This window comes from Barbatula barbatula (assembly GCF_947034865.1).
Source record: "Barbatula barbatula genome assembly, chromosome: 11".
Lineage (NCBI taxonomy): Eukaryota > Metazoa > Chordata > Actinopteri > Cypriniformes > Nemacheilidae > Barbatula > Barbatula barbatula.
The window spans coordinates 2,825,125-2,888,091 of NC_136774.1; the positions used below are offsets into that span (position 1 = coordinate 2,825,125).

Below are 62,967 nucleotides of genomic sequence, written 5' to 3' on the forward strand. Positions count from 1 at the left end.
AAAACAAACATTTTCATTCTAGGTAATTCCACAGATTTACCTAGAGCCGATGGGCTAAAAACAGTTTCAAAACCTCCCACAAATACACAAAAGATCCACATTCACACACTGTGAATTCACAAATGTGCGTCTGAGATCCAGATCCGCTCACTGTAATTTATAAATGCATGCGAGAGATCCACACGCACGGACAACAATCCACAAATGCTGGCAGGAAAACCATGCATGCCCTACAATTCACAAATGCATGCCAGAGATCCACACATACACAGCAATCCACAAATGCATGCTAGAAATAGTGATGTAAAGAAATAGTTGTTTTTTGGTAGTTTTAATAACTAGTGAATTCTATAAAGATATTGTAAAAAAATGAGAGTTCATGATACTTTCTGGTTCATGTGTAAAACTGGAAATAAAAGGTCGAATACATTGCATTGAACAGTTAGTGTAATGCATGCACTCTGGTATATTTTGATCAATTTTTGACAAATAAACTTGATAATCCTGATATTTCACGCACAATGTTATCGGGTTAATGCTATATCTTTATTTTAGTATTTTATTTGTTCTATTTTTTACAATATATTTATTTCAGTTACACTTGGCTAATTTTTTTTAATTCTTGATATTATGATCATTGTACCTTTAATCCACTTAACAATTTTTCGCTTTAGTGATTGTGATGATTTGCTATTCGCTATTGCGGCAGGATGTCACAAAAAGTCAAGTTTCAAGAGGTGTCTTTGGTTCCTGGACAATAATGTGGATTGTGAAATATTCACTTACTTTTTTAGAAGACGAAGCTTTGAGGCATATGCCCATACAGACATTGACATAAAAAACATATGTACACTGATGCATATTTCATAGAGAATAGAATACCTTTTAAGCACGAGAAAATGTTATGAATGAACACAACCTGAGTAGGCTACAGGGAGCGAGTGTAGGAGCATGTTGCCCCCCTCAGGGTTAAATGTGTACTGCAAGGATGACATCAAAGTGATGAAGTTCTCTGAGATAACGTCAAAGGATCGGTGTGACGGGGGCGGAGAACGCCTATATAAAAAGTTCATGCGACTTCACGCTTCACAACACTAACCTCGGCCTGAACAGGTCAGTCACTGTGAAAGTTTGGAGGACAGCTGCATTTGAACTCGACTTGAATATATATCTTGATATATCTAGCCTATAGTGTTCATCATCAGCAAATTTTCCACAGGAGGCTGCAAATCAGTAAACCATCCACTGCAGGTGAGACAAAGATAAACTTATGCAGTCTTTTTTATGTTTCTACCCTCTAGAAGAACTTAAATATATAGGCTAATGTACTAAATGATAGCTATGGTAACGTGTCATGGGACATTGTGGATGGTTCATTTATGTTTTTTATGTGCTGTCTCATACTGAACTACTAAATTACTTTGCTGTTGAGTTATATTAATTAATTCGTGTTTATATTGGTGAGCAGGACAGAGGTTGCCATGAGGGCGTCGTGTATGATCATCTTGGCCTTCCTGTCGGTGTTTATGTATCCCGTGACTCAGTGTCAGAGTCTGCCGGGTAATAAAGACCCGTCACTTGGTGAGCTCTTCCAGCGCGCCGAGAGTCTGCTCATCAGCTCCATGCTCACGCAGATGCAGGACGAGAACAACGTCAACGGTGTCTGCTTACATTCACATAAATATGCAATTCCATTTGAACAAAATGACAGATTGGTCAGTAGCTATCTATCTAAGATTCACCAGCATGGAAACTGAACGACTAAATTAAGTTATAAATAGACTTAGTATAACAGGAACCACTATTACAATCCAATAAAGACATATTCTTAACACTTAAAATTGTTTTCAACGCTAGCCTGATGTCTAATGACAAGAAATAGCATTCCATTCTATAGAGAGTAAAAAGATGATGCCATATGTAGGCAGTAACAGTCACAGAAAAGGTCTTTTAAAACACATGACCGTAAATCCCTGACCTGCATACAAGAGTAAAGTTTTTAAGGAACTATTCTTCCGTTGGGTATGGCATTGAATTAGTCTGCCCCAAGCACATATGACATCTTCGCATTATTAAGCCTACTTTACAAGTGCTAAATCGTCGGCGTTCTCTGTCATTTTGTTATTTAAGACTATTACTTGCCATTAACGAAGTCATACGTCACAAGTTAATAATTCATAGATTCTGATTTCCCCCCACCAGGTGAAGAGGTCCTATCCCAGTCGGAGTGGATGGAGAAGAGGCAACACCCGGGCAAACGACAACATCCAGGTAAACGCGAGGATGCGGACTATGAAGACGACTCGTCTCTCGAGAAGAGACAACATCCCGGGAAACGCGAGGATGAGGAGAGGATTAGAAGACAGCATCCTGGAAAGCGCCTGTCTCTTGAGCAGATAATAGGGGAAAATCAGAGCGCAGAGAGCGGGCTCACTAAACGTCAGCATCCGGGGCGGCGGTACCTGATGCTGCTTCAGAAAAGACAGCATCCCGGTAGGCGCGAATTGTACGAGAGCGACCGGACAGCTGGAGACCTGTTGGATCTGGAAAAACGTCAACATCCTGGAAAAAGACAGTGGGAGGCGAATCCTCCATGTGAGGATTGGGATGTGGCTGGCTGTAATCAAGCCAGTCTCCTACTCGAGATTCTGGAAAACGCCACTAAAAGTCGCACGGAGGATAAGAAACAACATCCCGGGAAGCGATTTGAATTAGAGTACGATGCCACGGAACAGGAATAATTTTCGGGGAGTGTATAAATTGGTCAAATGAATAATTATTTATTGTTTTACAAAATATTCAATTTTTGGCCACTTGTCTGTCTCCATACCGCATATGTTTAATTTAGGCTACTGGTCGCTTTAAGTTTCTTAACATTTTGTTAAAGCAAGAGACTTTAACATTTCGCTCCCAAGCAAAGTCGCGTTTTACAATATTGTTGCAATTACATAGTGTCTCTAGATGCGTTACTGTTACAGATTTATAATTGTTTGCATATATGTGTGCAGGTTTTATTCCATACACATCTGTGGTGATCCGAAAGAAATTCCCTCTTTACTTGTGCGAACTAGAACCTATTCTAGCCTATTTACTGTCAGCCTTTCTACGTCTCAATGCCCTTTTAAATGAGACGAATTAATGCATGTGGTCAAATTTCAATTGAGATTACTCAATCACTTAATTGTTCAAAATAGATTTTAAATGAACGTTGCTTTAGCATAAAAAATTGACGGGAATCCGAAATATTTTTCTACAGTATTCTTGCATGAAGAATTTGCCAATCTGTACATTCTCATAATTTTTTTCTTTCGATATAGAGCCTATAAATTATGTTGTACAATAAAATGCTTTCGATGCGAGGTCTGCTTTTGCATTTGAGTATCAAAGAGGGGAAAGAAATATAAATACATAGGCTACAGGGTTAGTGTGCTGAAAAGTAAATGCGTCAATTCCTGCAAAAAGATTTCAGCTGCAGTCAGTTTAATGGAACCTTTGGCCAATTATTTATATGTCAAAGAGCCTCAACACTGGACGCTTTAAAATAGCTGGATTGGGCGTTATAGTTAAGACAGTAAATGTTGCACTTATTAAATATTTTAAAATGAAATTAGGCCTTCACAAAAATGTTCTGTTTAAGAATGTTTTTTAATTAAATATTCAGATAAAGTTTTCCCCTTTTTTAACACACAATCTGCTGCTAGGAAATATAGTCATAGTGTGATGAAGGCTACTAAAGGATATCATAAACTCACTGATCATAGTTCCAAAGGAAAAGGCAGTCCACGGGTGTCCATTGATCAGCCTTTACTCTGTGAAATCCAAACAGGTCACGTAGACATCTAATTTGCCTCTGTCTGCTCTCTCTCTCTGGCGTGGGTGGATGTGTTTCAATCGCTTTTCTTGCTTTCCTTCACAACCTAGATCAACTGATTAACCATAAACACAAATGGCATGACATACAATAAATACCAACACGAAAAACATACCATTTCTTAGCTCTTTTCAAAAAGCTAAGGGGCTTTGAATTAAGGGGCTTTGAATTATGTGTCTGCTAAATAAATGAATGTAAAACAATTATGATAATCTATTCATTAGATCTTTATATTAATTCTAATTGTAGTTATATAATAAGCTAAAAAAGATTCTAACCTGACATCCACTGTGGCAAAATGACAATGCATTACCAATTCTATCCATTTATTCTCTATACTGCTTGTAGAGTCGTGGATCTTAATCCATAGCCAAAGTCTAACACACTTAGGAGTCAGGAACACTGAATGTAACAAATATAGAGAACTGATATCTCCTAGACCAAAGTACCAAGTAGCTTAAGTGAACAAAATAAGGGGGGGGGTCAGAGAGAGAAAAACGTTCTGACCCCTGTTTAAACCTCCTAAGGTTTTGTAAGTTATCAGAGTGCTGCCACACTTTGCTGACAAATAATTAAAAAAAATTCCTGCTTGGCTTTTTTGTAAGGTAGACACAATCTAACAGTGTTGACTTAAGACTCTTTCTAAGCACGTGCTGCAGCAGTTACTGTAGATCAACTAGAACAAAAAACATTGAAATGTGTCGGTCATGATCTTGGTGTCTACAGATTCCTTGAGTCATACCGAATCTGTAGATGGTAATCCAGGCATGATTGGATGAACCACTTGGAAATAAGTGTTTCATTGTAATATATTTTTAACTACATGTACAGTATAAACACACTGTATATACAGTATATACACTGAGGGAAAATATTATTTGATCCCCTGCTGATTTTGTAAGTTTGCCTGCTTACAAAGAAATGAAGGGTCTATAATATTTATGGTATGTTTATTTTAACTGATAGAGAAAATGTATTTGATCCCCTGGAAAAGCATAACTTTGTACAGCTTTCCTGTAGCTCAGTGGTAAGAGCATTGTGTTAACAACGCAAGGTTGTAGGTTGGATCCCAGGGGATTGCAGATACTTATGTATAAATGTATAGCATTATGCAATGTAAGTCGCTTTGGATAAAAGCGTCTGCCAAATGCCTAAATGTAAATGTACTTGGCAAACCCTTATTGGCAAACACAGAGGTCAGACATTTCTGATAGTTGGTCACCAGGTTTGCACATGTGTCAGGATAGTCCACTCCTCTGTAAATCTTTAAGGTTTCTTCTAGACTTTTAGCCTCCTTCACAGATTTTCTATAGGACTAGGGTATAGAGACTGGATAGGACATTTAATGTGCTTCTCCTTAAACCACTCTTTGGTTGTCTTGGCAAAATGTTTTGGGTCTTTGTCATGTTAAAGACACGTCCACGACCCATCTTCAGTAATGGGGAGAAGGTTATGGTCCAAAATCTTATGGTACATGAAATTGTGGCCCGTCCCTCAGCCCCTCAATTCGGTGGAGTCATCCTGTACCTGTATCAGAAAAAAGCTCTAAAGCATAATGTTTCCAACATTGTGCTTCTATGTAAGGATGGTGTTCTTGGGGTCTTAGTCAGCATTTCTCTCCCTCCAAAAACAGGAGTAAATGTTGGTCTCATGGCACTTTCTCCAAAGCCTTTTCTAATCAATTTGATGTTCATTGTCAAACTTCAGACGAGCCATGACGGCTCTTCTTGGGGAGGAGGACCATGCGGGTGCTTCAGGATTTAAATCTATTGTGGCATAGCATGTAACCAATGGTTTGTTTGCTAACTGTGATCCCAACTGTCTTAAAACCATTAACAAGCTTCTTCCGTGTAGTTCTGGGCTGATCTTTAACCTTTCTCATGGTCATCTTTACCCATCCATCCATCCATCCATCCATCCATCCATCCATTTTCTTCCGCTTATCCGGGACCGGGTCGCGGGGGCAGCAGTCTAAGCAGAGATGCCCAGACATCCCTCACCCTAGACACTTCCTCTAGCTCTTCCGAGGGGACACCGAGGTGTTCCCAGGCCAGCCGGGAGACATAGTCCCACCAGCGTGTCCTAGGTCTTCCCCGGGGTCTCCTCCCGGTCGGACGGGGCTGGAATACCTTCCAGGGAAGGCGTCCGGTAGGCATCCGGAACCGATGCCCAAGCCACCTCAACTGACCCCTCTCGATGTGGAGGAGCAGCGGCTCTACTCCGAGCTCCTCCCGGAGGAATCCTCTTTACCCCATTGGGGAAATCTTGCAGGGAGCTCCAGATCTAGGGCAATTCATAGTTAATTCTTATTTTTCCAAATAATAATAAATAATGACACCAACAGTTGTTTCCTTCTCAACAAGCTTCTGTCTGTCTGTGACAGGACTAATCCGTGGTCAATATAGGCACATAACCAATCTGTGGAGACAGAATTCTTGCTGGTTGGAAATGCAAATCAATGTCAAGTCAAGTCAAGTCAGCTTTATTTATATAGCGCTTTTTACAATTTTCATTGTTACAAAGCAGCTGTACAAGAAAAAATGACTATAAGTAAAACATAAAAGGTTATGGAATTCAAAACACAGGTCAAATATCAGACACACAATAAATTCCTATATGCAGTGTTAATTAAATAAGACTACCAAATTCTAGCAGCCCCCCCGGCCAGGCAAAACAGTGCAAAACAGTATGCAAACGGTGGCGAGGAACCCAAAACTCCATTGGAGGAGAAAAAAAACCTCGGAGGGAAACCAGGCCTAACCAGGGGATTCCAGTTCCCCTCTGGCAAAAACTGCAGCCTCTGCACAAGCTCAACAGTGCTTGCACAACAAGGCGAAAATAAATAAAAAAATTAGATTTAAAATTATCATTAATAATCTAATAGTGGCTGAAGTTTTGTAGGGACGTCACTTCCTTCGTCCAGCATTTGTCAGGTCTAGGAATGGATTGCGCCCTGCCCGCTCCGCTCTTGTAACCTTGGAACAAAGAGACAAGACTGGCTGAGAGTAGAGTACTGTTCTGCACTCTTTGATGCAACAAATGCATCAGTTGTTATTGGAAGTGTCCCTGGTTCCGGTTGATCTAACTAGTGCAGCCTAGATCTTTGAAATACATATATTATGATAATCTAGTGTATGCAAGATTAAAAAGATGCGTCTTTAGTCTAGATTTAAACTGACAGAGTGTGTCCGCCTCCCGGACATTGCAGGGAAGACTGTTCCAAAGTTTAGGCGCTAGATAGGAAAAGGATCTGCCGCCTGCACTTGATTTTGAAATTCTAGGTATTACCAACTGACCTGACGCCTGAGAGCGTAGTGCACGTGATGGACTATAATACGTAAGAAGTTCTCTCAAGTAGTGAGGAGCTAAACCATGCAAGGCTTTATAGGTAATAAGCAAGATTTTAAAATTTATGCGATGCTTTATAGGTAACCAGTGCAAGGTTGACAGAACCGGGCTAATATGCTCATACTTTTTTGTACGTGTAAGAACTCGAGCTGCCGCATTTTGGACCAGTTGGAGTTTTTGTAATAGGCCTGCAGGGCAACCACCTAATAGTGCATTACAGTAATCTAGTCTTGATGTCATAAAGGCATGTATAAGCTTCTCCGCATCTGATGATGACAGCATATGACGTAATTTAGATATATTTTTAAGATGGAAAAACGCAATCTTACAGGTTTTGGCGACCTGGTTCTCAAATGACAGAGTACTATCGAATATAAAGCCAAGATTCTTAGCTGAAGATGAGGGTTTTATGGAACATCCATCAATAGTTAAGCAGTATTCTTGGTTGTTACGTAGGGCGGTTTTCGGTCCGATAAGTAACACTTCAGTTTTGTCCGAGTTCAGTAATAAAAAATTGCTACTCATCCACTTTTTTATATCGACAATGCATTCCACTATTCGATGGAATTGCTGTGTTTCGTGAGGCTTCGAGGAAATATAAAGTTGCGTATCATCAGCATAGCAGTGAAAGCTTATTCCGTGTCGCTTTATTATATCTCCTAGGGGTAACATGTATAATGCGAAGAGCATAGGCCCTAGTACTGAGCCCTGTGGTACACCGTACTGGACTTGCGATTTGCGTGATACCTCATTGTTTATTTTTACATATTGGAAACGGTCGCATAAATAAGATCTAAGCCATTTCAAAGCTATTTCCTTAATACCGACATCATTTTCAAGTCTATGTAGGAGCATGCTGTGGTCAATGGTGTCGAATGCAGCACTAAGATCTAGCAGCACCAATAAGGAGATACAACCTCGGTCGGACGCCATAAACAGATCATTTGTAACTCTAATCAGAGCAGTCTCTGTACTGTAATGTGCTCTAAATCCAGACTGGAAATCTTCATTAATCTCATTCCTTTATATATTTTTCCCCCTGATTTTTTGGTTGATATTCGGTTTCTATCAGTTACTAACATTGTATTCTTTTGTTATTTTAAACCACATGAAAACCAATTGGTTTGCTATTCCTTTTACAAATTCGGTCAAATTTTTTCCAAACTCTATTCGTATAATCTTTGGACCGAGGCGCACAGTACTGACTGAACAGATTTGTAATATTTGCAATCGTTTCTAAGAAAAAACTCTTTAAATTTTGTCATGAAACAGGGATAACATGGTTGAAGAACCCAAGTACAGGCAGCTCGGATGAATGGGTAAACAGATTTTAATTATAAATACAAAACCCACGATGGGGAAAACCACTAACCAAACTAAATACCAAAACAGAAAACAAATACTTCCCACAAGGGGGGCAAAAACAAACAAGGCACATACATGAACATGGCACACTAAGTACAGGGCAGGAAACATGTACAACAAACGAGCACAAGACAATGGACAAGAGGGCATTAAATAGAGAGACTAACAAAGGAGATAACGATGGGCAGGTGTGGGTAATGACACAGGAGGAAAGCAATACTAGAAACGAGAGGGGTGGGGCCAAATGACGAGACTGGAGAGAATGCACATTTAGTCCAGATTGACAATAGCATGCTTCTCTCCACATTAAACACGTGGGTCTGTCATGATTCTGCCACTAGCCTAGAAAATCAAGACAAGAGAAGGCAGAATCATGACCAAAATTAACCTGGCCTGTGACGGTGTTTCTTTCTCATAATACAATGATCAGGCTGTATAACATGCGATGCATTAATATACAAAATCTTCATTTTGAGTTAATTATTTCTTTATGCTATCTGTTTTTCATGTACATTGTCTCTGTGATGTTATAATTGTATTTGGGCCTAATCAGGTTTACATAAATAAAAATGCTCTTTTTTTAGGATCACTGTCAACATATGTGCGGTCAGAGTCAAGGAACTTGGGAGTCATTTTTGACCCAGTTCTTACCTTTAAAAATCAGAATAATTGTGTAGTTAAGAGTTGCTTTTATCACCTACTGATCTAGAGAAGTGATTCATGCTTTTATCTCCTCCCGTCTGGACTACTGTAATGCGCGGTATATATTGGAGTAAATTAATCCTTGATTTCTAAGTTGCAAGTGGTTCAGAATGCAGCTGTGAGGCTTCTCACTAGCACAAAGAAATGGGAGCATATAACCCCTGTGTTAGAAAAGCTGCATTGGCTCCCGATAAAATATCGTATTCAGTATAAGGTGTTGCTATTTGTTTTTAAAGCTGTTCATGGTATGGCCCCAGAATATATTTCGGAACTGATCCACATTCATTCTTGTAGACCTCAAAGGTATTTAAATTCCTTATTATTACTTTACTTTCAGAACTCGCTTAAAAACTAAAGGAGATTGTGCATTTTCTGTAGCTCGCCCAAGGTTGTGGGATATGCTTCCGCCTGATATTAGAACCGCTCCGTATATTGGTGTTTTTAAAGCTCGATTAAAAACGTATTTATTCTCTATGGCTTTTACTGCCTGACTTGATGTTTTGGTACAGGCGTTGATTTTTGTTTTGTTTTTTGTGTTTATTTATTTGGTTGTTTTCTAGTTCTTTTTTATTATATTATGTGTATTTACGGTCTACTGTGTAGTGGAAAGAGCTTCATAAGTAAAGTACAGTTGAGATTTGAGACTGTTATTTTTGCGTTGCACGGTGATTGAAAGATTGCTTGTAGCTCTGATAGCTCTTCTCATCAGCATGGGTGAATTATATCAACTGAGTGGCACACCCTAATAAAGTGTGAGCTTTGAGACTCTGAGGTTGTCGGTTTGAAGTGTAGTGTGTGTCCTAAGTATATATAAATTATTATAAGATATTGGTTTCTTAAAGGATTTCTTTATCGAGACTTTAATTGGTGTGTAATGTAGCTATTTAAGCAAAAATAACATCTTCAAAGTTACGACGCAGTGCTCAAAGTTCACTGCAAGGGAAATATTATCTTTACCAAAAGCTACAATGAGCTACTTCCTGGAGTAGTGACATCAGGAAACCCAAATTTACATGAATGCAACCCCTGGTAAAACACAAGAAAGGCCAAAAGCTACAATGAGCTACTTCCTGGAGTAGTGACATCAGGAAACCCAAAGCTGCTTTATTCTGACACAACTGACACTGTTATTAATGTTTATGTAACTGGCCTGTCGGGAAACCGCTGAAATTATACAGGTAGGCAATGTAAACAAATATGTGTTTAGTAATCCACAGTCGGTTGTGGTATATTTTTATATTATCTCAAAAGAAATATAGGACTAAGCCTTTCCTCCAGTCCAGCACCCTAAACCTAACTCGCATGATATGATGGTAGCCCAAAATATCAAAACTGCAGCAGTGATATGACAATTGTAATAACTGGTAACATAACGAAGAACTGCAATGCTGAAATTGTGGTTTCAGAAATTTAAAATAGTCGTAATTTTCTTTTCAATCAATGTAAAGACATTTTTGTTGCTGTTGGTTTATTTGATTCAACTTTTATTATAAAATAATAAAAAGTGTTTTTTACTAAAAAGTTTTCTTATTAGTTTTGGATTCCTTGTGAATGCATTTAAACAAATTCTGGTGAAAAAAAACGTTAAATAACAATGAAAATGTAATATTTAATAGGTTTTTTCATTATTGTCTCCACTTTCTGCTATCCTCATTCAAAGCTTGAAAATCCAGCCTACTTGAAGTGCAAGATCTTCCCACTCGCAGGTCTTCGGCTGCACAGCGATATCGGAAACCTTATGGAGGAACACCAATTGGTAACATGTTACATTTTTTTAACCACAGATGCCGTAATTGTCGATGCATGAATGTATGAGTATGCATAGCATTTGGAGGCTATTTAACAGTGAAAGATTGAAATCCTATACATTTTGAGGTGGAACACTATCCCTCATGAAATTAACTCCATGGACTTTGTCCTCCTGCGTGCCCCCATTTCCACAGTTGACCCAAAAATAACAATTAAATATATTTTGAAGAATGCTCATAACTAAACAGTTCTGGGACCTCATATGGGAAATTACTTTATATTTTTTGTATCAAGTATACAAAAGTGTACTCCTGTTTTTGAATATTTTGAAGAATGTATGCCAGCAAACAGTTCTGGGGCATATAATGTGTTATTTCTGTGTGATATCATTCAATTTTTTTATTAGATCATTATAGTTTAACCCCGGTGTTATGGGCGCCTTATTGTGGGGATGGTGTGGTTTAGTAAAAGTTTAACTGGTGTTTTACAAGTGCCTATCTGTCACTGCAGGGAGTATCATGGATCCCAAGATCGCTTATTTTCAAAAGTGTTGAACGGCACATTATAACGGCCTGTTTAGTCACTCGGAAGTGAGTATAATGTCAACACGTGAAAGCGCGGACGCAGAGCTGCGTATATGCAGTCAGCCGCAGACGGCTGCAGCAGGTGTTCCTGCAGACGGGAGGAGAGAGAGAAGAGCGAGACAGAACGGCAGATCTGTAGCACCAGCCGCAAGAGTCGATGTGTACATTAGCAGGTGGGTGCTGCCGATAGACTCAGCAACGTGCATGACATGTTTGTTTAAGTAGATTTATTGTTTGAAATTATCTCGGCACTGTAACATTTTTGCTGCCTTAAGTTTAACTTGGCTTTACAAGTCATGTTTTCAAATGTCTTTACTTGAACATGACTTGAAGCAATTTCTACTTATTTGGCAAATGTTTTAACAAATTTTAAACGGTAGGGTTGAAATGACTGGCAAAGACAAGTCGATTGTACTTAAAAACTTAAAGCCCCAGTGAAATAAAAATTATTATTAAAAATAAGATAGCCTTTAAGGACGTCAAACTAATTGATATGCCCCTACGAGTTTGCAAATGATATAGAAGATAACAGCCTGGCACATGCGCTCAAAAAAATCAAGAAATACCATGACATCACCAATCAAAATGCACTTTAGAATCTGTAGAGTCCCGCCCCCTTAACTATGAGAGCTTCTGAAGCGACGCATCATATTAGCCACTTGTTCGCACATTTATTATGTCCGATGTGGTGAATGATGCATTATGCACTAGGGGATGATCCAAACAGTGTAAACACTAACACGAACGCAAGTTGTTGCACAGGAGTGTCCTCTGGTCCAGAGACACGATAGTACAGAGCTGATCATATGCGTCGATCATACATGCAAATCTGCCGAGAAAACAAAACGGATTCAAGTCTACACAGAATATTGAATGTTAAGGTTCTATGGAACTACAGACATGAACTTGATGAATAAAGTAGAAGACAAACGCCAGTGTCACTCAACAACGTAAATTAAAAACTCTGATGTTCCTAATCCTTTTAATAGACTTTAAGTGAAAAGTGAAAGTGACCTATTTGTCAGTTATGGTGAACCATACCTGAAATGTGACCTCTGCATTTAACCCATCCAGAGAGAAGTGAACACACGCACAGCAAGTCGTGAACACAAGTACACCCGGAGCAGTGGGCAGCTATCACTGCAGCGCCCGGGGAGCAAGTAGGGGTAAGGTGCCTTGCTCAAGGGCACCTCAGTTGTTACCTGCCGGCCCTGAGGATCGAACTGGTCACGAGTCCGAATCTCTATCCATTAGGCCTTGACTGCCCTTTTACACCACTGTGGCTATTAAGCTGTTAATATAGCCTGCTTTGCCAGGCTGACTGTGCCGTAAACCTAAGGGGACGGGGCCACCCACGTCTCGTGTTCTCTGCATTTTTCAGTTGAAATTACGTCAACACAGCTAATATTGCTGCACATTCCAAGGCGTTCACTGGGACTTTAAGGCAGTAAAAAAGATTTGACAGTGTGTTAATGTAACAAATAGTTTGGATTGTGAATTGAATATGCTACAGTGAGTTTATTTGGTTTTGTAGTCCTGAGGGCAGGAGCCTCAGATCCAAGACTCGGCTCCAGAATAATCTGCTCTCAGAAAAAGACATCAACCTGCAGCTAAGTGACTTCAGCTTCACAGCGTCCAGTAACAACAGCAGAGTGACTCCAGCTGAACAACACGGCCAACAGAAAAAGAAAGGAATAAAGAAAAGAAAATCAAACGTTATGGACAATTCTCTTCTTGTTCCTGGGATAACAAGACTTGATGAAATGGATGGTCAAGAAGAGGTTGGCGAACAAAAATACCTGGAAACAAAGGATTTAGATCAAATTGGAGACAAATGTATAGTGACACTTGCTGTAAGACCACAGTCTACTTCAAAACGCCAAGAGCAGAGTCTGTTAGAGAATAAACTGGAAAAACAAACTTTAAGAGAAGAAGAAAATGAGACAAGCTCAAACCACGTGGAACATATGTCACCTTCTAGAAACACAGAAAGCAGTAAGTATTTTATAATCTATTTTGAACAAAAAGTCCTGTGCTTTTTTTTTATCTTATTACATAAATGCATGCATTACTTGTTGCTTTTGTTTTGTATTAAATTAATTAAATTAATTAAATTTAAATTGATACTTTGGCTCTCAAATATACTTCCATATATTATACTTCCGAAGCAAATAACTGCATATATTAAATGTTACTAAAGATGTTATTTCAAGTTTGTGCATGTGTAAATTATTTATTAGACAACTTAAAAAATTTAAATAGACAAAGTTTAAAGTGGCAGTCCGGAACCTTTACCTTTTTATCGCCATCTCAGCGTGGAACATAAGGCTATGTTCACATTTTACACTTTTTTTGAAGCTGTTTTACACAAAAAATACACTATAAAGAGTAAACTGTGTTTTCAAAAAAGTATTTTTCTGCAGCCCACAGCATCTTTTGAAGCTGACAAAAGTTCAACTTTTCTGAAAGAAATTGGTTGAGCAGAGTCGAGCTTTAAAAAATAAAATGGCCGACGAAACGGTGGTTGGCAGGGCCGTCTCAAGCATGGGGCGGGGTCCAGTGTGAGTTAGACGACACGAGGCCCTATAGCATATTAAGTGCTACTACAGCGAATCGTTGGTCAAATAGAATTTCAATCCGCAAAATCAATAGTAAGATACATTTAGCTGTTATTAAAGGGGGCATTGTTAATTAAAAGCGACCATCAGATCTTATTATTGTGCCTCTATTGTATTATTATTATTCATATTTTTTATATGTCACCTTGGCGCAGGGCCCCCTGGCACGATCGCACCAGTTGCCTTGCCCAAAAGACTGCTCTGCCTGTCGGAGCATAGTTTTGTATAAATTCAAGTTAATTTTCACTTTCGATAACTTTTGATTGCATTTCTAATGAGAAATTAGTATTGTAGTTTATAGTAGTTCTCTCAGAATTATATTTTAATTATAAACAGTTACGCTGCCTATGAAGCATGTCTAAATCACAAACGGTGCCTCCGAAGTCATTGCCTGACAACAAGTCAGCTGCCTAAGCTTTCAAAGCCACAGAGAAGATTGCTAGTGTTGTAGCTGATGTTATAGCATAACATGAGATGCCCTCAGCTTCTATTTGTAACCACAATGCTGCAAGCATTTTATTTGACTAAAAAGCGCCATTGTCAACTTTTCCTTGCCAAAATAATAAGTCCAATGTGAACAGTCTAAGATCAAAGTTATATGTGGAGTTATTTTCAGTTACTTGAGTTGTGCTTTGCCACTGCTGCTCTGTGCGAATAAATCTGAGCTCTTTGCTCACGGCATCAGAGCACATCTGTACATCAACGTGACAGTGATATATGACCGTGTCTATACCAGATGCGACGCGAAACATTTAAAAACATTACTAATATAGAATCATTGCTCGTCAGGTATTGCGTTGTGCATGGTGTAGACAAAAACTCTGAATAACATCCTACAAGTCATACATCTGAAAAGTGCAGTGTCTGTATGTGTGTCAATTCAAATCAGTTTCATTCTATAAAGCACGTTTTACAGTTCATGATGCATTGCATCAAAGCAGCTGTACACCAAGAAAACAACATTTAACACACACAGAATAAGATATCATCTTAAAAGTAATATGAGAAGACAGGAATAGAGAAGGTAAGGAGAAAAGCAAATGCATACAGATACACATATGTACACATTCCTGGGAAAATACTAACACATTAAAGGCAATATTCAAGTATAAAGCCTGATGGTCTGATGTCAGCAGATAGTAAATCATAATCATGCATTTCTTTTTACTAAACCTTACTAATCAATGTCATTTTAGGGTTAAAGTTATTGGCAGAGAAACGAACAACTAGCCCATACTTTACTGGAAGGAAATATGGTAAGTAACTTCAAAGATTTTTAATGAAGCCCACAAACTGTGGGAAGGTGGGAAGATAGCTGATGTCAAGAGGGGAGGGGTATAGACTGCACTCCGTATGCTTTTGAATGTTTTTCTCTTTTATTGTCAGACATTACAATGATTGGCTGTTTTTTACCACACTAGACTGATGCATTTAGCTTCAATTTAAAACACTATGTTATAGATACATGAATCTTCTTCTACATTTTAATTCTCGCAAGGATTTGTGCAATGTTTTGAATACGCTTAAGAGATATTTGTATGTATAGGACATGTTTCTGTGTGTTGTGCACACTGTGCCCCCTTAAAATAAATGGGTGCGTGACGCCCCTGCACGTGGGCATGCTCTTTCTCTCACGCTCGCATGTGGGATTTCTCGCTGGATGATGCGTGGGTGTGCTTTTCAGGGAGAATTGTCCAATACGGGGGACCCGTTACGAAACGGGAATCCATGTTCGAAATAAACTGTTTAACAGTGTAAAGAAGTTAAAATTCATGAAATAGCATGTTAGAGCTTTAAGTGCTCTTAGACCAACAGCTTGAACATATTTTAAAACTTTCTGTCAAAGAAATACTCTTTTTGCAGATGCTGCTCATGTAATGTGAGTTTGAACGATGTGTTTTTATTGAAGATAAAACATGTAAGATTTACATATTGTGTTTGTCTAACACCAGTTTATTGATGATGTCAATGTTTGTTTTAATTGTAAATACAAAATATCTCAAAAAGAAACCGTTTCCTCTTAATATTAAAATATTTACTGCGGGTAAAATAAGTATTGAACACGTCACCATTTTTCTCTCTAAATATATTTCTAAAGGTGCTGTTAACAGAAATTTTCACCAGATGTCAGTAACAACCCAAGCAATCCACACATGCAAAGAAAACAAATAAGATCAGAAATTAATTTGTGTGTAATACATTGATATACACAGATATCATGTCTTCTCATTTTTTCAGATATCGTTTGCCAAATGCATAAATGTATTTCTCTTTAGATTTGAGTCCCCCAAAGCGTAAGGCTTTCAGGAAATGGACCCCACCTCACTCGCCTTACCAGCTTGTTCAAGAGACACTGTTTCATGACCCCTGGAAGCTTCTAGTGGCCACAATATTTCTCAACAAAACCAGTGGTAACCAACAAATATCTTTTTTGTTCATACACGTTCTTTTCATCAATTTACTGTGCAAGTCCATAACCTCTATAAATGTATGCTACTGTTGCTTCCTGTGATATGTTCAGGGAAAATGGCAATTCCCACGCTGTGGCAGTTTTTTGAGCGGTACCCAAATGCAGAAGTGACTCGAGTGAGTGACTGGAGACCGCTTGCTGACCTGCTGCAGCCTTTGGGGCTCAGTAACCTCCGAGCTAAGGCACTCGTACGCTTTTCCGGTACAGTGTGTTTGGTAAAATGTACCAGACTAGCTTGAAATATTCACTCTTTTGCCACGTCATGTGTGTTTTTTGTGTTAAAAAATATTTAAACAACTTCAGTAAACAATGTTTACACTATTCAGACAAAATTTAATATAATCAATGCAGACCTTTGCAACGTTAGTATTCTTGCACTTGCAGTTTTATAAATTTTTCTGTATCTTTTGAATTTTATTTTCTAGATGAATATCTGAGTAAATCTTGGCGGTATCCTATTGAGTTACACGGTATTGGAAAATATGGCAATGACTCGTATCGTATCTTCTGTGTGGAGGAGTGGAGAGAGGTAGAGTCATTACAGCTAATACTTCATCACGAAAACTACAGCCCTGTCATATTTTTGCTCTTATATGATTGTGTGTTTTGTAGGTCACTCCAAATGACCATAAACTCAACGACTATCACACATGGCTGTGGGAAAACCAGGAGAGATTAGGAATCTGATTTCCGTGATACCAAAATGTACATGAATAAATCCATCATGACAAGCATATGCAAATCAGTGTTCTTAACTGGGGAACTGATCAGGGACCAGCTGAAGGGTCATACTTTGTGATAATGTTTTCATTGTGAAGTTATATTTGTTTTAAATAAATTCAAGTGAAATGTTTATACTAAAATTACGTAAATAAATGTCCTTTTAATCATCTGTACATCCTCTCCTTTTATATTTTATTTGCTTAATAGATTTATAATGTATTATTTTGATTAACAATTTATCAGTTCATGTTATTCAAAACCATTACAGACCAATTTATAGAGACCAGCTACATGGAACATAATTTTCTGATCTGATGCATTTGTTGCATCAAAGAGTGCAGAACAGTACTCTACTCTCAGCCAGTCTTGTCTCATTGTTCCAAGGTTACAAGAGCGGAGCGGGCAGGGCGCAATCCATTCCTAGACCTGACAAATGCTGGACGAAGGAAGTGACGTCCCTACAAAACTTCAGCCACTATTAGATTATAAATGATAATTTTAAATCTAATTTTTTTTTTTTATTTTCGCCTTGTTGTGCAAGCACTGTTGAGCTTGTGCAGAGGCAGCAGTTTTTGCCAGAGGGGAACTGGAATCCCCTGGTTAGGCCTGGTTTCCCTCCGAGGTTTTTTTTCTCCTCCAATGGAGTTTTGGGTTCCTCGCCACCGTTTGCATACTGTTTTGCACTGTTTTGCCTGGCCGGGGGGGCTGCTAGAATTTGGTAGTCTTATTTAATTAACACTGCATATAGGAATTTATTGTGTGTCTGATATTTGACCTGTGTTTTGAATTCCATAACCTTTTATGTTTTACTTATAGTCATTTTTTCTTGTACAGCTGCTTTGTAACAATGAAAATTGTAAAAAGCGCTATATAAATAAAGCTGACTTGACTTGACTTGATCAAAGCAGATATAATCAAGTAAAAAGTGCAATTCATATTCTTAGCTTCATTTGTGAATCGTCATTTCTGCAGATACAATATTCAGTGTGGTACACCAACTAAACCAAACCAATAAAACAGTCATTTAGGATGATTTCTCTTTAATAAAATCTTTGTCCATCCTAACAAGTGGTGATAAAACAACTCAGAATAGTTCACATTTAAGTCCAGATGAAATAAAAATTACAATTGGAATATTGCAGTGTTTATTACAGATAGCTTATCAGTGCGGGCCATTTTCTTATTAAAATGAATGGCCTTGACAGTCTGGAAGATCGGAAATGGAGAGTCAGGAGAGGGCGAAAGTGCTTTTTCAGATTTTTTATTATCAAATTCTGAAAATGCACTTCCTCCCTCTAGTGGCTATCTATTTTCGATGATGTAAGTTAGACGGCTTTGGCAAGGCATCCGTTAACTCCTCCTCTCCAACTGTCAGCTTTCTGCAAGTTTCATTTAAAAATGCAACAACTGTTTTGTACATTCAGTCAAGTTGTGATGTAAAACACAAGCCATGCCCACTATTTTTCTCGGTAGAAATTCTGTTCCACTCGAAAATGAGTCAGAATACGGAAGTAAAAAAGATCAGAACTTCTGGTTCTGGGGGACTTTAGATTTTTGAGAAACATATCAAAGGTCTCACTTTTATTGTTGTGGGGCATATTCACACTCACAAATATATGAAAAATATGACAAGTAAATGCAGCAATGAAAATTTGTTTTCATCTAAATTATACAAAAAGGCATGCATGTTTTTCAGCAGGGAGCAAAATCGGTCATAAAATGAAAACAACTGATCAGAAGGCCACATCAGCTGAATGTGTGTTCTATACATATAATAATAAATAACTACAATGAACATTGAATTGTCACATTTATAAATATATTATGCACTTACAGTCTCATGTAATAACCTGAAAATAAGGAATTGTTATAGTTTTCCAAGCCTAAAAAAATCATTGAAATAAGGTACATTTTCCTAGTGTTGTTCTTTAAATTTGGCAAGCAGTGGGTGATGTACAATTTTTCTAAGCAAATCTTCAGAGTTCACAAATCATTCTGAATTAAGTAATTTTTTTAAATCCAGTAATCAAAAGTGTTTGGACAGGTCACAGAGATTCTTAGGTAAAAATATATTGGGGCCCCATTAAAATGACCCAAATCATTTGAAGTGCTTTTCAAACATATTGACAAACATACAACCAGTGTCATTTCAAATTAAAACACACTAGAAATCACCATTGTTAGGGTCATAGTTCATGCATTTGGGACTGTACTGTACTGTGTATATGCAAGAAGAGTTTTTTCACCTGCTAGCTACCCGTCTTCCTTTTTGAGTGTTCAGCATCTTTTCATATGATATAATTTTCTTTGTTGAAAATACCCACGGCAACAAGCTCATCTCTCTTCCATAGTCGACAGGCAGTTTTATAAGGGAACCCCGAAATAATTACAGTATATGTAAAACCAATATGATATTGTATAAACAATGTAAAGGGCGTTACATGTACTTTCTAAGGTAGCAAAAAGAAAGATCCATGCCAATATGTACAGTACCTGTTGCTTTTCTTCAGGTCAGTCCAAATATGTAACCACTGCCTTGTGTCAAACAGCCTATTAGAATCTTATTAAATACAGCAGCAATTGAACTGTTGGAACACAGTGTTATAAATAAGCTTGGTACAAACATCATTATCCACTAATTCAGAGCATCAAAATGCAACATAGCTAATGCCACTTACAGTATCCCCAACCCGTAGCATCCCTGATTGACATGCACTGCTATAGCGCCAGCTAACAAACCCAGAGTCCATGGCGTTTCTAAATGTCTGAATTCCCTGACAGCTTGCCATTATCCACATTTGAGTCTCATAGTGTCTGATTCATTAGCGCCCTTTAAGGAGGCCATCCAGCACTCGATCGCCTTTCTCAGAAAGCCAGTATCCTGCCATTGCAGCCAAACCTCCTATAAAGATGGCCGTAAAGACCATGTCTCCTTTGGCAGCCAGAGTAGCTAGTGCACAGATCACCACCCCAAAGAACATCTGCTGCAGAACGAGGATCTCGTCGTCTGTCATCTCATCAAATAGCCCCTTCTCTGGACCAGCTGTGAAGGGGAGAAGAGATGGAAGATGGGATAGAACGGTTGAGAAACAATTCTAAAAGGGCAAGTGAAAAGTTCACAGTTGGCATTTGTGGTGGCTTTAAACTTTAGGCTTGTATGTAATTTGTAGTATAAATTAGTATACAACAGCATTACAGCGCACAAAGATTAAATGAAGATGTCCTTCTGAAAAACCATACATACAAGTTTAGATGTCAATTATAATTTGATGAGAATAGTGATTGAAAATGGAAACTTTGTGCAGGCCTGTTGCCTGTAACAGTTTTTTTTCCATTTGAGGTTTGCTGATAATATTTCCAATACATCATATTTATGCAGCAGTTCGCAGTGAACACTATGCATTGACCATGTCATTCGGAACAGTTAGTTCATGGAACTTTCTTCTAATGAGCTTGTGTTTTTAATCAGGTGTGTGAGATCAGAAAAATATGCAGAGCGGGGGGTTGCGAGGAAAAATGCCTCTAGATGGCACACAGTTAAATGTAGATACTGTCCAAGAGAGATATAATAGGAATTTTATGGGCACATGTTTGTTTTGTTTACGGCTGACTTGAAGTTTGGAGGGGATATTTTAAAAGTTTGACGTAAAAAAAAAGCATGTGTAATAATGCATAAAGACAAAATGAATTGCACAGCCTATTAATACTGCATGGGTTATTATGTATGGGAAGAATCCCAGTGGTCTTGTTTATTGTCTGTAAAATATACCAAAGTGATCGTTCCTGACATTTGCTTAACCACCAGTATGCCAACAGTAGCCTGCAGCAGGTCTGTCCAAAGTCTGTCCTGGTGAGCCTGCAGAGTTTAGCTTTAACTTTGCTCAACACACCTGTCTGGTCTGCCTACTGGTGACACCTTGATTTGTGGATTCAGGCGATAAAACATCTCAAAGTCATCTTTATATAATCTCCAATATAATCTATATAGTCAACAAAATCATCTTATTGAAGCGGTTCATTAATGTATTTAACACAACGTAATGCAAATTTGTCATTATTATATGCACACTGGCAGTTCGGCCATGTGGTGCCCACTTTAAACGCTGCCGGTCTGTAGGACAAAGGATTTTACCTTTTAAAGTTACTATCTTCATGTAACATTTATTTAAATATAAACTCTAGAAAAACATGCCTAGATGTTATTTTTCAGGTCTTCCATAAAATATTTTGTATCTAATTTGGTAAAAAGAAATAATGGTACTTCTGCAGTTGTGCTGCCAAAACAGGATACCTGAGAAGTATGTTAAAGTTGTTACTTTAGTTATGTTGCTGCTATGCTGGCACACTGCAACAGGCGTGTGTCACTTACTAGGTGGTAGATTCTCCACACAAATACTGTCTCGTCGAATATATCCCCCCGCACACTCACAGCGGAAGGATCCCTCCTCATTTACACAAGCTTCATTGAGTCCAGGACAGGCAAGTGCTTTTTCAGAACACTCATCAATGTCTGAAAAGTACAGACAGATCATCAGACAAAGTAGGGATGGGCACGAGTACCGGAGTATTCGGTCATGAAAAACGTCTAAAAACTTTTCTATTTTGTAATGAACTTTCTTTCTGACTGGCTAAGCTGGCATTTCGGCAGTACCCTGAGATCTAATTGCTTGTGTTGCCAGTGGTTGCGGTCCAGACTCAAGATCGGAGAACAGATGGCTTTGAAAGCGCACAGCGATGTCTGGCTTCACTTTGATTAAATTGATGAAAATAAAAAAAGTGCAAGAAGCTGCATACGAATCATACAAATCTAAAACAAGTTTGATTCGTCATCATCTTACACTCGGTCTACAACCAGACAAGATGATGCTTCTCATGACCTTGAAATTTATTTTAAATGTTTACTGAATTTTCAAAAACAGTGATGATAAATGTTTGATAACATGACATTATTTACTAAATCTCTACTAGTTTTATCAACATACATTTTCGTATCAGTGTGTAATTAAAATCTTTTATTATTGTCTTGATTTAAAAACCTGTCTAGCACTGGAAATATGATAAAAAAAATGTCCATCTCATAGACAAAGCAAGCACAGACACATTTCGTCATTACCCAAACAAACTCACCAGTACATGGCCCTGAATTCCACTTACCTAGACACTTTGAACCAGTGAGCCTGAATCCTCGAGAGCATTTCTTACAGCGAGCAGGTCCACTACCCATACAGCCGACACATGCTTGATCACAACCTACATATAACCCATAATCAGTGTACGTGTAAATAAACACACACAATGCATTAAAACACTATATAACTGACCTCTGCATTCATAAGAGCCATCTGTGTTGAAGCAGTAGGTGTTAGATGGACATCGAGCCAACTCAGTCCCGCATTCATCCACATCTTAAATAAATACACAATGACAAAGCCTTAAATAATGGCACGGTGAATAATCTTTGAAGAAAATGTGTCACATTTATGTTCTCTGTGCTCTCTATGTGCTGCTGCTGTAAATATAGTGAACAAATGCCATCGTCTATGACTGAGCTGGTGATTTTTCTGGACTGAAAAAATGGACTGCATAACTGCCACAAAGAAAATGAAGAGACGAAAACCGAGTGTGGGGGACTTTTCCCAGATGTGGCAGATTAATTTTGTTATTTATTTGTTTAGCTAGACTTTTGCACTTAGCGAACGCAGCGAACCATGGAAGAGCGTGACTATGCAATTAGGGGATTGGACAGAGTCAAATAGCAAATTAACAAAAAGAATGGTTCAATAAATCAAAATTTATCTTTAGGAAAATGATTTTTCTGGACTTGCAAGACTTAATTCCATCTGCGGCGCCGAGCAGACCCCAGTGTAACACCGTTTACACTCACTACGTACAGGCACATCCCTAATATTATTCTTCATTTATAAATCTTGGTGAGTTGTTCCTAATATCTTTAGGGGTATTATTAGTGTGGCATTTGATGCATATGATAAATGTACTGTAAAACTTCTATTATTTGTTATGGCATTACTAACCAACACACTTGTTGTTGTGAAGGATCCATCCAGGCTTACATTCTTGACATCTGTTGTCTTGTGGACCAGTGCACTTTTTACAGGACTGATAACAAGCTATATAATTAAATAAAAAAACATTTTCACACATTCAACATCCTCCCATAATATTTTTTATTTGCATTTAATAACCACAAATGGCATGAAGAGACTGGTACAATATGCTCATTTATAAAACAAAACTGTGTGTGTGGTTACCGGAGCAGGGTGGTTGTGTGTGATTGGAACTCTTTTCTCTGTAGTATCCATCAGCACAGTTCTGACACAAGGGGCCTGAGTATCCTGGGTCACAAACACATTCTCCATCTCCTAGACGTGTGCCCTCACCCTCACATCGACCAAGACCACCGCACACACCCCCAGGACCTAACGGACACTCTACACAGCAAACATTTTTTCACAAACTCATCCCTACAGCTGAACTGCAGCCTAATACTCCTTCCTGGATTCAAATGGTTAACGAAAAGGACACTGGCTAGACATACTTTTACCTTGATAGTTAATGTAATTTACTTGTTATTTCTTTTGCTTGTTTTCAGAAATAATCTACAGGGACTCTTCTTCTATATTACTTGCGGATGTGTCCTAGAGTAAGTTAGGGCCGCAAAAGCACCCATGCGCAGTAACGCTTTTTAATGTTTTTGCTTTCAAGCCATCTATAATAACTTAGAAAAAATAACCCAACGTGCATCTTGTTTACCTGCACATTCCGGTCCATAGTGTCCTGGCGGGCAGCACAGTCTCAGCTCATCAATGCACAGCCATTCAAACGGGTCTGGTGCTTCGTGCTGCCTAAAAGTCAAACATAAAATACACATACAGAATTTTAACCCACTTTATTTTAAATACATCAATGAGCAAAACCTCTTTCAGAAGCTCATCAGAAATATACTTTGATTTGTTTTATTCGCCTTGTTAATGCTCTTTTAGATTCACGTATTGCAAGTCGGCGTATAAATAAAAGCCATAGGCTACTTCAGCGTTGTTTCGAGGGATATGAATAAAAACAAAAGAGGGTTCATTCACTGCAGGAGAGATCGAGTGATTGACAGTGTGATATGATCGCTTTTCTCTCACACATATGCAATACAGCATGATGCCGATGTAGTTCGGCATCATGTTTTTTTTTCCCAGAAGGTTATTCTCTCAGTACATTGACAACACGATGTGACCGTTTTCCACTCTTACACATGCAAAACAAGCATAAAACATTAAGATAGACTTCTTTTAAATGTGCTGTTGTGGTTTGGCCAAAAGGGAAGTAATGGCGATTGTTAAAACCACATTAGACACCACTTCTCATGCTTAAAAGATAATAGTGTTGCTTTCTGCTGTCACTCCATGACCATAAAGAATGCACTGTGCCTTTAATTCAGCGTGAGCACAAAGAAGCACGGACTGCTACCGGCAAGGTTTCATTCAGTTATTTTGCATTCGTATTCGGCTTTGAATGACAGTAAATGAGAGTCGTAGAGTCGATTCCGTCGACTCCAGCAGTGGGACATGCTCTCACCTGTGAAACCACCAGGTCTCCACCTGATCCTCAATCTGCTCCAGTAGTTTGTTGCAGTCAAAGTCTGACTTGTCACACGCGGTCTCTACGATCTCTAACAGACGGGTTTCACTGCACACACACACAGTACAATTTTAAATAAAACCCAAATAATTAGATAATAATGACGAAAACTTGTACTGAAAAAATTTGGGGTGGGGGGGCTATCAAAAAGATAGATATTAATTGGTTTACTACAGATCTCTTACCTACGTGCATATTTTGCCAATTTCTCTTCTTCCCAAGCCGTATTCCCTCCTCCAAAATTCTTATTAGCGGTTCGCTCCAAGCCCTGAAACAACCAATAAAACAGACATTCAATATTGGAATGAGTAAGGAAACTGAAAATATGAACTATTATATTCTTGCATAAACTAAAACTCGATGTGCATCTAAAATAACACATTTTTACAACCACCTGTCACTAAATAAGGCACCTGTCCAATTAATTCTATGTGGATGGAAATGTAAAGCAGTGTTTGATCTGAGCTCTTTGAACATTACAGAAGTGAAATGGATTGCAAACAGGCAGGCACAGACCTTGATGAAGCTGCTTGTAAGTTTGCGGCAGGTCTGGCAGGGTGCGGTCCGCACAGTGCCCACAGACAAGAGAGAGCACAGCACCAGAACAGACACGAGGGGCCAAGGCCACCACATAACGTCCTGCAAACAGCAAAAAAAAAATCAAAACCAAACTCCAGATAGAGAGACAGATACTCCAAGTCTTGTCTTGATGTTTAAAACCCACTGTCAATACAGAATGGCATGATATTATACTATTAAGACATAAATATGGTTTGCGATATTGCTATACAGTATGATGTGGTATTGTATCCAACAATCTATGACATGTGCAAGACAGACACAATGCATGTAATGATCTCTGGGTTACAGAGGAAAATATCTAAATCAGTATCAGTATATTGAACAAAATATATTTGTTAAATATATATGTACATATCTTGTATATAAAAAGGCTCTCTAGGAAAAAACTATAATTGACACTTCTTCCTGTTTGATAACTACACCGATCTAACATCAGAGTCTGCACACTGCTGCTGCTGATGCTGCAAGCATGTAGGGCAGCTCCTGCCTGCCGGAAGTTCGGGGCACTTCACCCTATAATAATGTTTTTGAACATTATAAATAATGGATTGAAACGAAGGATTATCCAAACGCATCTTTATCTACAACATATTCGGAGATGAGACGCCACACAGCTACAATATTTCATAAGTGATCATGACATACATAAGAATGAAACATGGTCACTGATGCTTTAAATGTCTCCGCTGAAGCACGGTGTGATTGGTCTATACTCACATTAAAATATTGCGTTTCGACCGTAAAGAGCTTCCGGATGGTTTTGACAAAAACGTCTTCGTGGCGTCTTTACGTGAGCAGCTTTTCGCTGCGTTAAAACATGATTTTCGCACCGGCGTCTTCGACGATACATCCACTCTTCTAGTTCATTCTGTTGTGTCGCCTGCAGGTCCCCCCTCAAGTCCCGCCCTTCCTGCAGAAAACCAATTGTAATTCAAAAAGGATCTTGATGCACCAATCACACGCCGCCGTGTGCCGAAATGACAGCTGGGGATTACGTGTCATACAAAATCAAATCTATCGTATTATTCTTTACATTCATATAGGCTACCTCATGTATCTTAAACATAAAACGTTGCCTTGGAATTGTAGACTTTATAAATATTAATAAACAAAAGAACAAAACATGTCCAAATGTCTTTCCTGGGCCATATTGTTTTTCTTTTGTATTATCTTTGTGTTTTATTTCCTTCTGTTTCTTCTTAATACATCGGGATTGCGTGAATTCTTTGAAGTAATTTTTAGTCATTGTGATCATAATTGAGTGTTTGCTGTTTGTTTGAAATAAAAAGAATACAAAGGAATTAAACTCAAAACCACAATAATATCATATATTAAATAGTAATAATGTTAAACAAATGCACACGATAAAATACTGCATGTGTCAAATAACTGATTAGGTATGTATTTGAATGTAAAGAGATTTCAAAATCATCTACTTACATTTCTACCAACAAATTATCCCATTAAGGTTTTTGTGGTCAATTCACTTTCTGTCTCAAAATGTGTTTATATGCTTAATTTCAGGGTTTTTGACTTTTCAGTAGATTGTTATTTTTATTTATTTATTTGGATCAAAAAAGAAAATTGGCTTGGATGATTTTTGGATTGAGCGGCACAGAAATAACAAAATTGTGAGTTTCACCTTCATTCAAAGCTTTTATTATCAATGTTGATCCAAAAAGGGACCGTACAGGCTTTTTCTCTGCAATTCTTTCCTCGAGCAATACAAAATTTAGTAATCATCGTTGACACCTTGGTATCTGGGTCTGTGCCAAATTTGGCAATAGCGCCATCTATGGGTCATGATATTTATTAAATTGCTATTTAAAATTTTTTCAAATGATTGTCAGGGAGCCGGTCGCCGCCATCTTGGCAGCGCGTCACTCCCGTATAATGGGAAATCTTCAAAAAGGCGCGACGTGGATGGAGCTGAAGTGCCTGGTTGGTGAACCACCCCCAACCTCACAGTTGTCATGAAGGGCAAAATTAGCTATGAAGATCATGTTTTGTGCCTGGCTGTAAAGATGGGCATTTTAAAGGTGGAGTGTGTTTCATGCATTCCGACTTCTTTGCCAAGTTAAACGTGCTGGCTTCACATGCTTGACATGGTCAACATGTTAAAAACATAAACAAATATTACTGTGCATGCGCACTTTTGTGAACCCCAATTTAACTTTCTTATAGCAATACTTGGTTAAACTTGTCTCGTCAATAAAGACAATTAAGACGGCAATACCAAGCTCAACTGCTAGATATCAATGTCCACTGTCATTAGTTAAATGCATCAAAACTACAGGACCCATTCAACAAATTGTTTATTTAATAAAATTAACATACGACATAATTCAACAAATCTTTTATTTGAAACAATTATTAGGCAGTAAAATAATAATACAAATGAATATTAACAGAAATTAAATAAAATATAAATAGTTATATTATTAGCCAAACACAAACCAGAAGTTATGTCCGATGAAACAGTCTATAGGTTTCGGAAGGTTTTTTTAGAACATGAAAATCCGTTTCAAAACAAGTTTTCGTAGACCATTATTGTACAATTCTCCCGGAAAAGCACGCCCACTTGTCAACCACCGAAAGTGAGAGCCAGAGCCAACCCACGGGTCAACCAGGGAGAGTGAGGGATGGAGCATGCACACACGCCAACCAGCTGGAGCAGGAGAGAGAGATCAATGGGTTCGCAAAGGTCAGCTGTGTTCACTGCATTTTGGTGAGGAATGTTTTATTAATGGTGGATATAACACTGGATATGGAGATCATTTGAAACTGATAGATGGATCAGTGTTTTATAAAAGTGATCAAACGCCACCAACATATATGTTCTCTGAGATCTTCCGGCAAGCCGAAATCTTACTAGTAAAAATGCAATTACGACGAGTAACGCTAGGGACAATTTAAGCTAATTTCGGCTTGCCATATGCTCTCTGTGTGCTGCTGGCTGCTTGTCTGCTACGACTCCTGACCCCGCACCCGAGGTCCAATGAGGAGCTGTTAGCTGCCTAAACTTATTATAATTTTAAATCTAACTTTCTTTATTTTGCCTTGTTGTGCAAGCACTGTCGGGCTTGTGCAGAGGCTGCAGCTTTTGCCAGAGGGGAACTGGAATCCCCTGGTTAGGCCTGGTTTCCCTCTGAGGTTTTTTTTCTCCTCCAATGGAGTTTTGGGTTCCTCGCCACCGTTTGCATACTGTTTTGCACTGTTTGCCTGGCCGGGGGGCTGCTAGAATTTGATAGTCTTATTTAATTAACACTGCATATAGAAATTTATTGTGTGTCTGATATTTGACCTGTGTTTTGACTTCCAAAACCAATGTTTTCTTGTACAGCTGCTTTGTAACAATGAAAATTGTAAAAAGCGCTATATAAATAAAGCTGACTTGACTTGACTTGACTTAAACTGTGCTTATAGTAGCGGTAACCATAGTAATCAAATGCCATCATCTATGAATGAGCTGGTGATTTTTCTGGTTAAAAATTTACTGCATAACGGCCACATAAAGGCAGTGAAGAGACAAAAAACAACCACCTTGTTTTTTCAAAAACCAAACAATGTAAGTATCCTATGCCTGTTGACTTTTCCCAGATGTGGCAGATTAGTTTTGTTATTTCTTTGCATAGCTACTCTTTTGCACTTAGCAAACACAGCAAAATGCAACCGAGCTTGACTATGCAATTAGGGGAGTGGACAGAGGCAAATATCGAATTAACAAAAAGAATGTTTGGATAAATCAAACAATTTATTGTCATGGAATTATGATATATCTGGACTTGAAAGACACAATTTGAGTCCTGGCATAACATTAAATTAGCATCTAACCCAATTACCGTATAAGTTGACTGAGGTAAATTGACTGATTTATGTTTAAATAGAAGAAATTTAGCAAAAGGCATGAAGTTTTGGTGGGAGATTGACACACTAGACAAATAACTGTTTGTTCGTGCATTGCTAGTGTTGATAGGTAGTTCTTTGTTCATTGTTGTTTATCCTTGATTTCAAATAAGAATCCTCCAATGTTTTTTTGGTGTAATTTACGCGAAGTAACTACTTGAGCAATTGTTAAAGCCCAAATTATGTTAATTAATAACTAACCTCTCACTTTCCATTACATTTTGTGTTTTGAGAATGTGTAAAGCAGAACAACTTAGAATATGTCTGTCTTACAGACTTAGCATAAAATAGGTATATTTACATAACATATTTACATAGTTTCATGTCAGCGATCAAATTTTATTTAGATCCAGCCTATTGTGCTTCTGTAAGAGTTATTATGTGGGGTTGTCGGGTTTTGCTGTAGTGGAAAATCTTCCGAGGCATCCTCAGTTTCAAACTTGTGTGTTGTACTTCCAGTGAGCCCACAGAGTTCCCCCGATAATGCCTTTGCAGCAGTGCTCAACGACATGGATCGTATACACTGTCTTGCAATGCCTCGTCCCTTATGAACCCCATGCGTGAGCTCCATTAGGAAACCAAGACTCTGAGACGGCAAGCTGAAAAATGGAAGCCCCTGAAAGAACTCTGGGAATGTCAACACCGACCCAGGAGATTGTACTTTAAACTGGACCAGCATAAATCGCTTGCCAGCATGACCTTGTAAATAGTCAGCAAGAATGCAACTCAGTGACGCGTTGAAAACATCCAAGGACGATGAAGATTGAAAGCCTTCTTTCTGTTCATAGTTTCCACTCTCACCTCGACATGCCCATTCTTTTGCCCGTTTACAGGTGGTCTGGGTCAGAAACAACACTGCCCTACCTCCACAAATTTGTACCTGGTCAAGGTGGGAGTGTAGCCAGGGAATGGGGCCCAAAGTATTTATCTCTGATCGATTCCACAGGTCCATAGATACATTAAAACCGAGTGTGGAAAGACTGGAGCTCAGACGACAGATCAGCTCAGTGACTTCTTGGCTGTCGGGAGGACACACCAAGAGTACCTCAACACCGTCTGCTGCCCCTGTCAGAGTACAGATATATGCATCTTTAATAGCTGATAGGACATACAAGCTATACTTAAAGAATACTAGATTTATAAGAAATATAAGTTTGAACAATAATAACAAAGAACAACAAATGAAAACGCACTGGTCATGTTGTCCACCTTCAGCCATCTGAAAATCCAACCTGTTATGTATTTAAGAAACAATGTTTATTGACATTTCATCCAGTGCCGGCACATGTGTCAATCTAACAAAAATAAATGAATTTCACCCCAAACAAATAATACACATTATCCTATTTTTCATGACTTAAAACAAAGCTTTCCTTAAAACTGTAACACAATGAATAATATACAGCAGTGGTAAAAAGTTAACATTCACCTTAAAGATTTGGAAAAAGTTTTAAGTCGTGACAGTCCCCAATGAGGGGTCAAATTTGCAGAAGATGCTGAAAAAGCAAAGATTGTGGAGGATCTAGAGGATTTTTCTGGAGAAAGTGGTGTTTCTCAGATCAAAGAAGAAACTCTTCCACAACTATTTCAAAACTTTAAAACTGGCATCAATTGTTAAGGTTACACACACAGTATTAAGACTCAGATGTATATTAACTTTTGAACTGGCTTATATTTTTGTAAATGTATATTTTTCCTACTCTGTGTTAAGAACTACAGTATAAAGTAGATATCGTTTATGTTAATAACTTGTTCATTGCAGTACTAATGTAAAAACCTTATTAAAAAGATTCCTGTTATTCCTGTTGTTTTCCTTACATTTCCTTACAGATTCTGCAAGGTGTATGTGAACTTTTGGCGACAACTACATTGAATTTAAATAAGCATTACAATAATATCATGTTTTTTCTTTTGAAAGGCACTGTCTTTACTAATATGTAGATCTGCTTTGCAACAATAAAAAATTGTTAAAGCTTTATAAAATACATTTTAAAATTATATTAAATTGTGTGCTTAATTATCATAATGTCACAATTAAAAGATAGAAGTATCATTTATATTTTTTTATGATTATGATGATGATTAAAGGGTGACAGATTAGGTTTCATTTGTGTGTGTGGACAAGGCGTAACAACAAGGATGGCCTACAGCCAGTGTGAGTTGACAGAACTGTCTCTGGACCAATCGGGGCAGTGCTTAGTTACTCCTTACTTCTTATGTTAATGTAACGCTACGCTGTCAGAGGAGAAGAGGTAGCCCTCGCCTTATTACTGAACCGTTCCCTCTGCTGCCTTTAGTTCCTGTTTGGCAGCCATATACAGTAACCATAGACTTGGTTGTCATAGCAGGGGATACCCACAAAAAAACGTCATATCCGTTTATGCCGCAGGGAAAATCCGTTAGAATCAACGGGTGTAGACCCTGTTAGACGCTTGATCTGAGCACTCTGTAATGATTACGATTGATTTTTCAGGCTCACCCTCATTACAGTTCATTAATTATTTACATGCGTATTTAAGCCTTTAGTCCTGTCAACCACATCTCTCACAACACTCAAAAAAACTACTCTCTCACTACATCTCTCCTGCGAATACTTGACAGGTGAATTATAAAAAAACACTAACCCACTCTCTCTTTCTCTCTCTCAACAGGCTTTTGTGGAAACAAGTAACTTGATATTAGCACTTATTGTATTATTGCCCCAGTATGACATATCGCTTTATTGCTTAGACTAACTATAAATCTCTTTGGATAAAGGCATCTACTAAATTACAAAATTTAAATGTCTAAATGTAAATGTAATGTTGTTTTAAACGTGGTTCTTCTGATCTAAATACCGCCAAGGTAACCATATTTACCTGGCTTTATTGTGATTGGTCAACAGCGACACGGCCTGCAGTCAAAAGTTTGTGTTGGGATAGCTGAACTGTGAAATTTAACACTGTCCCATGCAACTAATTTCCTATAGAATCTGTGCTAGAGGGCTACATGTTAAATATAAGAAGAAAATACATTCAAACTTTAAACATGTGATGCATTATTTGTTATTTTACTTTTTTCATTTAACTTTTATGGTTAAATTATATGTAAATCCTTTTTTAGGTTGCAGTTAATTTCAGTTATACAGTATCACCATAACCAGTCACAGAAAAGCCTAGTAGAAAACACATTTTTACTGTATGTAAAAATCTAAATATTTTAATTGCTTAAATTATAATTTTTATGTTTTAATAGTATACAAAACAAGAACCAGAAGTTATCATAAAAGAGTGATTAAATAATTGAATGTAAAATAACTGCATAATCTTAACTTTAAATTAAGTACACATAAGTACACATACATCTGTCACGTTAATACACGGATCAGTATACAATAATACACATAATACACAGATCAATTTGGGAATTTTACATACTTTTGTGTGTAAAAATAATGTGTCATTAGTGATTTCAATGATAGTTTGTTAAATCACAATTGTTTATATTGTGGAAGTATCATCTTCAGTCCTTGTATAAAAGGTTTCAGCGGCAACAACATAAACAAATGTTATGTGGTCCAAACTAAACTTCCGGTTGAGCTTCGTAATTTCAGTTTAATCAAATTATTATACGTTGAAATATTAATATAATTTAATATTGATGCAAATTAATTTAAATAAATTGTTAAACTAAACACAGACCGGAAGTTAAATCCGGACCAGGCGCATGGGTCCGATGAAGAATGTACAAGTCCAATGTGCTGATTGGTTGGTGCCGTATTTGTCCCGCCCCTGCTACACTGTGATTAGGCCAGGAAGACTAAATGTTCCTACAGTCATGTGACCATGAGACATTTTTGCTGTTGCGATAACACAATATCGATAATGTTGTTACATCCCTACAGATCCTATCTTTCCTAATGTTCTGCCAAAACTTTGTTGTACGCACGTAACGTAATGCCTGAAAAAACACCTTATGCGATGGGTAAAAAGTTTTTGCAGAACTGACGTGTTACCATTGGGCTTGTTTTCAATGTGCTATTTCAATTTGGGCATTTTGAAGGGTAACGGAAACAGCTATTGATGAGCTGAGCATTCTACCTCAGGTTAAAAAAAATTAACTAAGGGTGCCCAGCTTAATGGCGATGCTGAGACTTGAAGGAACGCATCATGCTTTAAATTAACCTGCAAAATTCCGCCAGCTGATGGTGTTACAGTTGTGCAGCTATTCTTGTAAATGAAACACCTTAATGACCTATGACCAAATGCACGGAATGTTCTGAAAAACCTCCGCAATAATATAAGTATAAATTGCTTCATACTTAGCTCATAACAATAATCTAGTTAGATAAATAGTCATGCATAATATTAATTGAGTTGTTCGAATGTAAAATTAGATATAAAAGACATTAACATTTCAACGCTGTGATGAGAAAACATCTGATCACTGTTGTGTCTCTCTACGTTTCTTCTCAGCAAATTTCAATTCAACCATCAGTTTTCACATTAAAACATGATAGATGTTAAGTACAAATCTGGTCTCATATGAATGGGCCAGCAAAATAAAAAACATATTGTTCTGTAAACTTCTGTGTGTGTCATTCTCACTTTTAAGTGCACCCTGGAATGCGTGGGCTCCCAATAAAGACAGACACACGAGCACCACACACACAAGCAGGAGGAAGCTCCAACGTGCTCTATTCACTGAAGAGGTGGGAGAAAAGAGATTAGAAACAACAAAGAGGGTTCATGTCAATGATGGCAAAATCTGTACTGAATCATAGCCTAGTACGCATATTAGACACTGCAAAATAATCAGGGAATTGAGGAATAATGTGTATGATTTCTTACCTTCAAATGGGCACACTGGACCCAGATAACCATCAATTCCCCTTACCTTTACCTGGAGAACAGACACAATGCTTTTACATTCTCAAGGCATGCTGTTAACCATTCGAAAAAAATACATACAAAATAATTACCTGAACACATAATAAAGAACTATGTTCAACTTTCCAAAACTCTCCTTGTAATTGCTGCAAAAGAAAAAAAAGTTCTCAATCTTTTGCAAGTTCAAATCATATTCTGTATGTTGTGTTTCTGCACCATTACTTTTCTAAGCGATCTAACTTATAACTACACATGGATCCAACCTATCTAAAAGTCAAAAACAGGATGGCAGTCACATCCAGGGGTTAAACAAAATAATATGAATATCTTGTAATAGGGTTAAATGTAATTTTTACGGGTACTGTGAAAAAGTCTTGGTTACGTATGTAACCTCAGTTCCCTGATGGAGGGAACGAGACGTACAAACTCTTGAAATTCAAGCCATTGAAATTGGTGAATGGCGCTACACGCCACTGGGAAAGATACCCGGGTCGCTGCAGCGGGCGAAGCGTTGTGGCATAAAGGACATCCGTAACCAAGACATTCACTTTCTGTCAGTCTCTCGACGTTGTGTCGATCTGACAGATGGGGTTCCTATCTATATGAAACGCCACTGCGCTTCGCCGTATCACGACCTCAAGCGGCACGACTCTGACTGGTTTAGGCGAGTCACAGGTTAGCACTGCCGCGAATCATGATCTCCCAGTGAAAAAAGTAAAACAGCATTTGAATAAGGCCGACGGCTCTTACCAACGACCGTCACAGCCTTCAAGGGGCCTTCCTACTCTAGATACGAAATAGCCGCCTTGCACGGTGAGGGACACTGGGGAGCGCAGGAACCTCTACAGAGGCCACATCCTACGGACAGGGAGGTGAAATGTGGAAATTATACACGGTCTTGTCAAATGGACAACCCCAACAGGGGTGCACAGATCGGTGGAGTCCACCGTGGGTAGGTCATGGATTCACCAGCCGGGAACCAAGATTGAGCAATACGTCAGACCCAATGGGGGAGACACTACGTGTGGGGCATCCCCTCAAGTAACAGGGGTTCCCCCTTAAGGGGGAAACTCACCTCTACCGAGCTTTGGTATATGAGCTGCTCTGCCCGGCTCATAACCAGAAAGGATGCGTAGTGATGGATAGAATGCCTGTACTTCACCCAGTGGGGAAAGTAGGGAGGCAAAAGAGTGCACTGACTCGCCTGGAGAAGGGGAGAAGGCTCTTCGCAGGAGTACACTTTTCAGGCCGTCATAAAAGTGTTTGGTTTAGCCCAACACGCAGCTTCTACAGATGTCTGCAAGTGAAGCACTCTGATCCAGTGCCCACGAAGAGGCTACACCCTGGGTACATCCTTCCCCTGAGAAAGCAGGTGCTCCATCAGGGGCTCAAAAACCTCCGCTGCAGACGGCTCGAAAGCTGCCATGGAGCGCGAAGCAGGTGATGTTGTGGCTGAACCCCAGAGGACACAGCCAGCAGTGACTGCGTTAGGTAAGGGGTATTGGGGTATGAACAGTCAGATTAACATTCTTAGTGTCCCTACATCACCACCGCCTCCACAGACGGCTCGGAAGCCGCTGCTGCAGACAGCCCGGGAGCCATCACTGCAGACGGATCGGAAGCTGCCACGGAGAGGGAAGCAGGCGATGTTGTGGCTGCCAGTAGTGACTGCAACACCTCGTACGAGTCTATCGCATCCAAGGTTACAGTGGTGAGACATGTCAGGGACACACCCATGCTGTAGGAAATTTTCGGCTCTTCCACCGAAACGCCAGAGGGGAGTCGTATACAGGAGGCGATTGCGCTGATATGCGTTGTATGGTCCAGTAGGTAAGCACAGAGAGATAAATTGCTTAGCATAAAGATGATGCTTCGCATGTTTCGAAGTACAAAAGGTGAATGAATGGGCATCTTCCTTTTATACCCGTATGTACGGGGCGGAGACTGGCGTGCCGCGCCATTCGCCAATTTCGTTGGCCTTTTAAAAAGTACAATCAGAGTTGATAGGTTTTCAAGATCAAACCCCATCTGTAGGTTGGACACAACGTCGAGAGACCGACAGAAAAGGAAAGTCAGATTTCCAAAGGGGACAAATCATGGAAGCCAATTCAGCAGAAGCATCTGCATTCTTATCTTAACTGCTGGACTGTTTCAAGAGCAACAGCCATGAGAAGGGTAAGGGAAAGAATCTTCGTTACTCCAACTTGTTCTAATAGATGAATGGTTCTCCAGTTCACTGGAGAATAATATGGTATATATTCATGTAATTGTGCCCATAATATCTATCTATAGCAGACGCTTGATGAGAGATTCCTACCCAGTGCCCAGCATCCGTTCTTATCCATTTGTCCTTGCCCGTAATCCATTTCTGGACTCTGTGTACATGATGCATGTCATTTATTTGGTTGCAGCTGCTGTTGACACTGGAGCCTTTCCTGCAAAGCCAAAGTTCAGTCTCTAGCCGGCATGGAGAGGTAAGGTTCCAGATCAGAGCTGTTGTGTCACCTTCCCCAGAGTTATGAATTTTAATTGCTGACACAGACACTGATACATTGGAGTCTGAAACAACTAATGAAAGAAAAACAAACATGCTGTCATAAAGGTTAAATCATCTATTTGGCTTCTATTACATTTTATACTGTTCTGTTGTTAAATGTCAATGGACAGCATCTGTGGCATGCTTTCAAGAAAATCAGTTTGACCCCTCCCAGTTTCTAAAAACAGGCAAATATCATGCGGGCAGTAGTGCACTTATTGAAGTCTAGGGAGCAAATGGAACAGAGTTTGAATAGCAGAAATATGAACTATTGGAAATATGAATTCCTCAAGAAGTTCATCACAACCTGTATGGGTTTATATTTTGCTTTATGGACAGCCTTGGAGGATATACGCAGGACCCAGGACAAACGGGATTCTTTTTCATTTCCACATCTTATGCTTTTCAGATTTTTTGGCACCGGAAATTTGTATCAAGATGCATTTTCAATTTTCACTAGTCCAGCTGGACACTGGTAACAGCAAACATTTACTAGTTATTACCTGGCTACTTTTAAAATGGAAATGATAATGCTAACGATCACTGATGTTCTGATTCCTTAGTACAAACAAATATGTTATTGTTAAGAGGAATCCAAATCATTGCCATTTTCAAGACTTTTTAGTTTACAGTTGATCTAGTTAGGCTCAAAGTTACTGTCAAAGTTAGTAATAGTAGACTAGTAATCAGCTTGTATCCTTAGACAAAATAGCAACAACTAGTAGAAAGGAAATGGCATACCTGTTTCATTCAAAAATGGACAGTGCACTTTTCGAGGAAAGTTACCCCAAATCTACGCAAAGGTAAAAGCAAATGTGTTTCAGTTAAAGGGATCAAATACAACATTAATAACAATTTTATTTGTATTATTTATTATCAATATTTTATATTTATATTCACAATCTTGGCTTAGAATATTTAGGTTGCCATTTACTGTAGACCATTAATTGTAAATGCGAACATTGTCAGAATACTGAGTTGTTGCTATCTGACTATTATTTTAAATTGTCTTTTTATGTTTTTTGTTGCATGACCTTAAATGTGTTCAGAAATTCATATGTTACCTCAAAGCACAGACAGGGGGCAACAGAGCTGCGTGCAATCGCAAAATCCCGGCTTGCGTCATTCTTTATGTTGATGAGTGAAGAAAAATAAGTAAAATCACACAACTAGACAAATGAAGAAATTATGTACATACTTGTTTTGAAGACATACCCAATCCACTTTTAAACACTTTCCGTCCCTTTCCAGTTTTTGACATGCCTGGAAGTTTTGATATCTCCCTTTATCTGCATTATCTACAAATAGTTGTATTGCTCCTGTTACGCGATCAGTTCTTCTACCCAACATGGGAGCATCTGAAAAGTAAAACATTAAAGGATGTAATTGATTTGAATCCATTCCACCTGAATCAGCAATTCATTTACCCACCCACTACAGACCTGTAATACAAACAAATAAAAAAAAATCTTTGTTCTGCTAAACACACAAGAAGATATACAGATGAGACCTGTTTGGTTACTGACATTCTACCAAAGATTTTCTTTGTTTTAAGCATAACAAAGAAATGTATGCAGGTTTGGAACAATATGAGAGTGAGTAAATACTGACAGAACTTTCATTATTTGGTGAACTCTCCCTTTAATTTAGGACTACAAAATGAAATAGAAATTTGTAACTCATGTCCTGTTCATGAGAAAATGATAGAAATTGCTGTGAGTTGTGTGCTGGGCAAATAATTATCCTTGTTTATTAGGATTTTGTTGTTATTTAGAAAAAGTTATAATCGTATAGAATTCTGTTTTAGTGTGTATAGTGATGGTACATAAATTATACGAGAATTTTGACCAATTTACCTTTACAGAACACAACATCTCCATCCATGGAACAAACTGAAAAGAAAGGAGTGGGTAGCTTCTATCAGTGATTATTTGCATTACATTTGACATAATTACAAGAAAGATTAAAATAATTTACCTTCTTCTTTTGAAGGTGTAAATATAGTGACCTGTTTAGTAGAGTTTGCGTAGAAAGAATAGACTATGACTGGGCTGCCGAGGTCTACCTCCCTTATTCTAACTACTAAAGACATCCACACCTACAACACACATGCGCAATTTTACAATGGCAAAGTAAAAAAAAGATGGTATTATTTTGAATTGGAAATAACCTCCGTATAGCCGCCTATAGAAACAGCTGCTAATGCGGCATCTAATTATTTATATCTATGGGTAGTTGGGCTGAAACATAAATTTCTACAGCGCATTAAAGGTATGTTGATTCTTTTCAACAAGTGATTCCTTTCATATTTTACCTACATTTACCTGAAGTGTATTGCCACCATCAAACACTGAAGAGGAAAACGTGAAGCGTAGAATTTTTGACTTTGAAAGCGAAGGGTTTGTGTAACATACACAGACAGTGGCAATCGTGTTATCTTCATTTTCATGAAAAACCCTTCTGTGTGCTTTCTCATTGACGTCATCTGCCTTATCATCACCACTGGCATCACCTGCTAGTTCAACATCCACAGACTGACCTACAGCATCTAATCAATCAAATCAATTAATATTCCTTCATGAAATATTCAGACTACAGAAATAAATATGCCCATAATGCAGAAGACATACCTCTGACTGTTGTGTTCACCAAAATTTTTAAGCACAGACTCCAGAATTTCTCCTCCGTTTGGCACAGCACAACGTACGCTTTCAGACCACCCACAAATACATTCTCATCATGACCAATGCAAGCTCCTTAGACAAAAAGACAAAAATGCCATGATTGTACTGTTGGTCATGAACAGTAAATACTGAAAATATTATATAAATCACAAGTGATGATATTGATGAGTTATTTTCCACAATGAATAATGTAATTTACTCTGTGTTTTCTCACCTGGTTTAACTTCACAGTCAACTATACTCTATAGAGAAAAACAATGGATAGAATCTGTATAAAAAGCACTCAACACACACACAGTATACATGTAAAAGAATTTCAGCCACTCCTTTGCTCCTTTGCGTTTAGTAACGCTCTTCAGAGAATGATATTACATTTGTAAATGTTGCCCAGAATACAGAAATCACAGTTTACACCCATCATCCTGTTCAACTTTTACATACACCTGTTTCTTAGGCGTGTCCTCATTAGCATCAGTTCATTTGTTTTAATAGTAGTGGATGATTCTCTCAGTTGTCCTCAGTATGAAAACATGGATCTCAACATTATAGTGTGTGCTGTAAAAGTAGAACTTGGGGATTTGCACCTGGAGGGCATGTCAATGTCTAATAACAAATAAGAGATGCAACAAAACAAAAAAGAAAAATAATGTATCATTCAGGAACACAATACACAAAGTATCAAGAATCATCTTGAACTGGGTTAACTGGGTCAATTATCCGAGAGCACTTTTCCACTGCTTTTCCACCACAGGGCTGATAATGGAAATTTTTAGAATGTTAACACAAGAGACTGAGCTATAACGGCAATCCTGCGCATTCATTAGCACGATTCAGCACAGTTAGAAAACCGTGACGAAAATTCTGAGCCGAGAACAGTTTGTAATCGTGTACTTGTTGAACCAGGCTCACGTGGAAACATAACTGTAACCAAGGGTGTAACTTTGATTTGAGAAGTGGGGGGGACACAAAATGGGAGAAAATGTTTTCGATTTGAATCCTATCACAAATACCTATGTTTTGCTTTGTTTTTTTGTTGTTTAAATTTATTAAACCATGTAACCAAACAGTGTTTTTATTGTATGCAAGTATTGACTGAGAAACAGAGGAAAACATGGCTTGTAAAACTGAATCTGTGGTCGGAAGGAAACGAGCCGGGAGACATTCGGTCATGATTCTCGTGGTGAGACACGGAGAGAGGACCCAGGTGCAGACAGCGGGTAAGGGGTTAACATATTTTAATAATAAATAATAAAACATAGACCCACGTGGGGGTAACAGAACAAAACAGGGATACAATAACATGACAGGACAGGACTAAAACTAACTACACTTAAACAAGACTTAAATTAACTTTTGACATGAACTACAAATAACTAAACTGACAAGACATGAACTCACCAACCAAATCACAAAGAACAAGCACAAGACAGAAGACACAAGGGCATTAAGTAAGGGAGCAAATCAAGAGGGAAACAGGTGTAGGGCATTAATCAATAGGGGGGGAACAAAGACGAGACCAGAGAGAGTGTCTGTAAGACCATAATAATTGCCTCTCTCCACATTAAACATGAGGTTCTGTCATGATCCTGCCACTACACTAAGAGAAACATGACATGATGCAGCAGAATCATGACACATTCTAAAATGCTGTCGATCATCTCTCCTGCACTGGTCCTAGTAGTCCACTTTTCCGTGGCGATGACGGCGTGTGGTTACATTTGAAAGTGAGGGGGACACGAACAGGATTTTGAAAATAGAGGGAGATATGTCCCCCCTGTCCCCAGTGGAAATAACACCCCTGACCTTGACCGTTTCAGACTATGGTGGAAAGCGCTCTGAGTGTCTGTCATCTGTTGCATATTATATATACTGTTATATAATATTACATTAATCATATATCATACAATATTATCGTTATTACTATTGTAAATCTTTTTTAAGTGATATATCAAAATCTTTACTTTTAAGAAAATAATTTTGTTTCCGTTTTTAATCTATTGTGATACTAACATATTTTAATGACATTTATTGAACAAAAATTCATCATTTTATTTATGGAAACAAATTTTGCTGAAGTGATTGTTTTGAACAAGTATTTACCTAAACATTATAAAACCATATTATTTTATGTAAAGTATTTGTATCAATACCGTGTGCCTTTTACCCCATGCTGGTGAGCTTTTTACCCTGAACGTAGGGCAAAAGACCCCCACCACATTTATATGATTTTTAAACAAAAGTAACCACTAATTTATTTTCACACAAAATCTGTAGCTCACATAAATGTTTAATATATGCAATCATACATTATGGGTTTAGTGAAAAGTAAATTTGTGAAATATGTCTGTTTTTTTTGGTTTGTGAATGCCAATACAGTCTCATCAAAGTTTATGAAACATTGGATGACCTGTCATTTCCTTCTTTTAATTTCTAATAAAACTGAAATATTACTTATCAGACCAAAGACACGCAAACCGAATATTTCTGATTATAAACTGCAAGTTGAAGGATGTACTGTTACTCCATCAAATACTGTAAAAGATCTAGGCGTTATATTAGACAGCAACCTGTCATTTCGAAATCACATCTCAACTGTCTCAAAAACAGCCTTTTTCCACCTAAGAAATGTTGCCAAATTACAAAATATTCTATGTGTTGCTGACGCGGAGAAGCTTATTCATGCATTTATGACCTCAAGACTTGACTACTGTAATGCGCTACTTAGTGGTTGTCCTGCATCATCAATAAATAAACTACAGTTAGTTCAGAACGCAGCTGCCAGAGTTCTAACCAGGTCCAGAAAATACGATCACATAACCCCAATTTTATCAACCCTTCACTGGCTACCCATTAAATATCGTATTGACTTTAAAGTTTTTTTAATCACTTATAAAGCCTTAAAGGGTTTAGCCCCTACCTACCTAACAGAGCTTCTATCACACTACAACCCATCACGCTCTCTAAGATCTCAAAACTCAGGACTTTTGATAATACCTAGAATAACTAAATCCACCAAAGGATTGAGCTTTCTCATACGTAGCACCTAAATTCTGGAATATAGCCTCCCCGATACTATTCGAGGATCAGACACACTCGCCCAATTTAAATCTAGATCAAAGACGCATCTTTTCAGCCAAGCATTCACTTAATGCAAAATGTGCTAAATAAACCACCAGGAGACTGCTGACATTAGATATTATTTACTAGGTCTTTTTTATAACAAGTTAAACTATTCATGTTCTGTGTTTTAGCCTTTTTTTGTGTTTTTCATTTTTCCCCTGTAAAACTGCTTTGGAACAATGCAAATTGTGAAAAGCGCTATATAAATAAAATTTAATTTAATTTAATTCAATTTATGGTGGCAGATCGTTTTAAGATAAAGGTATGTTGCTTTTGCATGAAAACAAACATTGAGTGGATTCAGGCTTTAAACGTGAGTACATGAATGCACTCATGGGTAAAAATACACAAAACAAGCACGCTTGCACCTCTCTGAAGCACACAGAACTTATTAAAACTGCTGCTGAGATAACCATCAAAACATACACACCCAGAATATAACCGACGCGCAACACACCTATACTGCACCACAGCAAACAACCAAATTCCTAGTGACTACAATAGGGAGCTCCATGTAGAAACTTGTCTGAGGTGAAACTCTCTCAAAACTATGCTAAATGCAAGCAAATTGGATTGAAAAAATAAGTTGTTAAAGGAAATTTCAACTGTTTTAGTTATCAGCCTACTGTATTCTCATGGTCTTACCTGTCCACAGGTGAGAGTGTGCTTTTCGACAAGACTGACCCTTTCCAGCACCTCAGTGAAGATATACAGGGGCAGAGAGAACAGCACCAGTGTCCGAAGATTCATTTGTCCCCAATTCTGTACACAAATCCTGTTCCCAATGAAAACTAAGAGTGCGTGCAACTCTTCCCTTCACTATGAATGCGCTGTGCTACGTTTTACACAATGAGACAGGGGGGAGGAAGAGAGCAAGATAGAGAAAGAGGAGGGAGGGAGAGAGAGAGAGAGAGAGAGAGAGAGACAGGGAGAGAGGGAGAGAGAGAGAGACTATAGTGAGTAATATTTGGGTATTACTCAATTCTGTATATACATTTCTTCATTTTGATTAACTTCTTATTGTAATAATGTGAAAGACTGACAGCAAGGCAAGGACACATGAAAGCTGTGATAAAACTGTTATTACATACTTTTTCTAAATACATGAAATATTACTTTTGTACTTCTTAAAAATTAATATGAACATGTTTTCTTTACAGTATTTGAGGTGTGGAAATAATAAATGCAGAAAGATACTACATTTTGTTAAATTTTAAAACAAAAAGAATAATTTTACCTAAACACACACACACAAATGTTGTGTTTCTAATTTTTGAATGGTCCAGTGGTTGAGTGGCTAAATTTGCATTACCCTGTTGCTTACAATGTCCTTTATTAAGTACTGCCCTTCAGAAACTAAATCATTTATTTATTTCACCCTTAACAGTGACATTGTTATCCATGTTTTTTGGTAGAACTACACTAATATATGTTAAACTGTTGTTGCTGTAGCAAAGCCATGGTTAATTTGTGAATACGATTTAACTAATAATAACAATGGATTTAGTTTTTATTAGTATTAAACCATGGTCAATAGCATTTGTATGAATCCTGCTATCATTTAGTTTAGTAACATATACAGGTGTTAACATTTATTTTCATATATGAAAGGTAATCATGATATTTCTACAGTAAATAAAAAATCAGTCAAACAAAATCTGTTTTAAATAATATTTTTTTGTAATAGAATTAAAGGTGACTTAAAAGTGTAAAATATTACAATATAAATACTATAGTTTAAAGTTTGCTTGAGTTAGAAAAAGAAAAACAACTTACCAACTGATAGCAGAGAAGACTGTGGGATGAGGTGTGGAGTGATCTGCTGTATGTCGAAGCAGGAACTGTTTAGAATAACAAATATCTGAAACCATCACATCACTGTAAATAATGAAAGAATAATGACAGTTTTTTTTAAACCAAAATAAAAAAAATGTACATAACAGCAGGGCTGCACATGGTATTTTATTGGAATTATTGACCTAATTATTTATATACTATTTATCCCTATTGGATCCGTTATTGTTATTCTCTATAATTATTAGGGGTAAAGCCCCAAAGGGCAGCCCATAGAAACGTACATGGGAAAATGAAGAAAATGTGCATGAAAATGTGTTATCATGACATATTTGGAGTCTCTAACTCAAACCCTCTAGCGTCAGAAACAATCCAAATAATCTTTAATTTTGGCAATAATAACTTAAACTATTAGTTGTTGAAAAGATTTTTTTAATTATATTTTTCTTTGAAAAACCTATTTTTCAAATTCCTCCCAGACCGTTTGTCAGATTTCCACAAAATTAGGGATGTAGCCTACTATAGATAAAATCATGCCAAAAAGATTTGCATATACGCAGGATAACATTTGTAAAAGCGTATACATGGCATTGCAAGCATAAAATAAATTTGCATTCGTAAAAAAGTTTTGTGAAGGTGTAAATCAAGCTGTAAGCAAAATAAAACAAGTTTTGCAGCATTCTAAGTTTGTTTAATTCCCCAAGCAATCGCCGTCATTTTAATGTCTCGGTAAGACAATATAGGCGTATAGCCTGGCTATGAGTAATCCACTTCTAGCCCAAATAATCATGAATTTTGTTACATGTCGTTTTTGCCTTCGAAAACAATGGGTTATGTTGGGTAACCTAGTTCTGTGAATAATTTCAAAACGGCATACTGTGGCGTGTTGACTGAAATGAAATAGAACTTTCATCATATGATGAATGATATTACATCTTGTAAACATAACCAGTTTATTTGACAAGTTTTGTGCGTAGCCATAATTAAGCTCCAATTTAGACCGGTTATTTGTAGCCCACGTATAGTCAAGACTGGTTCATTTTCGTTCTTTGGCCATGCATTGAGATTGTTGATGTATCGTATCATGTTCTATATTTTAAAAATATCAGAAAGATGCAGTGTCCTTTCATTACATGGTCGATCTGTAGTCATGATTTAGCCCTAAATTGGATGGGCTGTGTGTAGTCTGCTTTTAGTCCATCCGGCGAAATGGAGGCGAATTATGGTCTAATTGTAAAGTCTATAGCCTTGACTTAGACCTATTTAGACTAGGTATTTAGATTTGTGTACCAATGTGTTTAATGTGTTCAAGTGTTTTCATGTATATGTCGCCCATGCAGATCATTTTTGCTGTAATTCACAACATTAATGTACATTCTTTTAATGTTTATTTATAAAAATGCATATCAATCTCAACCACTAGATGGCTGAGACATGGTAGCAGGTTGTCGCTCCTTGGGTAACGCAACACCGCTGCCAGATCTTGCTACAACGTTTCCGCCATGTTATTGCACAACAGGGAAAATGAAGCACAGCACAGTGGTGAATACACGGCACTCTTTAAAGAGACATATAGTCTACACCAAACAAGGACAATTTCTATTTGATCTAGTATGTATCAATGTTTTCGATTTCGCATGTGTTCATTATATAAGTAATTTGTAATTATATGAACTGTTTGTATATTGCATTTCAATTTTCATTTATAAATTCTCTGTGTTGTAATTTTCTGTAATGTATTTCTTCTATTAATTTTTTATAATTTCTATTATCTAAATTTGTCTAACTTGGGAAATTGATCTTTTACTTAATAAAAGCTTTATAGTTTGACTGTTTGATGACTAGTCTATTCTAGGGCTATGGTTAGACGTCTATTCTAGGGCTATGGTGTCAGGAACAGAAGGAAGACCCAAAAGCAGATGAGTTAGAAGATTTATTAAAACACAAAAGTCAAAGGAAAACAGAGGTATGCGGCTGTCTTGCCGGGCAAAAGGCAGAAGAAGGCGAGAATCGTAGCTGGGCAGGCGTGGGTCCTTCAAGGCATTAACAGTGTTCGTGGGGATGAAGAGAGTGCGTGGCCAGTCAGGCGAGGTGCGAACGACATCCAGAGGAACACGGCGAACTCTTATTCGGGCCAGCCGAAGTGGGGATCCATTACGGTCGGAAAACCAGGAAAACAGTTGCAAAACCGCAATCCTGCGGAAGAAAATCCACCAGTACCAAACTGGGGGGAAAAAGATTAGTGACAAGACAAGAATCTGTTCAAGGAAACTAACACACTGGCAACGGAAAGGAAATCTGAAGGTGAGTATACAGTGCATCGGGATAATATCTTCACTTTTTCCACATTTTGTCATGTTACAGCCTTATTCCAAAATGGATTCAATTCATTATTTTCCTCAAAATTCTACAAACAATACCCAATAAAGACAAAGTGAAAGAAGTTTGTTTGAAATCTTTAGAAGCAAATTTATTAAAAATAACAAAAAGTGTGAATACTTTCCGGATGCACTGTAAAGTGAAGGAAGATAATGAGGGGCAGTCGTGGCCTAATGGTTAGAGAGTCGGACTCGTGACCAGAAAGTTGCCAGTTCGATCCTCAGGGCCGGCAGGTAACGACTGAGGGGCCCTTGAGCAACCCCTACTTGCTCCCTGGGCGCTGCAGTGATAGCTGCCCACTGCTCCGGGTGTACGTGTGTTCACGACTTGCTGTGTGTGTGTTCACTACTCTCTGGATGGGTTAAATGCAGAGGGCACATTTCAGATATGGTAACTGACAAAATAAGTCACTTTCACTTTCATATGAGGAACAGGTGCGAGAGAGCGTGAGTAAAAACAGCTGTGCAGAGACGGCCAACAAAAGTGACTGGAATGTCAAACCCGAGTACTGACATATGGTTCTATTCTTGCGCTATGGTTAAACGTCTATTAGATTTTCACTGACAGCCGAAATTTTGCCTTGTCTTAGCTTAGATGTCCAGGCTATGTTTGGATGGCTATTAGACGTCTTGAAGCAAAATTGCGTGATGGGTATTATCATAGAATTGTGAGTCTGTTTCGTTTTCATGATCAGAGGATGTTAGGCTACATAATACATTTAAATCACATATATGACGCAAGTAAATACAAATTGTACGTGTGCAGTTTATATATATATAGAATTTTAACTTAAACAAATTTGGAAAATATTTTGGTTGACTCCAAAAGCTCTAATAGAATTTTAGAAGTGTTATGTGAGAATAAGCCTCAGTTAAGCTAATGCAGACCACTTAAAATTGTTAAAAGCATTAATGAATGATTTATGTTAAAGCTGTCACGGTTCATGAGTCTGTGGGTTCATTTTTGTCGTCTCTGTCTAGTGTTTGTGTGTTCGATGCCTGACCACCAGCTGACAGGCTAAACAGACAGCGACAGCTGCAGCACGTTAGCGCTGCCTATATCTGGCAGGCGTATGCATGGTGTGTTGCCAGTTCATTCATTTATGTTCTTTGTCAGTCCTTGACTGTTTCTAGATTCTTGTCACTCACCTCGGAATACGCCTCAGATAGCACAGGTACAACTGTAAGATGTCTGCTAAAGATCTGGACATCTGCAAAACATCTGCTTTGTAAAAACATCCGCTAAACATCTTAGAAAGAGCTGTTGTACATCCATTCTAAATCATACACATCTTACAGACATCTTCTAGAGGTCTATATGACATCTGACGTCCCAGAGACATAAGGCAGATAAGCAAACGGTATCTGCCAGATGTCTTGCAGATGAAAATGCAGACATCAAATAGATGTCTGCCAGATGTACGTGTGCTATCAGGGGCTACACTCTAGTTGGACTACCCACTTGAAGGTGGATTACCAATGTGTTCGCGTGAACTGGTGGATTGTTTCCAGCTGGAGTTTCCTTGGTTGATGTTTCCAGTTGTCTCACCTCTGTTGTTATTTAAGTAAACGTATTCACACTTGCACTTTAATCCAGAGAATATGTGACAGCATTCAATTTGATGTTTTTGATCGATTTCATGTTGTTGAACTCTGAAACCAGAAAGACTATGCTAACTCTTTTGCTTTGGATGATCTTTTGCTTTGATTGCATTTTCTACCGTGTCAGACTGTGACTGGCTTGTTCAATGCCTTTAAAATATTTCACTGTACCAGTCTTTTTTGGAATCTAAAAAATGTTTGCATTAGAGATGAATGAGCTAATCTGCTTTGTCAAGGAAATGTTATGTCAGAGCAGCTGCTCTATATTCAGCATCGTCTTCTTATTTAATAACATAATGTGAAAATGAGTGGTACGTGCAAATTTGGATGTTACTATTTGTACATTTAACAAATATTTGTGATGCAAAATATAGGCCTAGGGATTTGAGATATATACGCAAAATAGGTATGAAAACACTTCAATGTAAAGTATATTTTAACGTTATAATACAACTTAAGCGACAATGCATTTTTTTTAGGTATGACATCATACGCACACTATTTTATCATATTTTAGATTTAATACAATAGTATCACGTAGTATTAATGGGATTAATACTAAAATAATGCAGCAGGGCAAAGACATGTCCGATCATTATTTAGTTTCCTGTATCATACACATGGCTACAAAGTCAACCCCTTTTTATATGTTAGGACCATAACTGCAGCCACTAAAGAATGCTTCTTAGGCCATCTGAACAACTTCTCATTTCCCCAGCATTTCAGATAACTTGGAAGAACTGGATATTGCAACAGAAACTGTTAACTCCGATTTCTAACACTTTAGATTCAGTGGCCCCTCTGCCCTTAAAGAAGAATTGGGAATACTCATGCTGTAAAGAGAACTGCCCAAAAAATGGAGTGCGCCTGGAAGAAAACTAAATTAGAGGTAATTTATATACTCTATACTTGAACATTGCTTTGAACGTATTACTCAGACTAAAATCGTAATGACATGTTTTTCCAGGAATGCTAACAGCAACCCATGATATTATTGCAAATTCAAAAAAATAAGTTTAGCTCATCTGATAGACTTGCAATAGTACCATAAGAGTTGTCCATTATATACAATGCCTATGTATAAATGTTTATGTGTTTGTGTCTGTATATGTGTAAGCATTAGCCTTTTCACTTACCTGCCCTATTTCATATTACTTTTAAGGTTTACTTTACTTTATGTTTGTTCAACTTATGTTGCTTTTCTTGGTTTTGGTTTTCTTGTACAGCCACTTTGATGCAATGCAAATTGTAAAAGCCCTAAAAAATTATAATTAAATTGAAGCTTTCCTGCGGCTCAGTGGTTAGAGCGGGGTCTCCAACCTTTTTGTAAGCGAGGGCTACCAAAATATCTAAAATCCTCTAGAGGGCTACTTGTTAATAACATACTTTCAAACTTTAAACATGTGATGCCTTAATTTTACGCACACAGAACCAAATTCAGATTTCTTTCAGATATTTTTGCACTTAAATATATTAAAGCTTATAACACTTGCTAATAATAAACTTTTATGACAATGTAGCACTTGGCTGATTGGTATAGTCACAGATTTGTCAACTGTCTTGAGCATTATTGGTGAGACCTGTGCTTAGCGGGCACCTTAAAGAGTTCATCCGGGCTACCAGGTGCCCACGGGCACCACGTTGGAGACCACTGGGTTTAGAGCATGGTGATAGCAACGCCAAGGTCATGGCTTCCATCCCAGGGTATTGCACATACAGTGCAAATATATATACAAATATACAATCCCTTTGGATGAAAGCGTCTGCCAAATGCGTACATATAAATGTAAATGATATTCACTTTAACACACTTTTTTCAACTCCTACTAATGTAGGTCAGAGGACTGAAATGTTGCTATTGTAAATAAATATTGGTATGTAGCATCTCGAAGCAGTAAAGTTATTAAAAGCTTTTTAGATCAAATGGTCAGAAAACTCAGAAAGTAGTTTGTTGGTTAATTATATAGTTGTTGACACTGAGGATCAGGGTTGAGAAACACTGCACTAACTAAAGTTGAAAAAGGGAAATCCCATTAGCTGGTAGACTGGGAAAGCGGGGAGCTGCGCAGGCCAGCAGAACAACCTGAGGGCACAGGAGAGGCAGGAAAACAGACATGCGGCTTTGAGCACTGGAGCCAAAGCAGGACAAGACAGGTAAGCCAAATCTTTAAACCATGACTGTGGTAGTCAGAGCTATGGAACTAACCAAAATGGTTAAACACATGGAACTATGTAGGGGAAGGTATAAATGAAACAGAGAACCAGTGAGAGAGGTGATGAGCAAACAAGCAGGGTAACAAGGGGGGCAGGTCACAACGCCATGTGCTCAGCACAACACCACATGACAAAGAGACAACAGAAACACAGGTGAACAGACCAGAGACCTGACATTAATAGAACTATAAATCAGAATAAGTGTTACTATTTTTAGGTTTTTTCAAATGAAATATAAATGTCTCTTGAGAACATTATATTTACAAATAATCAAACCAAATTACCTGTTTGGGACATTTGACCGTCGTTTCTTGACTTCAAAACCGAAAGACACTGGCTTCAGTAAAATTGAGCTAATAAAATTTTTCAAATTCACATTTCATGTCCATTTTTTCACATGTGGCAAGTACCCGTGTAATAAGCAGGATAATGTACAAATGATAAACACTGTCAGGGCTTATTTCTGCGATAAAAAACGGATGACTGTACATGTTCCCTTACTTAAAGCATTACCTAAGGGGAAATCAAATTGAATTATCTTTAGATTTTTTGCATTTAGTTTCTGGCGAAGATATGCAGCCAGTTTGTTATGGGCTGTCTGACTCTGAAACGGAGTCATTCAGGCTGGTTTCTGCATAAATAACTAGCTATCTGAATAAAACCACCACCAAGCCATATACAAACTCTCTACATAGCACCTCTTCTTGATTTTAATATATTTTATACTTATACTCTCAATACTAATGTCACCCGGTGACAGGGCCGAGGGTTATTTACCACACTCCGGAGGAGCAGACACCAGAGAACACCAAGAGGCGGACAACAAGGATGAGTTTAAAAGGTAAGTTTCTTTATTAATCTAAAAAGGGATAAAAGCAGGGGTGGGGATGCTCGTGGCTGTAGCGTGGACGCAATGAAGAAGCGGGGGCTGGTAGGTGCTTCTCCGTCCTTCAGGTAAGGATATTCCTCTCTTGGTGGGCCTGTGGCTGTAGCGTGGACGCAATGAAGAAGCGGGGGCTGGTAGGTACTTCTCCGTCCTTCAGGTAAGGATATTCCTCTCTTGGTGGGCCTGTGGCTGTAGCGTTGATGAAGTGAGGAAGGGGGGGTGCCGGTAGGTACTTTTCCGTTCTCCAGGTGAGTGTACTCCTCTCTAAGCAGGCTCGTGGGACCGATCGGGACTTTCCTCGTCGTCAGACTCGTGGAATTACTCGTGGGGCAGGCAGCTTCTGGACTTGGATTCGTCAACGTGCTCACAAAGCCACCATCCAACTCGTCACAGTAGCTCCCTCTTTACTCCCTGTAAGGGACGGACAATTCGATAGTGAGGCAGGCAGTAGTAGGTGAGACAAAAACTGGGTACTTTACCAGCCTCCACTCTCGTTCTGGATATACTGGAACGGCATCATCGGAAGAATTGGCAAGGCTGGGTTTTCGCTGAGGCGGGATACAGTGCTCGTGATTCGTGGCAACAACGGAGCATTGAGTTCTCCTTCCTCCTCTACGCCATGCACACGATCGTTAGGGTCCTGGAAACAACTACGGGGACAGTTCAATTCAAATACATCTTCAAGGTTATAGACCAGTTTCATCCATCAGAGACTCAGAGAAAACAGTTGTTCGATCTCACCACACTCGTGCATAAATCACTCTGGTAAATCCTCACATGTGTTGGTTTCACTCTATCAGACACTGCAAACTCACTCTCTCTTTACAGCGATTAATCAACTCGTTTCTCTCCTCTTCATAGGGTGAATGATCCAAAGGTTAGTAGTTCCAAACGATAAACCCGTACTCGATGGTCTCCCCAGCTGGTACAGTTTCTGTTCCTCACTCACCACTCACTGCCACTACGATGATCCTCGAGTATTCCTACAGCGCTTCACAACTGCACGAACACTCTCTTCCCCCTTCCTCTTCTCTCCCTTTACCATGCTTTCAGCCTCTCTCTTTATACTGAAGCACATGCTTCAATGAAGCGCTAATCATTAGCTTCAGCTGGCGCTCGTTATGGTGTCGCACCGGCATTTCTTCCCCCTAACAACGAGTCGCAGTCTCTCTTCGGTTCCTGGTTCGTTCACCCGGTGACATCCTCCCCCACCGGATCCGTTCTAGTCCCGAGAACGGGGTCTAGACTCCTATTCTCTATACCTGATAGGAGGTACTCCTCGGGTCTCCCGCTGGGAGCGTCGAGCGGGAGCAGCGGGTTCGTCCTCCCTGAGTTCAGGAGTGGGGGCTCTAGGGTACATAGCCCAACCCACCCAAGGTGGTGCAGGGGCCACAGGCGCCGGCGGCTCCTCAGTCTCTTGCCGCGGATAGTTAGGGCAGGGGCGAAGCAAGTTTCGGTGCAGGATTCTCACAGGGCCGGCCTTCCCCTCTGGCCGGATGGTATAGACGGGCTGGTCAGGTCTCTGTCGTTGCTCTACCACATATGGCACGGTTTCCCACCGGTCGCTGAGCTTCCCCTTCCCCTGGCGCCGGTTATCTCGCACCAGCACCCGTTCTCCGGGTAACAAGGGGGCTTCTCTGGCAGTACGGTCATACAGACGCTTGTTCTTCTGGGCGGCCACGTCGAGATGTTTGGACACTTTCTCATACGCAGAGTGGAGTTGGCGGTGGTGTCGGTGTACCCATTCGGTGGTGGTGGCGGGGGCCTCGACCACTGCTGCTCCGAGGAGCAGATCCATGGGTAAACGCACATGTCTCCCAAACATCAGGTAAGCAGGGGCATAACCCGTAGTGCTGTGGACGCTGTTGTTATAGGCCTGCACCAGGGCCGGGAGGCTATCCGTCCAATAACCCTGGTGGTCCGCATCCAGAGTCCCCAGTAAACTCAGAAGCGTCTGATTGAAACGTTCGCATCCCCCGTTTCCCTGTGGGTGGTATGGAGTGGTGTGGGTCTTTCTGCATCCGTACAGTTGGCATAGTTCTTGGATGACACGGGACTCGAAGTTCGGCCCTTGGTCCGAGTGGAGTGTTTCGGGACATCCAAAGGGCTGGAAGACATGTCTCCACAGAGCGTTGGCAGTGGTGGTGGCGGTCTGATCTAAGGTCGGTATGGCCCAGGCATACTTGGTGAACAAATCCGTAACGACCAAGATGTTCTGATAACGATCTGTTGGACGACTCAAGGTCAAGAAATCCATAGCCACCATATGCAATGGGGCTCTGGGCCTCACCGGAACCATGGGGGCCCTCACGTTTCGTCGGGACTTAAACAACACACAGCGGGGGCATCCTTGTACGTGCCTCCCCACTGATTCTTCCATCCCGCTCCAGAAAAAGTGCCGGCGCAGCAGTGATACCGTCCGTTCTTGACCCTGATGTCCTAGCCGATCGTGGTAGGCCTGGAGCAATGGCTGAATTTGGGCTTCAGGCACCACCACCTGGTATACCATCTCGTGGGTCCTCGAGTCCAAGACAGACCTACAGATCACTCCTTCCTGCAACTTCAGTCGCTTCCAGTGCCCCAGAAGCTTCTTTAATCCCACGGGCTGTCCCCGTCGTTCATCCATCCCCGGGAGTTTGTTCCGCTCCAGGTAAGTCCGCAGGGTAGCCAACCCTTCATCCTGTTCCTGCCTCTCCTTCCATCGGTGGGGGTCCCATCCCCAACTTGCCGGTACTCCCTCCGATCGTGTTCCAGGTACCTCCACTATCCCTACCATCAGCCCTTCCTCTGATTCTGGTTCTGGGGTTCCTCCTTCCCCTGACGGTGGTAATCGTGACAGAACATCAGCATTTATGTGTTCACGGCCTGGCCGATACTGCAGCCGATAGTTGAAATTGGCGAGCTGAGCCACCCACCTCTGCTCCACCGCCCCTAGCTTTGCGGTTTGGAGGTGGACCAATGGGCTGTTGTCGGTCACCACCAACACTTCAGCTCCCCACAAGTAGTCCTTAAACTTCTCACACAAAGCCCACTTCAGGGCCAGCAGCTCGATTTTAAAAGAGCTGTAGTTGGCGTCGTTCCGCTCTGCTGGGTGAAGACTCCGACTGGCGTAGGCGATGACCCTTTCTGTTCCGTCCTGTCGCTGGGCCAGTACGGCTCCCAGTCCGCTGTTGCTAGCGTCGGTGTAAAGTACAAAGGGTCGGGTGAAATCAGCGTAAGCCAGAATGGGGGCCTGCAGCAACTCCTGTTTTAGCCTCTGAAAGGCGGTCTCACACTCTGGGCTCCAAGTAATCGTGGGGGAACTCCGGCTCCGTGAAGAACCGGATCCGACCAGCAGCTGATTCAGGGGCTTCGCAATTTTTGATAAGTCTTTTATGAAGCGTCTGTAGTAGCCGACAAATCCCAGAAAAGACCGCACCTGCCTGACGGTCTTTGGTGGAACCCAGCCCTGTACTGCGGACACCTTCTCCGGGTCAACAGCCACTCCTGCAGCGCTCACTCGATGCCCCAAGAACTGGACCTCCCTCTTAAGGAGCTGGCATTTCCCTGGCTGGAGCTTCAGTCCATACCGTTCCATAGCTCGGAAGACTTGCTCCAGATGTAACAGGTGAGAGTCAAAGTCGGGGGAATAGACGATTACGTCATCTAAGTATACCAAGGTGGAATCCATCAGCTTTCCCCCCAGACATCGCTGCATCAGCCTCTGGAAGGTCGCAGGGGCGTTGCAGAGTCCGAAGGGCATGCGATCCCACTCAAACAGGCCAAAAGGGGTGGTGAAGGCGGTCTTCTCTCGGTCTTGCTCCTCTACCTGTACCTGCCAGTAGCCACTCGCCAAGTCAAGGGTGGAATACCAGGCGGCATTGGTCAGTCCTGTAAGGGAATCCTCGATCCGGGGCAGGGGGAAAGCATCCTTCTTGGTGACCAAGTTCAGTTTGCGATAATCCACGCAAAATCTCCAAGAGCCCGTTTTCTTTCGTACCAGGACAATTGGGACGGCCCATGGACTGCTGCTCTCCCGAATAACTCCACGTCCCAGCATCCCCTTTAGTAAGGCACGAACCTCAGAGTATAAAGTCGGGGGTACCGGACGGTACCGCTCTCGACTGGGTGGAGCGTCTCCGGTAGGTATAACGTGTTTGACGATGTCGGTGCACCCATAGTCCTCATCGTGGGTGGAGAAGACGTGTTGCCACTTGGCCAACAAGCTCTGAAGTTGGTGGGTCTGCTCTTCTTGTAGGCCCTCCCCCTGCAGGGACTCACTCCGCAAATGGGTCGGCATGCTGTGGGTAGCGGGTCCATGACCAGATTCCTCCCTTGCCAAACCGACCTCGACCACCGTTGCGCTTACTTGGCAGAAGCGAACCTCCTGCTCCTCCCTCACCTGATGGGAACTCACTGGCGTGATACGGGTCAACCGTTGGTGACGATAGAGTTGGACAGGGTAAGTGTTCGTGTTTCTCACTTTAACTGCAATTCGGCCCTGACGGGCTAACGTTAACCCCCGAGCAACTTCGACGGCCTGACATTCCCAGTGGGGCTCGACAAGGACACACTCCTCAGGACCATCGGCCCGCTCAGGAAGACGGACCCAGACCACAGCCTCGCTCCGGGCAGGAATGGAGACAGCGTATCGACATGCCACTCGGCCAACGTCTTCCCGATCCTGTTGGGAGCTGGCGACCTGTACTCGTCGACAGTCGGTGATGACACGTTCCCACTCTCGCTTCTCGGCTACAGAAGTGGAACGAAGGGGACCCACGCGAAACAGCTCTTCCCAACAGTCCATGATTACGTTCATCCCCAACAAGGCTCGATGTTCCCCCAGACAGGAGTCCCGCACAATCACCACTCCCTTCTGTGGGATCGTGGTGCCCTGGATCTCAAAGTCGGTCACCTGATATCCGATATAGGGGATGTTCAGGCCATTTGCTCCTCGCAGGGTGAGCCAGGGGACTTCAGCTTCAAGTAAGTGATGGGCATCGAACAGATCTTTAGACAGACTCTCGGCAAACATGGTGACCTGGGATCCTGTGTCTACCAGGCACCGAACAGTAACTCCATTGACTTTAATCTCCACGAGGGGGCAACGTCCCACCAGGCCGTCTCGTGGAGCTGAGCTTATAAAGGGGTCCATACGGGGGTTTCCGACCACTTGACCCACAGTGGCCGGTCGTCCTAAAAAACCCCCCTGTGAGTTACGTCGGGGGCCGCATTGGCGGCTGTAGTGTCCTGGCTCTCCGCAGTTGTTACAGATCGGGCGCCCTTGCCCATCCCACTGGAACCTGGAACTGAATGGTCGGCCGGTACGTCTCCCCGGATCCCTCCCCCCGTCAGAATACGACCGGTCTCGGAGCAAAGGCGGGGGCTCTGACCGTCCACGACGGATCTCTCCCAGAAGAGTCTTCGAGAACTCAGCCATTTCTTCTCGAACATCCTTCATCAACTCTGCACGTAAGGCCTGTTTCCAATCCGTCGGTTCAGGCAGTACTGGGGCACTAGTACCACTTGCAGCCATACACACCGGCGACTCCACGGTCTGGTGGTGATCCTGTTCCAGGGCTAGGGCCTCTTTACGTAGGTCTTCGAAAGTCAGTGCTGCGTCCCGTCGAAGCTGCAATCTCAGACTCTGTCGCACTGGACCTTCTCGTAACCCCAACAGGAACTGGTCTCTTAATAATGTCTCTCCATCTCCTAGACCATGGTGCTCCCGACTCTTCAACCTGGCGAACTGTTCTCGTAGTCGCAGAGCGAATGCTCGCAGGGTCTGCCCAGGTCCCTGCTTACAGTTAAAGAACTGAGCCCGCAACACTGCCACGGGAGTGGAATCGCCATACTGTCTGGACAAGAACTCAAAGATCGCTTGTGTAGTGGCTCGGACGGCTTCAGGTGCTGCTCGAACTTCTCTCTTTGCCTCCCCCTCGAGCGAATTCAGCACAAACTGTATCCTCTGGGTTTCTCTGAGCCCTTGCAGTCCGGCCAGGTACTCGACTTGCGCTCTCCAGTCTGTCAAGCTCAACTCTGAGCCGGGCCCACCGTACTTCTGAGCCCACGGGGCTCCCATAAATATAGATGCCATCGGCTGCCGGGCGGCTGGCAAATCGTCATCCGCCATCCTGGGTCCTCTGGCCGCTCAACCCCGAGTGGTAATCCTGACGACTACGCCAAAAGTTATGTCACCCGGTGACAGGGCCGAGGGTTATTTACCACACTCCGGAGGAGCAGACACCAGAGAACACCAAGAGGCGGACAACAAGGATGAGTTTAAAAGGTAAGTTTCTTTATTAATCTAAAAAGGGATAAAAGCAGGGGTGGGGATGCTCGTGGCTGTAGCGTGGACGCAATGAAGAAGCGGGGGCTGGTAGGTGCTTCTCCGTCCTTCAGGTAAGGATATTCCTCTCTTGGTGGGCCTGTGGCTGTAGCGTGGACGCAATGAAGAAGCGGGGGCTGGTAGGTACTTCTCCGTCCTTCAGGTAAGGATATTCCTCTCTTGGTGGGCCTGTGGCTGTAGCGTTGATGAAGTGAGGAAGGGGGGGTGCCGGTAGGTACTTTTCCGTTCTCCAGGTGAGTGTACTCCTCTCTAAGCAGGCTCGTGGGACCGATCGGGACTTTCCTCGTCGTCAGACTCGTGGAATTACTCGTGGGGCAGGCAGCTTCTGGACTTGGATTCGTCAACGTGCTCACAAAGCCACCATCCAACTCGTCACAGTAGCTCCCTCTTTACTCCCTGTAAGGGACGGACAATTCGATAGTGAGGCAGGCAGTAGTAGGTGAGACAAAAACTGGGTACTTTACCAGCCTCCACTCTCGTTCTGGATATACTGGAACGGCATCATCGGAAGAATTGGCAAGGCTGGGTTTTCGCTGAGGCGGGATACAGTGCTCATGATTCGTGGCAACAACGGAGCATTGAGTTCTCCTTCCTCCTCTACGCCATGCACACGATCGTTAGGGTCCTGGAAACAACTACGGGGACAGTTCAATTCAAATACATCTTCAAGGTTATAGACCAGTTTCATCCATCAGAGACTCAGAGAAAACAGTTGTTCGATCTCACCACACTCGTGCATAAATCACTCTGGTAAATCCTCACACGTGTTGGTTTCACTCTATCAGACACTGCAAACTCACTCTCTCTTTACAGCGATTAATCAACTCGTTTCTCTCCTCTTCATAGGGTGAATGATCCAAAGGTTAGTAGTTCCAAACGATAAACCCGTACTCGATGGTCTCCCCAGCTGGTACAGTTTCTGTTCCTCACTCACCACTCACTGCCACTACGATGATCCTCGAGTATTCCTACAGCGCTTCACAACTGCACGAACACTCTCTTCCCCCTTCCTCTTCTCTCCCTTTACCATGCTTTCAGCCTCTCTCTTTATACTGAAGCACATGCTTCAATGAAGCGCTAATCATTAGCTTCAGCTGGCGCTCGTTATGGTGTCGCACCGGCATTTCTTCCCCCTAACAACGAGTCGCAGTCTCTCTTCGGTTCCTGGTTCGTTCACCCGGTGACACTAACTTATCTGATACTTTACTAAATCTTTCCAATATCACTGACTCAAAAATCTAAACCAACTTCTGTGAGCGCAAACGGTTGTGGGTTTAATTCCCAGAAAACACACACAATGCTAAAATGTATAGCCTGAATGCACTGTAAGTCACCTTGAATAAAAGTGTCTGCCAAATGTGTAAATGTAACTCCATTATAGGGTGGCCATACGTCCGGCTTTTGGCCGGACAGTCCGGATTTTAAGCCCCCTGTCCGGCATCCGGCGCAGCATCAAGCCGGATACTCATTTGTCCTCCTTTTCGGAGTTGCGCTTAAAAACGCGCTCTAAAACCTTTATTGGGACGCAGCAGCACAGCGTCTGACGCCGTAAGGTCTCCGGTCAAACAAATGATTGGCTGAAAGAGGTGTCAAATAAATATCTGATATATCATTGGTTAAAAACGTAAACAAGCCTCCACGAATTGAGGTGGAGTCCACATACTGGCTACGTCACATCATAATGTTAACACGCCGAAACGTCCAACATCATTTAATCCAGAATGGACAAAAGAGCACGAATTCATATCAAAAAGCAGTAGAGATGCTTTCCATGGATTTTGCACATTATGTCGCTGTGAAGTGGACGTTAGTTGTAAAGGGAAAGCCACCATTGACCGACATGCCAGCACTGAAAAACATAAAGGTAACCGACGAGCTGCAGCTTCCCTTAGGTCTTAATTTCGAGAGGCAACATCACCTCAGGATGACAAAATCTGCGCAGCAGAGCTTTGTAAAGTCTATCATGCAGTCAAGCATCACCAGTCATACAGGAGTGTCTTGAATAAATACAAATACTGTGAACAAACATTTTTTTGCCTCTTCTGCTATAGGTCTACAGCAAGATATGTCGTAGATCAAATTGTCTGGCAATGATTAGAGTAGGCTATTTCAGAATCATGACACCATAGATATGATAGACAAAATTGTATTGTATTTGCGAGTGCACCAGATGCAGTTATTCTTGCCTCACTAAATGCCGCAAAGTGTCCTCCTTTTTGGTGTTATGGAAATGGCCACCCTACCCTATTAGCATAACATTAGCTTTTCTTCTGTGTATACTGTGTAGCATTATGCTAACCCATTAGCTTGTCTTTTGTGCTGTTTCTTCTCTCCCACATGGTATATACTACGATTTCATCAAGCAACAAGTCCTTGGTAAAGTGGTTTGCCAAGCGGACTACTCCAGTTCCCTGTTCCTTGCCAGCTCCACGAAAACTACGCACACAAGACAAATGCTGCTAACGTGATGCGAAGTCTCTGCTCACCGGAGTAACGGTGCAAGGTAGAGCCTACTGGTAGAGGTTCTTAAACTGTTCCTGGAGACCCACTGCTCTGTATATTTTGGCTCGCTTCGTGGACTCATAATTTTGACAGGTTTCTTTTGACAAATTAAATATAAATATATATTTAAAGAACATATATAACATTATATTTAGAAATTATTCAACCAAATTGCCTATTCGTGACATCTGAACATCGTTTCTTACCTTAAAGCCAAAAGTAAACGACTTCTCCTTGTGAAAGGTCTGCATTCTGTAGAAATGAGCAAATTACATTTTTCAAATTCACATTTCATGTAGTTTTTTTCTCATGTGGCAAGTAGCTGTGTAACCAGCAGACGGCTGTTATCGCAAAATAAGCCACTTAAGTGTGATACACTGATCACACTGGCTTATTTCTGCGATAACAACTGGATGCCTGTACATTATCCCTAACTTGTGCAACAGGCCACTGGTTGTATTAGTGTAGTTTGTGTCTCTGTGCCTTCTATGGATTCCTGAGTGCTTTATCAAACAGGTGAAACTGTTTCTTCTTTGTGTCTGAGTGTGGCCTACACCATTACTGATATATTGAAAATCTAGTCTTTTCTATTTTTTACTCAAGTATGTTTTTTTCGTAATAATGCTTACTGTTTGTAAAAGAAAGTATTAGATTTGTTATTTACTCTTGTTTTAAAGCTAAAAACATTAAACGTGTAAAAAGATTAAAAGTGTAGTGGCGTAAAAAGTATGATATGCTTTAATGTTGTAAGTCATTAAAAACCTTTAAGAAATTATTCAAAGACACGCATTTTATTCAAACCTGTAAACACAACACGTGTGTTTACAGTCTTTTTGGATTTGACATACAGTATGGGCGTGAGTAGATGAGTACACTGATAAAATCTAAACTTTGAGATATTTTGCATAACTTCCAGCTATTTGTTATCTGTGTTACTGCTCCAAATGTTGGACACGTGCCATAACCCTTTCTGAACACACGTAAGGCATCTGGAAACACATGAAACCGTTGAGAACTTGTCTGATCACATGTCAGTTCACTGCACCAAAACAATTCTGACTGGAACATACAGTACTGCCCTGCAAAGGCAAGCGCAGTAACTTTATTTTTGGTCAAAATTAGTTACTAATATTTTGGGACAGTCAAGACCTGCTTTATTATGTGGATTAGAATCTTAAATTAAAATGTTGATGTTCAAAAATGTGTACCTTGCTAGACTGAGTTTATTGTAGACTTTGTTGCTTTGTTGTGGGGAACAAACACACAAATAACATTTCATGTTTCATTCCATTTCACAGTGAAATTTACATACATTTTACTATTGGTCTAGGATCGTCCCTCATTCCTTCATTTAAAAAATAACTGATTCAAAGTGAAAGGCTTGTTGTTTAGGTAATCCAGTAGTCAGTCATTATTTCAAATTATTACATGGCTCGTTGGAATGCTTGATTCTGCTTGGCCAGTCGCAACCTTAAAACCGGAAGTAAACAGCTTTTCCACGCGGAAGGTCCACATCTGGTGAAATTAGCTAATAAAATATTTCAAATTCACATTTCTTGTCCAGTCCTGATCACACTGTTGGGACTTATTTCTGCGGTAACAACCGGATGCCTGTACATTATCCCTTACATAAAAGGTCAAGAGATTTTTGGCACAGAATGCGGCAGTTGACCGATCACAATCAAGTATTATAAAGAGTGACCTAATAATTTCTAATATTTTGATATTTATTCATTCTTCTTTACACTTGGCATTTGCATGCGATCACTATGAATATCAATCAACCAATCAGCAGATGGTGGCTTCTGAACATACACTCTCACCACCAAGCAGACGTCCATGTGACGTTGCTTTTGGGGCTAAATCACGTTGGTCCTTTATACAGCCCGAAAATAATAGTTGAAAATTGGTCTTTGTTTAGGCCAGGGGTCGGCAACCCGCGGCTCCGGAGCCGCATGCGGCTCTTTCATCCCTCTGATGCGGCTCCCTGTGGCTTTTAAAAATAACAGACATCCCAAGTCTCCCGGAAGTTCCGGGAGTCTCCCGCATATTGATAGCGGCTCCCTGATGCCCGCAAATGAGGTAAAATATCCCGGAATCTAGAGCGATTGATTCAGCCTTGCGTGTGTGTGCGTGTGCTAGTCTGCGTGTGTGCCGCATGAAGCGCATTTAATACAGAGAGCGTCCTGATTGGCCTGTTTCGGTAAATCAACCAATCAATTGCCATTGTGGGCGGGCTTTTGTCTTTTATTCTGAGTACCGAACTGAATATTTAGTTCGGGACTCGGTAATATTTACACCCGCCAGCGCGCGATTTCTTGAACTTTTCTAAACCCAGGTAGGCCAACTCATATATGTCTGTGAGCCAACTATGGATAATGGATAATTCAAAGAAAAGAAAAGTCTCTGTAGAAAACAGAACGTTTAATGCTACGTGGGCAGATTCATATGCTTTCACTGCTGACGAGACTGGTTTACCAGTATGCTTAA

The 62,967-nt window shown here is 40.1% G+C and overlaps 4 protein-coding genes across 6 annotated transcripts; 2 read left to right on the plus strand and 2 right to left on the minus strand.

Annotated features, from left to right (window-relative positions):
- Positions 1-951: 951 nt before the first annotated feature.
- trh (thyrotropin-releasing hormone) lies at positions 952-2,741 on the plus strand (the record flags this gene model as incomplete). The annotated part of the gene is made up of 3 exons (XM_079468357.1): positions 952-1,034; positions 1,469-1,659; positions 2,203-2,741. 3 exons carry the CDS (start codon positions 952-954, stop codon positions 2,739-2,741), a joined length of 813 nt encoding a protein of 270 aa, XP_079324483.1.
- Positions 2,742-10,978: 8,237 nt separating this feature from the next.
- Positions 10,979-17,647, plus strand: mbd4 (methyl-CpG binding domain protein 4). Of its 2 annotated transcripts, XM_079466772.1 has the most exons (8): positions 10,979-11,042; positions 11,546-11,792; positions 13,154-13,614; positions 15,434-15,493; positions 16,514-16,648; positions 16,759-16,908; positions 17,133-17,236; positions 17,320-17,647. In XM_079466772.1, the coding sequence occupies exons 2-8, from the start codon at positions 11,635-11,637 to the stop codon at positions 17,392-17,394; spliced, it is 1,143 nt and encodes a 380-aa protein (XP_079322898.1). In that variant the 5' UTR covers positions 10,979-11,042; positions 11,546-11,634; the 3' UTR covers positions 17,395-17,647. The 2 variants fall into 2 exon arrangements, with proteins under 2 accessions (XP_079322898.1, XP_079322897.1); XM_079466771.1 differs by lacking the exon at positions 10,979-11,042 and having other exon boundaries at positions 11,396-11,792.
- Positions 17,648-18,456: 809 nt separating this feature from the next.
- On the minus strand, positions 18,457-26,571 carry creld1b (cysteine-rich with EGF-like domains 1b). Of its 2 annotated transcripts, XM_079467278.1 has the most exons (11): positions 26,377-26,571; positions 25,594-25,716; positions 25,263-25,345; positions 25,015-25,125; positions 24,202-24,293; positions 23,700-23,879; positions 23,463-23,558; positions 22,752-22,835; positions 22,585-22,680; positions 21,800-21,940; positions 18,457-20,473 (listed from the first exon to the last, which is right to left on the minus strand). In XM_079467278.1, exons 2-11 carry the CDS (start codon positions 25,708-25,710, stop codon positions 20,253-20,255), a joined length of 1,221 nt encoding a protein of 406 aa, XP_079323404.1. In that variant the 5' UTR covers positions 25,711-25,716; positions 26,377-26,571; the 3' UTR covers positions 18,457-20,252. The 2 variants fall into 2 exon arrangements, with proteins under 2 accessions (XP_079323404.1, XP_079323405.1); XM_079467279.1 differs by lacking the exon at positions 21,800-21,940 and having other exon boundaries at positions 18,458-20,473; positions 26,377-26,567.
- A 1,392-nt stretch (positions 26,572-27,963) lies between these two features.
- Positions 27,964-43,640, minus strand: LOC306900105 (interleukin-17 receptor C). The gene is made up of 15 exons (XM_079466821.1): positions 43,419-43,640; positions 39,868-39,895; positions 39,600-39,725; positions 39,294-39,517; positions 38,947-39,067; positions 38,826-38,861; positions 38,185-38,327; positions 38,034-38,096; positions 37,711-37,762; positions 36,751-37,001; positions 34,526-34,579; positions 34,395-34,446; positions 34,152-34,247; positions 30,759-30,797; positions 27,964-30,630 (listed from the first exon to the last, which is right to left on the minus strand). Exons 1-15 carry the CDS (start codon positions 43,521-43,523, stop codon positions 29,909-29,911), a joined length of 2,112 nt encoding a protein of 703 aa, XP_079322947.1. The 5' UTR covers positions 43,524-43,640; the 3' UTR covers positions 27,964-29,908.
- Positions 43,641-62,967: the final 19,327 nt, after the last annotated feature.

Coding starts and splice junctions, on each gene's coding strand:
- mbd4 (XM_079466772.1), top strand. CDS start 11,635: ATGTCAACACGTGAAAGCGCGGACGCAGAGCTGCGTATATGCAGTCAG. Junction 16,909..17,132: donor GGCACTCGTACGCTTTTCCG/GTACAGTGTGTT, acceptor TTTATTTTCTAG/ATGAATATCTGAGTAAATCT. Junction 17,237..17,319: donor GTGTGGAGGAGTGGAGAGAG/GTAGAGTCATTA, acceptor TGTGTTTTGTAG/GTCACTCCAAATGACCATAA.
- creld1b (XM_079467278.1), bottom strand. CDS start 25,710: ATGTGGTGGCCTTGGCCCCTCGTGTCTGTTCTGGTGCTGTGCTCTCTC. Junction 22,836..23,462: donor TCACAACAACAAGTGTGTTG/GTTAGTAATGCC, acceptor TATTTATTTAAG/ATGTGGATGAATGCGGGACT. Junction 21,941..22,584: donor CACTGGTTCAAAGTGTCTAG/GTAAGTGGAATT, acceptor TGTACTTTTCAG/ACATTGATGAGTGTTCTGAA.
- LOC306900105 (XM_079466821.1), bottom strand. CDS start 43,523: ATGAATCTTCGGACACTGGTGCTGTTCTCTCTGCCCCTGTATATCTTC. Junction 39,068..39,293: donor ATGGTGGCAATACACTTCAG/GTAAATGTAGGT, acceptor TGTGTGTTGTAG/GTGTGGATGTCTTTAGTAGT. Junction 34,248..34,394: donor TCCAGTGTGCCCATTTGAAG/GTAAGAAATCAT, acceptor CCACCTCTTCAG/TGAATAGAGCACGTTGGAGC.